This window comes from Cavia porcellus, unplaced genomic scaffold (assembly GCF_034190915.1).
Source record: "Cavia porcellus strain 051 isolate PalLab524CR breed Dunkin Hartley unplaced genomic scaffold, mCavPor4.1 scaffold_26, whole genome shotgun sequence".
NCBI lineage: Eukaryota > Metazoa > Chordata > Mammalia > Rodentia > Caviidae > Cavia > Cavia porcellus.
The window spans coordinates 3,002,830-3,074,918 of NW_026947509.1; the positions used below are offsets into that span (position 1 = coordinate 3,002,830).

Here is a 72,089-nt window from a genome sequence, read left to right on the forward strand (position 1 = left end):
CGCCTGGAGGTGCACCCTAGCAGTGAAGCCTTCGGTAGGTTGACCTGGAGGGGCAGGCCCCGCATAGGCTGCCTGGTTCTGTAACTCCCTGGTGCACTGCGGTGGGCGGGAACACCTAGCAGGCAAAATTCAAACAGACTGTGGCCCACAGGGAAGGAAGCTGGGCCTCCTATATATGCTTGCATATATAATGAACAAAGAATATAGGAAGAGGCAGCAACAAGAAAGGCTCCTCGGCCCCCAATCCTGAGAAACAGGCAATAGCAGACAAGGCACCAATAGACATAAAGCGCTGTCTCCAGAGCCTCATAGACGAGTTCAAGAATGAAGTTATTAATGACCTGAAGCAAGACATAAACAGAATAGTTAGAGAAATGCTAAGCACCACCCAAGAAAAAACAGACGGTGGAATGCAAGAACAGAAAAAAAGGGGAGAATTGTTTGATGGAGAAAATAGAGAAAACATAGTGAAGCAGGTTCAAAGAGATTACCAAGAAACTAAAAACTATCGAAAACTGGCATAACAGCTTGAAAGAAACTAAGGATAGAGAGGAGGAGCTGGGTGGATCCGGAGTGCCTGCAGAAGCCCCTTCCTTTGTCTGGAGGAGTGAATATTTCTGCAAGCAGGGAGGGATCCCAGGTTCCTGAGGCACCTCAACCTGTGCCCAGCCGCGCCTAGCCATTGGTGTGCAGAGGAGGAGCTGGGCGGATCCGGAGTGCCTGCAGAAGCCCCTTCCTTTGTCTGGAGGAGTGAATATTTCTGCAAGCAGGGAGGGATCCCAGGTTCCTGAGGCACCTCGGCCTGTGGTGAGTGGCCAGCACAGTCTGCCCAAATCTCAGACTGTTCCAGACCCCCCAGGCTTCTGGGTGCAGTGAAGTGGAGCAGTGGGTTAGAGGCCACTACAGCCGCCTCCCCATCCTGGCTACACCTGGAGGTCTGCGAAGCACACCAGGTGGGCGGGCCTACACTACCCCCCCAGCACAGCTGCGCCTAGCCATCTGCGTGCAGAGGAGGAGCTAGGCGGATCCGGAGTGCCTGCAGAAGGCCCTTCCTTTGTCTGGAGGACTGTGGATATCTCTGCAAGCAGGGAGGGATCACAGGCTCCTGAGGCACTGCAGTCTGTGGTGAGTACCCTAACCCGGCTGCGATTCAAGAGCTGTGGATCTACCAAGGGGTAGGTGGGTGCACAGTGTCCCTGAGGCCCAGCTTGTCTGCAACCGTGGAGTTCTGAACAAGCAGAGGAGGGCCATTGGTTCTGCAGGCCCAATGGCCTGGGGTAGAGTGGTGCCAGAGTCTCAGTAGCTGCAAACATAGAAGGGGATTTTCAACAGATCCTGAGGAGGCTTTCAAATAACATTTAAAACACAGAAATATAGGAAAATGACAAAACGAAAGACCAAATTACAACCTCAAACCTCCAGCCCATCTCAGGAAACCCTATGAGGAATGTATTTAGAAGAAAATATATCCCATCCTCCTCATATATCAGACACAACAGCTACTGAAGTTGACAAGCAACTCCAGGAAGCTTTAAAGAAATTCAAACTCGAAATAATATCCCAGATAAAAGAAGAAATGATAAAAGAAATGAAAGAGATTCTAAATATATCTAAAGAAAACACAGATAAAAAATTGGAGGAACTAAACAAAAAGATACAATCCCTAGATGAGCAATATAAGACACAAACAGATGCACAGAAATATACAGGAAATAAAAAACTCCACTGAAAGTTGTAAAAACCACCTTAATGAAAGTGAAGATAGAATTTCAGACCTCGAAGACAGGATTGCAGCTAGTGAACAGGAAAGGAAAGATCTTTTAAAAATAACAAGGAATCAGGAAACAACAATTCAACAACTGCAAGATGATGCAAAGAAGAATAACATAAGAATGATAGGGATTAATGAAAAAGAAGGAGACAACATAAAGGATATCAAGAGGATATTTAGAGAAGCAATAGCTGAAAACTTCCCAAGCATGAGATCAGAAACTGACATCAGGATCAGTGAAGCATATAGAACTCCAAATAGTCATAACCAAAATAAAACTACACCCAGGCATATAATAATCACCATCCCAGAAATACAACACAAGAATAGATTATTAAAAGCTGTCAGAGAGAAAAGACAGATCACTTATAAAGGAAAACCTATCAGAATCACAGCAGACTTCTCATCACAAACAATAAAGTCAAGAAGAGCATGGAGTGAAGTATTCCAGATCCTAAAGCAAAATGATTTCCAACCTAGACAGATATATCCTGCAAAACTATCATTTAAAATAGATGGTGAAATACGATACTTCCATGACAAAGAACAGCTGAAGAACTTCATGAACACCAAACCAACCCTGCAAAAAATATTGAAAGACAGTTTAGATACACAAAGGAAAAAACCACTAAGCAAAGCAAATAATTAAACAGAACAGAAAGATAAAGATGCAACAGCAGAGAGATAAGAATCCTACAATTAACCAACATTTCACAGTAATAACCATTAATGTAAATGGTCTCAATGCACCAACCAAAAGGAACAGACTAGCAGAATGGATCAAGAAACAAAATCCAACCATATGCTGTTTACAGGAAACCCATCTAACCCAGAAGGATACTCACAGACTGAAAGTCAAAGGATGGAAAACAATTCTTCATGCAGCAGGAATCCAAAAAAAGGCAGGAGTAGCCATTCTGTTTGCAGACAACGTGAACTTTAAACCAACAATGACCATAAAGGATAAAGAAGGACACTACATACTCGTAAGGGGAAAACTCTAAGAGGAAGAGATAACTATCTTAAATATATACACACCAAACTCCAGAGCGCCCAGTTATATAAAACAATTATTAACAGAAATGAAAACTCAAATTATCAGGAACACAATTGTTTTTTTTAAATTTTATTTAAGGAGGAAAAAAAAGCAGAGGAAGGGTACAAGGTATACAGATTTACAGAAAAAAAAATAAACAGTAGGAAATCACTAGTTAATGGATTACATATTGTCATCTTAGAAATAATTGTTCAAGTCACAAAATTAAAGCTTGTAGAGTGGACATTCCAACAATGATACTGCAAACAGTTCTGTTCAATGATCCAATAAAACTCTGTGATATCATTTTCTATCTTATACACTTAAATATACATGCAGTTATATAGTTTAGAGCACTTTCTTTTCCTCTCTTTTGTACAGTGACTATTACACATTTTGGGTTTCATTGCTCCCACGGTTCTTATTACTTTTTTGGAAGAGAGTAAAACCAAATGTGACATAACAGAACAGAATCGGTCAAATCAAAAGGGTGGACATAATAGATAATGTAAAAACATAATACAAGGTGATCAACAATGGTTACCATAATACCTCCCGCTATCTCTAATAGAATTGTCTATATCATTAGTTATAATAAAATTGAACAAAACCGACCAAACCAAAACATTGGAGACATTGTAGGTCTTCAAGAGTAGATAAAAGTCAATGAGAATGGGCGTTATAATGAATCTCATTATCTTCACATCTGATGCCTAAACTTTCAAACCTGATACTATGCAGCAAAACAGAATAGGGGAACATCAGTCAAAAACAAGCTGGTGAGAGAAATACAGGGCTTTAAATCGAGATAATGGAAAGTCAAAGTGGGTTACTATAATATATCCTGCTATTTTTATTTATTTTTCCTTTAATTAAAAGGATAAAAATAAAAAAGTAAATAATGGAGTGGAGATTGAGATAAAAGAGGGCATAACAGCGAAACAGCACAGATCAAAACATAACCATTTAAGCAGAATAGTGTTTCACCACCAGATAATCCTGATCTAAAAGTAGTTACCATATTATCTCTTTCCTTGAAATCCTTGAGTACAACTTCGTATATTGTAGCATTAAATATATCAAAACAATGTAAAACCATTTAAGAGAATGACAGCATTACCGAATATTTAGAATCGACTAACAGAAAATGAACAATGGTTTCTGTATAATCTCCTTGTGTTTAAAAGGTTTTTGCTTATACTATCGTACATAGTAAAATCCAATAAGATACAACCTATTTAGACCAATGGAGACAGAAGAACAAAAGCTTGATGAGACTTCAAAACAAGATGATACTAAATCAGTATTACCTATTAAGATGTCATTTTCTCCAAAATAGCTGTTCCTATCATCCAATCTTCTCTGCCTCATTTCTGTTGAGCTCTTTTTCTATCAGTAGCTGTCAGTTTCTCTTCTTCATTTTGTTCTCTGCTCCATTCGTTGTGGCCTCCCTGCCACTATTACTGGATTCTTTGTATTTTTCTTTTTTTAGAATATCCTGCAATACTCTCTGTAGAGTTGAATTGGTGGTTGCAAATTCCCCCAGTTCCTCTTTATCCTGGAAGCACCTTGTTTTTCCATCAACTTCCAGGGACAGTTGTGCAGGATATCTCAATCTTGGCTGGAGATTATTATCTTTCAAAGCTTGAATTATTTCCCCCCACGCTCTTCGTGATTTGATGGTTTGTGCAGAGAAATCTGCTGTAATTCTGATGGGTGTTCCCTTGTAAGTGGTCTGTTTCTTGTCTCTGACAGCTTTTAATATTCTGGTCTTGTATTGAATTTCTGGAAATTTTATTATTATATGCCTGGGTGTTGCTCTGTTTGGGTTGTAGGTAGCTGGGGTCCTGTATGCCTCATATATCTGAGTATCTTTACCTTTTGCTAAATTAGGAAAATTCTCCTGGATTATTTCTGTGAGTAGCTTTTGTAGTTCATTTGTTTGTGTCCCTACCTCTTCTTTTATGTTCTTAATCCTTAAGTTATGGATCCTCTTATCATCTTCTTGTCTTTGTATTATTGCTGTTTGTTTCTTTGTTATTTTTAAGAAGTTTTTCATTTCATTCTCCCATATTACAAATCTGCCCTCCAATTCAGATAGTCTGTCCTTAGTTTCTTTCAAGCTGTTATGCCAGTCTTCGATAGACTTTTTAGTTTCTTGGTAGTCCTTTTGAACCTGCTTCACGTATTCTATGCTTTCTCTGTTTTCTCCATCAAACAATTCTCCCCTCTTTTTCTGTTCTTCCATCCCACCATCTGTTTTTTCTTGGGTGGTGCTTAGCATTTCTCTAACTATTCTGCATACTTCTAGCTTCAGGTCGTTGATAACTTCATTCTTGAATTGGTCTATGAGGCTCTCTATATGGTGCTTTATGTCTATTGGTGCAGTGTCCGCTATTGCCTGTTTCTCAGAATTGGGGGCTGAGGAGCCTTTCTTGTTGCTGCCTCTTCCCATATTCTCTGTTCCTTATATATGTAAGCTTATATAGGAGACCCAGCTTCTCTCCCTGTCAGCCACAGCCTGATCGAATTGCACCGGTTAGGTGTCAGGAACACAATTGTAACAGGAGACCTTAATACGCCATTGACACCAAGGGACAGATTGACCAGACGGAAAATGAGTAAAGAAATAACAGAACTGAATCATACCTGTGAACAAATGGGTTTGATAGACATATACAGAATGTTCCACCCAACAACATCAGAATACACATTCTTCTCAGCAGTACATGGATCATTTTCTAAAATAGACCATATATTAGCTCACAGAACATATTTAAACAAGTGCAAAAGAGCTGAAATCATCCCTTGCATGTTATCGGATCACAGCGCTCTGAAATTAGAAATTAACGATAAAAGATACTGCAAAAATCCCACAAACACATGGAAACTGAATAACACATTCTTGAGTAATCAGTGGGTCACAGAAGAAATTAAAGAAGAAATCAAACAATACCTAAAAGAAAATGAAAATGCAGATACAACTTACCAGAATCTGTGGGATGCAATGAAAGCCATCCTGAGAGGAAAATTTATTGCACTGAGTTCCCACATCAGGAAAACAGAATGAATACAAATAAATAACTTGATGCTACACCTCAAACAGCTAGAAAAAGAAGAGCAAGTCAAGCCCAAAGCCAAAAGAAGAGAGGAAATTATAAGAATCAGAGCAGAAATCAATGCAATAGAGACTAAGAAAACAATCCAAAGGATCAACAAATCAAAGAGTTGGTTCTTTGAAAGAATAAATAAAATTGATAAGCCCCTACCCAACCTTATTTAAAAAAGGGAAGAAAAAGCTCAAATTCATGCAATAAGAAATGAAAAAGGAGAAGTAACTACAGACCCAATAGAAATACAGAAGATCATCAACACCTATTTCGAAAACCTCTACTCTCAAAAGTTTGATAACATAGAAGAAATAGACAGATTCTTAGAAGCATATGAAGTGCCAAAGCTAGATCAAGAGGATGTAAAATTGTTGAATAACCCAATCTCGGTTACTGAAATTGAAAATGTAATTAAGTCCTTACCCACCAAGAAGAGCCCAGGCCCAGATGGATTCACTGCAGAATTCTACAAGAAATACAAAGAAGACCTAATGCCGACACTCCTCAAACTATTCAATGAAATTGAAAGGGAAGCAATCCTTCCTAAGTCATTCCTGGATGCAAATATCACTCTAGTACCAAAATCTGAGAAAGACCCAACTAAAAAAGAGAACTATAGACCGATCTCCCTAATGAACACAGATGCAAAAATCCTCAATAAAATATTGGCAAATAGTATCCAGCAAATCATCAAGAAGATTATACACCATGACCAAGTGGGATTCATCCCAGGAATGAAAGGATGGTTCAACATACGCAAATCAATAAATGTAATCCACCATATCAATAAAGCCAAAAATAAGAATCACATGATCATTTCTATAGATGCAGAAAAAGCCTTCGATAAGGTCCAACATTTATTCATGATAAAAACTCTACAGAAAATTGGAATAGATGGTCTTTACCTCAATATAATAAAGGCCATTTATGACAAACCAACAGCCAGCATCATACTAAATGGCCAAAAATTGAAAGCCTTTACTTTAAAATCGGGCACAAGACAAGGATGTCCTTTATCACCACTCCTATTTAATATAGTACTGGAAGTACTAGCCAGAGCAATTAGGCAAGAAAGAGAAATAAAAAGGGTAAAGATAGGAAAAGAAGAAGTTAAGTTGTCATTGTTTGCAGATGACATGATACTCTACATAGAAGACCCCCTAAGCTCTATTGAAAGACTCTTAGATACAATAAATAAATTCAGTAATGTGGCTGGATACAAAATCAATACTCAGAAATCAATAGCATTCCTATACACAAACAACAAAATCACAGAGAGGGAAATAAGGGAAACTGGACTATTCACATTAGCAAGCAAAAAAATGAAATATTTAGGAATTACTCTTACGAAAGAAGTGAAAGACTTATACAGTGAAAACTATAATACACTGAAAAAGGAAATTGAAGATGATCTCAGAAAATGGAAAGACATCCCTTGCTCATGGATAGGAAGAACAAACATTGTGAAGATGGCCATTCTCCCAAAACTCTTATACAGATTCAATGCAATCCCAATAGAAATACCATCAACATACCTTATAGATCTAGAGAAATCACTCCTAAATTTCATCTGGAACCAGAAGAGACCTAGAATCGCAAAAGCAATTCTAAGCAGCAAAGACAAAGCAGGAGGCATCACAATCCCTGACTTGAAATTATACTACAAAGCAACAGTAGTAAAATCAACATGGTATTGGAATCAAAACAGAGCCGAAGATCAATGGAATAGATTGGAAGATACAACCACAACTACAAACACACTCAACCACCTTATCTTTGATAAAGGAGCCAAGCAGGTTCACTGGAAGAATGACAGTCTCTTTAATAAATGGTGCTGGAAAAACTGGCTCCCCATTTGCCGAAAACTAAAGCTAGACCCATGTCTATCACCATGTACTAAATTAAAATCTAAATGGGTCAAAGATCTGAATATTAAAACAGAAACACTAAATCTATTGGAAGACAAATTGGGTAGAAACCTTGGAGACATAGGAGTAGGTAGAGAATTCATGAACAGGACTCAACCTGCACGGGAAATACTTCCCAGAATCAATAACTGGGACCACTTCTTATTAAAAAGTTTCTGCATGTCAAAAGAAATCTCCAGCATAGTGAAAAGAAAACGCACAAACTGGGAAAAGATTTTAGTGAACTCTCTCTCAGACAAGGGACTCTTGTCTAAAACATATAAAGAATTTAAAAAACTCAGACCTCTAAAATTCAAAGATCCAATCCAAAAATGGGCATCTGAGATGAATACGCAATTCTCAGATGAAGAAATGCAAATGGCAAATAAATACATGAAAAAATGCTCATCATCATTGGTCATTAGAGAAATGCAAATTAAAACCACACTGAGATACCATCTCACTCCTGAAAGAATGGCCAGGATCAAGAAAACCAACAACAACAAATGCTGGAGAGGCTGTGGGGAAAAAGGAACTCTCCTGCACTGTTGGTGGGAGTGTAGACTGGTACAGCCTTTGTGGAGGTCTGTCTGGAGGTTTCTCAAAAAGTTGAGACTGGAAATCCCATTTATTCCAGCTATTCCACTTCTAGGCATATTCCCAGAAGAACTGAAAGCATCATACCACAGGGATATATGTGCACCTATGTTTATAGCAGCACAATTTGTAATCGCCAGATCTTGGAAACAACCCAAGTGTCCATCAACTGAGGAATGGATAAAAAAGTTGTGGTATTTCTATACAATGGAGTATTATTCAGCTATAAAGAAGGATCGCATTGAGATATTTATCAATAAATGGGCGCAGCTTGAGACCATACTCATAAGTGAAATAAATCAATCTCGCATGTATGAATACCGAATAGTTTCCCTAATGTAAGTAATGATTCAAATATATAAAAATATGTGATAATCATGATTCCCCATTATGTGGCCTTGAAGCCTTATAAAATTTTCACTTATTAATTAGAAAGGCTTTATTCTGGGCTTTTTGATATGGAAATATTTGAAGCTATAGTATATGAAGTTTTATTCAAATATTTTAAGGAAAAAGACAGACACTATGGTAACTACTATTCTTTAAAAAAAATTATTTAGCTATTTATGTTTATTTTAATTAAGGGAAAAATTAAATACATTAGGATATATAATAGTAACTCTTTTCGATCTCCTATTAACTTGTTTTGAAGTCCTATAATACTCCCACGATCTTGTTTTCACTGATTAGACACTGTTCCATTCTGTGCAATAGTAGCAAGTCTGAGGGTATAGGCAACTAATTTGAAGGCAATAAGATTCACAAAGATGTGCATTCTGGTTTGACTATTGTCTCCTTTGGAAGTCCTGTAATGTTCACAATGCCTAAGTTTTATTGGTCTTGTTCTCCACTGTTTTGTCCAACTTTATAATATCTAATGAGATAGACAATTCCTTTTAAGGAAACAAGAGACAACGTTGATAACCATTGTTAATAACCTTGTACTCTGTTCTACATCATGTGCTATGTCTATCCTTGGTTTTGACTTACAGCTTTGTTTTGCCATATTTGACTTTATTCTCTTCCCCCCAAAAAAAGTAATAAGAACTAAGGAGTAATAAAATCCAAAATGTGTAAATTTTGTTGTAAAAAAGAGAGGGAGGAAAAAAAAAAGAGCTCTAATGGATATAACAGCAAGTGTGTTTAGGGGTGTTAAATAGCTGACTATATTAATGTTTTTGGATCATTGAACACAGCTGTTTGCAGTCTCTCTGTTTGAATGTCTACTTTGTATTCTTTGATACTGTGATTTGAGCAACTATTTCCAAGATGATAATATGTAATCTATTAACAGGTGATTTCTTACTGTTATGTTTTTTTTGTAGTTCTGTATTATGTGTAACTTTACACTGCTTTGTTTTGTTTTGTGTTTTTCTCTTTTTCCTCTTAAATAAAAAAAAGAAACTAAGGATAGATTATCTGAACTGGAGGGCAGAATTGTAATGTGGGAGCATGAAATGAAAAACTTCTTTAAAATAACAGAGAAACAAACAGCAATAATACAAAGACTAGAAGATGATAAGAGGATCTATAACTTAAGAATTAAGAACATGAAAGAAGAGGTAAGGACACAAACAAATGAACTACAAAGGCTACTCGCAGAAATAATCCAGGAGAATTTTCCTAATTTAGCAAAAGGTAAAGATACTCAGATGTATGAGGCATACAGGACCCCAGCCACCTACAACCCAAGAAGAGCTACACCTAGGCATATAATAATCAAAATACCAGAATTCCAGTATAAGAACTGAATATTAAAAGCCCTCAGAACAAGAAATAGATCACTTACAAGGGAACACCCATCAGAACTACAGCAGACTTCTTGGCACAAACCATCAAATCATGAAATGCGTGGGGGGAAATAATTCAAGCTTTGAAAGATAATAACCTCCAGCCAAGATTGATACATCCTGCACAACTATCCCTGGAAATTGATGGAAAAACAAGGTGCTTCCAGGATAAAGAAGAACTAGGGGAATATGCAATCACCAATTCAACTCTACAGAGAATACTGCAGGATAATCTAAAAAAGAAAAATATGAAGATTCCAGAAATAGTGGCAGGAGGCCACAATGAATGGAGCAGAAAACGAAATGAAGAAGACAAACTGACAACTAATGACAGAAAAAGAGCTCAACAGAAGTGAGGCAGAGAAGGTTGGATGGTAGGAACAGCCATTTTGGAGAAAACAAGACATCATAATAGGTAGTGCTGATTTAATATCATCTTCCTTTGAAGTCCCATCAAGCTTTTATTCTTCTGTCTCCATTGATCTTAAAAGGTTGTTTCTTATTGGATTTTATTATATGTGATAGTATAAACAAAAACTTTTATAGACAAGGAGATTATACCGAAACCATTGTTCATTTTCTGTTAGTTGATTCTAAATACCCTGTAATACTGTCATTCTCTTGAATGGTTTTACATTGTTTTGATATATTTGATGCTACAGTATACAAAGTTATACTCAAAGATTTCAAGGAAAGAGACAATATGGTAACTACTTTTATGTTGGGATTATCTTGTGGTGAAACACTATTTTGCTTAAATGGTTATGTTTTGATCTGCGCTGTTTGGTTGTTATGCCCTCTTTTTTCTCAATCTCCATTTTATTATTTACTTTTTTATTTTTATCCTTTTAATTAAGGGAAAAATAAATTTTAAAATAGCAGGATATAGTTACCCACTTTGATTTTCTATTAACTTGATTTGAAGCCCTGTATTGCTCTCACCATCTTGTTTTGACTGATGTTCCTCTATTCTGTTTTGCTTGATAGTACCAGGTTTGAAAGTTTAGGCAATAGCTGTGAAGATATTGGGACTCATTGTGACGCCCATTCTGGTTGACTATTATCTACTTTTGAAGACCTGTAATGTTTCCCATCTTTTGGTTTTAGTGGTCTTATTCTTTACTGTTTTGTTCAATTTTATTATAACTGATGATATAGGTAATTCTATTTGAGATAGCGGGAGGCATTATGGTAACCATTACTGATCACCTTGTATTATGTTTTTATATTATCAATTATGTCCAACCTTTTGATTTGACTGACTCTGTTCTGTTATGTCACATTTGGTTTTACTCTCTTCCAAAAAAGTAATAACAATCGTGAGAGTAATTAAACCCAAAGTGTGTAACAGTCATTGTACAAAAGAGAGAAAAGAAAGTGCTCTAAACAATATAACTGCATATATATTTAAGTGTATAAGATAGACAATGATATTACTGAGTTTTGTTGGATCATTGAACAGAACTGTTTGCAGTCTCACTGTTTGAATGTCCACTTTATATGCTTTAATTTTGTAACTTGAACAAATATTCTAAGATGACAATATGTAATCCAGTAACTAGTGATTTCCTACTGTTTATTTTTTTTCTGAAATTCTGTATAACTTTTACCCTTTCTGCTTTTTTCCTCTTTTTCTCCCTAAATAAAATTTAAAAAGAGTTTTTTCTGCATCTACTGAGGTGATCATGTGATTCTTGTCCTTGTATATGTTACTTGAAGTATTACATTTATTGATTTGTGTATTTTGAACCTTCTTTGCATCTCTAGGGTGTATAATCAATTTGATGATTCTTTTCATTCTATATTCCAGTGACTTGTTGAGGGATTTTCATCTGTATTCATTAAAGACATTGTCTATAGATCTCTTTTTTGATTGGATTTCTGTCTGATTTTGGAATCAGGGTAATGGTAGTTTCCAGAAATGAACTTAGGAATCCTCTTTCATTTTCAATTTCATTAAAAAGGTTTTCAGTATCAGTATTAGAATTTCTCTGAAGTTTTTGTAGATTTCAGCAGTAAATACAAGCAAACCTGTGCTTTTTTTAGTTGATAGGTTTCTTTTTCTTTAACTACTTCAATTTCATTGCCTGTTATTTGATAACTCAGAGTTTTAGGATCTTGTTGGTTCCATTTTTGTAATTCATGTATATTGTTATAGTTTGCATCTAGATGTCCCTCCAAAATTATATTCAGTTATAGGTGGGGGTTTTTGGAGGCAGCTGGATTTAGGGTGTGTGATTCTGGGATAAAGGATATGATACTGGGGTTACAAGTGTGTGATTACTAAATTAGTCCACTGATATGTTTGGTATAGTTCTGGATGTGGATAATGGGAAAGCCCACCTTGAGTGTGGGTATTACCACCCAAAATGTGGGTATCCTGGAAAGGATAAAAGGGAGAGGTAGGTGGCTGTTTTCTTGCCATCTGTTTGCCTTACCAGGAATTGCTTCTCTTCTGCTATGCACCTCTGACTTGCTGCCCTGCCATGAAGCCATCTGACTACTACAAACTACTACAAACTACTATTAAATCTACAAACTACAAACTACAAACTGTGAACTGAAAGATACTTTTTCTCCTTTAAATTTGGATATCTGATATTAGTCTCTGCAATAACAAAAGTAACCAAAACATGCATCTAGGAGTTTATCCTTCTATTTTGAATTCCCCAACTTATTGGTGTATGTATTTGTAAACTAGTTCATAATATTTTTATTTCATCAGTGTCAGTTATGATTTTACCTTTTAAATTTCTAATTGCATTGACTTGGGTATTTTCTATCCTTTTTTGGTTAGATTGGCTAAGGATTTGTCTATTTTGTTTATTTTTTCAAAGAACCAATTCTTCAACTCATTGGTTCTTTGAAGTTTTTTAATCTCAATTTCATTGATTTCTACTCTGATCTTTATAATTTCCTTCTTTTTACTAGCTTTGTGTTTGGATTGTTCCTATTTTTCTAGGTCTTAGAAGTGCATCTTTAAGTTATTTATTTGGACTTGCTCTTTTTTTGTGATATGGGCATATACAGCTATAAACTTCCCTCTTAGGATTATTTTCAATGTGTCCTATAAATTCTGATATGTGCTGACATTATTGTTTAGTTCTAGAAACTACCATATTTCTTTCTTGAGCTCTTCTATAACCCATTTTAAAGAATATATTAGTTAGTTTTCATTAAAACATAATTTCTGTGTTTTATTTTTAGTTTCATTATGGGGTGATCAGATAAAATGCACTGTATAATTTCAGTTCTTTTATATTGACTTACACTTGCCTTATTGGCTAGTATGTGGTCTATTTTAGAGGAAGTTCCATGTGTTTTCTGCAATTTTTGGATGGAAAACTATAGATATCTATGAAGTCTGTTTCTTTGAAGGTTTTATTCAAATCTTATTTTTTGTCTAGTTAATATCTATTTGTGACAATAGGGTATTGAGGTCTCCTACTGTTTCTATGTTTATGTTTACCTAATCTTATATGTCCAATAGTACTTGTTTTATGACATTAGATGTCATAAAAAATGATGCCATTTTTGGTGCATATCTATTAAGGATTGTTATGTCTTCTTGTTGGTTTGTTCCCTTAACCTATATGCACTAACTTCTTTGCCTCTTTTAGTAAGTTTTGGCTTTTTGTCTGAATATAGAAGAGCCACATCTGGTTTACTTTGGCTTCCATTTTTTATTCTTCTATACCAGTCTACAAGTTTCTTTTTGTGTTAAACATGTTTCTTGTGTATAGTATTCTACTGGATTGTGTTTCATGATCCATTCTGTCACTTCATGTCTTTTAATTGGGGGATTAAGACCATTCACATTTAGTTATTAGTGATAGATATTGACTTATTCCTGTCATTGTCTTATTTTCCTGTTGCAAATTCTCTATCTTTGCCCTCTGTTTGACTTCTTCCTCTGGAATTTTAGGTTTGTGTGGAGAAATCTGCTGTAATTTTACCTTATAAGTGATTCATTGGTTTTCTCTTCTTTCAAATTTATGTTCTTGGAGAATGGAGCAGCCCTGCAAAGGAGGAGGAAGCTACATTACCAGAGTAGTTCCAGGAGTCCAGGACATAGGAGATAATTTCCAACATGCCCAGGGGAAGCTTTGGAACAACACTTGACACACAGAAATTTAGGAAAATGACAAAACAAAAGACCAAAATGCAATCTCAAACATCCAGCCCATCCCAAGAAAGCCTAGGAGCCATGTACATAGAGGAAAATATATGCCATTCACCTGAAATAATAGTAACTGAAATAAAGAATCAACTCCACGAAGCTTTAAAGGAATTCAAACGAGAAATAAACTCCCAGGTAAAAGAAGAAATGATAAAAGTAATGACAGAGATGCTGAACACTCTAAAGAAGACACAGTTAAAAAATCAGAGGAACAAAGCAAAAAGATGGAGTCTCCGGATGAACAATATAAGAATCAAACAGAATACATAAAGCAGATTCAAAGAGATACCCAGGAAATCAAAAATTCCATTAAAATTTGTCAAAACTGCCTCAATGAAATTGAAGATAGAATTTCAGATCTCGAAGACAACATTGCAGCTAGTGAATAGGAAAGGAAAGATCTCTAAAAATAACAAGGAATCAGGAAATAACAATCCAAAAGCTGCAAGATGACTCAAAGAAAAACAACATAAGATTGATAGAGATACATGAAAAATAAGGGCACAGCACAAATGATATCAAGAGACTATTTACAGAAGTAATAGCTAAAAATTTCCCAAACATGAGAATGGAAACTGACATTAGGATTAGTGAAGCATATAGAACTCCAAATAGCCATAACCAAAATAAAACTACACCCAGACATATAATAATCACCATCCCAGAAATCCAACATAAAAATAGAATATTAAAAGCTCTTAGAAGAGACAGATCATCTATAAAGGAAAGCCTATCAGAATCACAGAGACTTCTCAACACAAACAATGAAGTCAAGAAGAGCATGGAGTGAAGTATTTCATATCCCAAAGAAAAATCATTTCCAATGTAGACTGATGTACCCTGCAAAAATGTCCTTCAAAATGGATGGAGAAATAAGATATTTCCATGACAAAGAACAGATGAAAAACTTCATGATCACGAAGCCAATCTTGCAAAGAATACTGAAAGAGAGTTTAGATACACTTAGGGAAAAAACACTAAACAAAGGAGACAATTAAACAGAATGAAAAGATAAATATGCAACAGCAAAAAGATAACACGTCAACAATAAACCAATACATAACAGTTAAAACCACTAACATAAATGGTCTCAGTTCACCAATTGAAAGAAACAGACTGGCAGACTGGATCAAGAAGCAATATTCAGTCACATGCTGTCTACAAGAAACCAATCTAACCCAAAAGGAAACTCATAGACTGAAAGTCAAAGGATGGAAAACAATACTACATGCAACAGGAAACCCCCCCCAAAAAAGTGGGGGGTAGCTATCCTGTTTGCAGATAATGTGAAAGTCAACCCAAGAATGATCCTAAGAGATAAAGAAAGTTATTACATGCTGGTTAGGGGAAAACTGCAAGAGAAGAGACAACAATCTTAAATATATATGCACCAAATTGCAGAGCACCCAGTTATACAAACCAAGTATTAATAGAAATGAATAATCAAGTTAACAATAATGTAATTATAACAGGAGACCTTAACACACCATTGACACCAAGGGACAGATCAACCAGACAAAAAATCAGCACGAAAATAACAGAACTGAATCACACTTGTGAACAAATGGACTTGATAGACATATACAGAGTGTTCCATCAAACAACATCAGAATATACATTCTTCTCAGCAATACATGGGACATTCTCTAAAATAGACCACATACTAACCCACAGAACATATTTCAATAAATGCAAAAGAGTTGAAATCATCCCTTGCCTGTTATCAGATCATAGCACCATGAAACTAGAAATTAATGATAAAAGAAACTTCAAAAACTCCACAATCACATGGAAATTGAATAATATACTCTTGAGCAATCAGTGAGTCACAGAGGAAATTAAAGAAGAAATTAAACAATACCTATAAGCAAGTGAAAATACAAATACAACTTACTGAAATCTGTGACGTGCAATGAAAGCAGTCCTCAGAGGAAAATTTATTCTACTGAGCTCCCACATCAGGAAAACAAAATGAATGCAAATAAAAATACCTGATTCTACACCTCAGACATCTAGAAAAAGAAGAGCAAGTCAAGCCCAAAGCCAAAAGGGAGGAAATTATAAAAATCAGAGCAGAAAATAATGCAATAGAGACTAAGAAAACAATCCAAAGAATGAATGAATCAAAGAGTTGGTTATTTGAAAGGATAAATAAAATTGATAAGACCCTAGCCAACCTAACTTTAAAAAGGAAAGAAAAAGCTCAAATTCATGCAATAAGGAATGAAAAAGGTGAAATCACTACAGAGCCTGTGGAAATACAGAAGACCATCAACATCTATTTCAAAAACCTCTACTCTCATAGGTTTGATAACACAGAAGAAATAGACAGAATCCTAAAAACATATGAAGCACTAAAGCTGGGTCAAGATGTAAAATTGCTGAATAAGCCTATTTCTATCAATTAAATTGAAAATATAATTAAGTCCTTACCTACAAAGAAGAGCCCAGACCCAAACAGATTAACTGTGTGATTTTATTTTTATTTTTATTTTTTTAATTCACTGCATAATTTTACAAGACATACAAAGAAAATTTAATGTTGACACTCCTCAAACTCTTCAATGAAATCAAAAGGGAAGCAATTCTTCCTAAGTCATTCCTGAAAGCAAATATAACTCTAATACCAAAATCTGAGAAAGGCCCAACTAAAACAGAACTACAAGCCAATCTCCCTAATGAACACAGATGCAAAAATCCTCAATAAAATATTGGCAAATAGGATGCAACAAATCATCAGGAAGATTAATCAGCACAACCAAGTGGGATTCATCCCAGGCATGCAGGGATGCTTCAACATACATAAATATATAAATGTAATCCACCATATCAATAAAGCCAAAAGTAAAAATCTCATAATCATTTCTATAGATGCAGAAAAAGCTTTTGATAAGATCCAACACTCATTCATGATAACAACCTTACAGAAAATTGGAATAGATGGTCTTTATGTCAATGTGATAAAGGCCATCTATGACAAACAACAGCCAGCATCATATTAAATGGCCAAAACTTGAAGGTCTTTACCTTAAAATCAGGCACAAGACAATGATGTCCCTTATCACTACTCCTATTCAATATAGTACTGGAAATACCAGCCAGAGCAATTAGATAAGAGAGAGAAATAAAAGGGGTATAAAGATAGGAAAATAGGAAGTTAAATTATCATTATTTGCAGATGACATGATACTCTTCATAGAAGACCCCCAAAACTCGATTGAAAGACTCCTAGATATAACAAATAAATTCAGCAATGTAGCTGGATACAAAGTCAATGCTCAAAAATTAATAGTATTTTTATACACTAGCAACAAAATTATGGAAATAGAAATAAGAGAAGCTACACCCTTCACACTAGCATCTAAAAAAGTGAAATACTTAGGAATTAATCTCACAAAGGAAGTAAAAGATCTATACAGGGAAAACTATAATACCCTGAAAAAAGAGATCAAAGATAATCTCAGAAAATGGAAAGACATGCCTTGTTCCTGGATAGGGAGAATAAATATTGTGAGAATGACCATCCTCCCAAAATTGCTATATAGTTTCAAAGCAATCCCAATGAAAATGCCATCAACATACCTCATAGACATATAGAAATCAATCCCAAAATTCATCGGGAACCAGAAGAGACCTAGAATAGCAAAGGCAAGTCTAAGTAGCAAAGGCAAGGCAGGAGGTGTCACAATCCCTGACTTGAAATTATACTACAAAGCTACTATAATAAAATGAACATGGTATTGGTATAAAAACAGATCTGAAGATCAATGGAATAGACTAAAAGATACAACCACAACTACCAACACACTCAACCACCTTATCTTTGATAAAGGGGCCAAACATGTTCACTGGAAAAATGACAATCTCTTTAATAAATGGTGCTGGAAAAATTGGCTGTCCATATGCCAAAAACTAAAACTAAGCCCATGCCTATCACCATATACTAAACTAAAATCTAAATGGATCAAAGATCTGAATATTAAAACAGAAACACTAAATCTGTTGGAAGACAAATTAGGTTAATATCTTGAAGACATAGGGGTAGGTAGAGAATTCATGAATAGGGCTCAAACCGCACAGGAAATACTTCCCAGAATCAATAACTGGGATCACATCTTATTAAAAAGTTTCTGTGAGTCAGAAGAAATCTCCAGCATAGTGAAAAGAAAAATCACAAACTGGGAAAAAAATCTTAGTGTACTGTCCCTCAGACAAAGGACTTCTGTCTAAAACATATAAAGAATTTTTTAAAAAGTCAGATCCCCGAAACTCAAGGACCCAATCCAAAAATGGGCATCTAAGATGAATACACAGTTCTCAGATGAAGAAATACAAATGTCAAATAAATACATGAAAAAATGTTCATCATCATTAGTCATTACAGAAATGCAAATTAAAATGACACTGAGATTCCATTTCACTCCAAAAAGAATGGCCAGGAACAAGAAAACTACCAACAACAAATGCTGGAGAGGCTGTGGGGGAAAAGGAACTCTCCTGCACTGTTGATGGGAGTGTAGACTGGTGCAACCACTGTGGAGGTCAGTCTGGAGATTCCCCAAAAAGCTGGGATTGGAGGTCCCATTCGACCCAAGTATTCCACTTCTGGGCATATTCCCAGAAGAATTGAAAATATCATACCACTGTGATATATGTGCATCCATGTTTATAGCACCACAATTTGTAATAGCCAGATCTTGGAAACAACCTAAGTGTCCATCAACTGAGAAATGGATAAAAGGGTTGTGATATTTTTATACAATAGAGTACTCCTCAGCTATAAAGAATGACCACATTGAGATATTTATAAATAAATGTATGCCACTTGAGACCATACTCATAAGCAAAATAAATCAAACCCACACGTATAAATACCGTATAGTCTCCCTAGTGTAAGAAACAGTAAGAATATATAAGAATTTATGGTAATCATGATTCCCCATTACATTGTTTTGAATGTATGATTGCAGTTGTAATGGTTGGTCCTGGTGTTTCGATTTTATTATCTGTGATGGTATGAACAGCTAATTTGAGGGAAACAAGTCGTTATAATAGCCAGTGCTGATTTAATATTATCTTACTCTGAAGTCCTACCATGCTCTTGCTCTTCTGTTTCCATTGGCTCCATCATGCTGTGCCTTATTGGATTTCATTACATGTGAAAGTATAAACAAATTTTCTATGGAAAATGAGATAATATAGTAGCCATTGTTTGTTTTCAGTTATTTGGTTCTGAATGCCCTGTAATACTCTCATTCTCTTGAATGCTTTTATACTATATTTGTTATGTTTGATACTATTGTATATGAAGTTATACTCAACTATTTCATAGAAAGAGACATCACGGTAGTTACTGTTACTTAACAGGTTGTCTTGTGGTGAAATACTCTGTTGCTTACATTGTTCTGTTCTGGTCTGCTCTGTTATGTCCTGTTTTGTCTTAATCTCTTTAAAATAAAAAAAATTTCTGTTCTTGTGTTGGCCTTCTGGCATTTTGGCTATGATGTTCCATGAAGAGGATCTTTTCTGATTGTAGGCATTTGGGGTTCCATATGTCTCACTTATCTATATATTAAATTCTTTTCTTTGGAAATATTTTTTAAAATATTAATTCAGTAAATAGGTTTGTTATGTCACTTGTGCTACCTTCTGATTTTTCACTAATTCTTTTTAAAACATTATTTTAAAGAGAACAAAAGCAAAGTGAAATAGAATAAAGCCAATCAAAACAAAAAAAGGAGAGCAATACAGGACTTCAAAACAAGATAATAGAAAATCAATAATGGTTACCATAATGCCTCATGTTATCTTTAAAATAGCTGTCCATACCATGTCATGATAAAATCAAACAAAGCAGAATAAAATAAAACCTGTCAAAACAAAACAATGAAAGTGATACAAGATTTCAAAACAAGATAATAGGAAATCAACAATGGTTACCATAATATATCTTGTTATCTTCAAAAGAATTGCCTATACATTCAGACATAATAGACTCTTACAATGCAAAACAGAATAGAACCAAACCAAACCAAACAATGGAAATGATACAGGACTTCAGAACAAGGTAACAGGAAATTAACAATGGCTGCCATGTTCCCTTTTGAGACATTTCCTCCCCTTTCACCTTCACAATATGTATTGTACATTTTGGATCCTACTACCTTCCTCAGTTTTTTTCTCCATAATTTTAAAGGAAGTAAGACAGCAATAAAGTGAATCAAAACAGTGATAAGACAGTAGAAAATCTACAATAGCTACTATATTGCAATTCTAAATAGTTGTTTGACTTTAGTCTTGCAAAGTTATTATATAACAAAATGTAAAACAAACCAGATAATTATATGTAATATGTAAGTCCATAATGTGCCAATTTTACCCTCAGGAGTTAAAATTTATAATGGATTAAGTAGAAAATGGAGACGTGGGAAAAGAGAAAGAGATTACAAATAAGGTTGGAGGACAAAGATGGATCTTGCCAACTTTAGAAGACTGGTGTAGAAGATTGAAGGAAAAGAGAGATGGAAGAGATAAAAAGGTAGAACAAAACAGAACCACCCCACAAAGAGATTAGGAACCACTGTCATTCTCATAAAAAAAAAAACAGTGAAACAGAAAGAGAAATAAAAAACAAACTGAATAAAACAAACAAACAAGGAAAAAAATAGCCCACTTCCAGGATTTCCTATGGGTTCACTAGTAGATAGCTTGCAGAGATAGAGTCCTGAATTGTTCCACAGTATCCCAGCAAGCCAGCCATTGCTTTATGGCAGTGTAGTAGATAATCTTAGCAGGCCTGATCTGAGACCAGAGTCATTGGGCTCACCACAGTCCAAGCAGTTCCCATGGGTCTGCACCCAGCTAGCAGCTACTAGAGGAAACTGGCGGCAGTTCTGGTTCTGGGCTTATCTGGCCTGACTCCAAAATGGCTCCCGGCCAATTGCTCTCTTCCATGAGAGGACTGAGTCCTCTGCACTCATGGACAACCAATGCCATCCTCCACATTCACTGATCCCCTCCACTGTCATGTCTCTTTGTAGAGGCCTCTGGGGTCACCACCTGCCACCATCACTGTAACCATGTATCCCTAGGTTCCAACAGCTCCTCTCATGCAGTGAGTCTTGCTCTGGGTGAAGGCATAGCCAGCTACCGCTCTCTTCATTGTTGAAGTTTTTCTTTTTACTTTCTCTGTGGGATTCAATTTATACTTCAGATTCTTCCTGTGTCCAAGGAACCCACTTCCTACTTATCTTCCTCGTGATCTATATTCCAGCATCTGGACGGTGACTCTCAGAGAGCCTGTTTTCTTTGTTGCTTACTGCTCAGCCATGTTCCCAGAAGTTTCTAAACTTGCAAAGTCAATTAAACAATACAGTTCTTCTGAATCAGCTGGTTGCTCATGGTGGGGAAAGGGGAGCTGTTTTTCTTCTATCCAGGCTGCATGATGGCCACCTCACAGGCAGGAGCTTAATTTCCTTCCTTATACTCCCTGATCCACATGCCAAATGGCTCACAGGCAGTTTCCATCTTGGCTCTTCCTGATCTGTGCTCTGAATGGCTCATGGGCAGGGGCTTACCTTCCTTCCTTGTTCTCCCCAATTCATGCTCCAAATGAGTCACAGGCAGGGACTTAGCTTCTATCTTGTCTCTCCCTGACCTACATTCCCAAGGCTCACAGATGGGGGCTTAAATTCCATCTTGGCTCTCATTAATTCTAATTAATTGTAGACTAGTGTGTTTTACATAATCTAGGAGATGTTGGTTCTAGTTTTCAGTTCCTCTCTGTCTCTTTCTCTCTCTGTTTTTGATCCTTTTGAGACAGTTTCACTATCAGTTCAGGCTGGTGTCAAACTCACAATGATATTCCTGCCTCAGCCTCTCTAGTGCTAAAATTACAGGTGTGTGTGCCAGTATGCCCAGCCTTCTTTTAGAGCATCTCTCATTATTTGGTCACTAACAAGATCCTTGTCTTCTAATTTTGACATTCTATCCTTACATTGGTCATTTTTTGTTGTAATTTTTAATCTCTTCAATTTCCATTCAGAGCTTTTAATGGACTCTGTTTTTTTATGTTGGCCATTCATGTTTTGCATAGTTTTATTTAACTTTATTAGCTCTTTTGAGAGAAAAGTTAGTGTCTGTCAAGAATCAGCCATGGTGGGACTTGGGGGACCAACCAAGAAAGCAATGAGCCAGCTTCCTGGTAAGCAGTGCAAGCTGCAGGCACGCCACCATGAGCCTACTGGTGTGCGGGCTGAGAATCAAATGTCGCCCCCTCCATTAGCAACTGGATGGTTTTGAGGTTAGCCTGAGTTGATAGCAACTAAGGTACATAAAGCAATTAAATGTTTGTATTTAGTTGTATTATGCAGATCCGGGGCTAGCAATCTGAGCATCTCTTGGGAGGATGACAGTATGCAACATAGTAAATATGGGTGATTTCCTTCTATCTTGTCTTTGAAGTCCAATATTATTTTCACTGTTTTGCTTTGTTCTGATTACTTGTTTTTCTCAATTCAACATTCTGTTTTGATTGGTTTTGTAGTGTTCTGTTTTTTATTTGATTTTGCGATACCTGATTGAATGGACAACTATTATGAAGATAACAAGATATACTATGTTAGGTATTATTATTATCCCAGTATCCTGCTTTGAAGTTCTGTACCATTTTCACTGCATTGTCTTGATTGGCTTTTTTATGTCTTGTTTTGTTGTACTTCACTATCTTTAAAGTTAAAAAATTAGCTTTTTATTAGTCTCTTCTGTAGACTCATTGATTGTTTTATTTGGCCCAATATCCATTTATGTTTATCTTCTGTGAGCTTGTAGAATGCTTCATTGACCTGTTTTATCTTCCATAATATCACTTGGAATAATTCATGTGCATGGATTTTGGTTTCCACTACTATACCTTCTTATGGAATAACTTTGAGGCAGCGGGAAATTTTAGGAAGAGCTTTGTTGGCTTGTCTTCTTGTGTTTTTATTTGTCTGTCTGTTTTTGAGTTCTTGCTTGTGAGTGTACTATAACAGAAAGTTTTGTTTGTAGTATGTAAACCTCTTTACCTAATGTCTACTTCCTAATCATGTGCTCTGGGCATGAATATTTGCTTTTGCCTCTGTCCAAGAATTTAACCACCTCCATTTACTTGGGGTGGGAGGTTGCAAATGCATTTGGCCAGGTACACAGCTTTTCAAGAATGGGTCATATTCCTAGTTATGTTAATGCCATCAAAGCAATCCTGCTGTTGGCATCCCATGAAAATCAGTTAATAACAATAGCTATATCACTGTGGCTATTATAATAAAACCAGCATCAACTGTAGCATCAAATACAAACTAATTAGTGATGAACTAAGAAACAATAATATGCCAGAGAAAAGTAAGATGGGGGTCATATTGAGGAGTAAAAGGAAAGAAAGATAAAATACTTAAAAATGCAAATATTTAAAAAATCCACAAAAAGGACTTCTGGGAGAACATGGCGGACAAATACCAGCAGCCATGGAGGCTTTCTGAGATTACCAGTTTAGAATCCAGGAGCAGTGCCGTGTGAGGAGTCCTATGTGAGGGGAGATGTACCCTGCCAACCCAAAAATGAACTAAGCTGAGAGAAACGAACTGGAAATGCAATCCTGATGCTATAACAGGAACAGATAAAATCTCATTGCGGAAGCTGGATCCTGCGCCATTGGAAGCCGCAATTTGAATTCCCTGCTGCCGACACTGTGTCCCAATCCGCACAGCAGGGAGAGAGATGCGCGAAAGCTCTGAGAGCTGGAATCGGCTAACCAAACAGCGTTGAGAGTGGGACTGGCAGGGAGCCCTGCATTGACCTGCAGTGAGTGAGAGAAATGGGGACCCTTTCATAGACTAGGAGGCTCCAACAGAGGACATTCTGGGAACAGCAGAATAGCCAGAACAGGGTCCTGCAGTGACTTTAGTCGCATATTCCCCTCTCAAGCGGGATTGGTGGGGAGCGCTTGGCCTGGTGACACCGTGGACTAAGATCCAGTGTAGGCTAGCCCAAATGAGGTCCCTGCACCTGGTGGTGCACCCTAGCAGTGAAGCATTCAGTAGGTTGACCTGGAGGGGTGGGCCCAGCAGAGGCTGCCCAGGTCTGTGTCTCCCTAGTACACTGCAGTGGGCGGGAACACCTAGCCCACAGATTCAAACAAACTGTAACAGACAAAGAGAAAAAAAAACTGGGCCTCCTACATACACTTGTATGGAAGGAACAAAAAGTATGGGAAAAGGGAGCAACAAGAAAGGGTCCTCAGTCCCCAATCCTGAGAACACTGATGCAGGAAAGGTAAATGCAAAAGAGAATGAAGACAGAAAACATGCAATATCAAACACGGCACTTAGAGACATAAAGCGGTATCTCCGGAGCCTCATAGACAAGTTCCAAAATAAAGTATTTAATGAAATAAAGCAAGAAATAATTAGAATAGTTAGAGAAATGCTAAGCACCACCCAAGATAAAACAGATGGTGGAATGCAAGAACAGAAAAAAAGGGGAGAATCATTTGATGGAGAAAATAGAGAAAGCATAGAATATGTGAAGCAGGTTCAAAGAGATTATCAGGAAACTAAAAACTCAATTGAAAGCTGGCATAACAGCTTGAAAGAAACTAAGGATAGATTATCAGAACTGGAGAACAGATTTGTAAGGTGGGAGCATAAATGAAAAACTTCTTAAAAATAACAAAGAAACAAACAGCAATAATACAAAGACTAGAAGATGATAAGAGGATCTATAACTTAAGAATTAAGAACATAAAAGAAGTAGGGACTCAAACAAATGAACTACAAAAGCTATTCACAGAAATAATCCAGGAGAATTTCCCTAATTTAGCAAAAGGTAAAGATACTCAGATGTATGAGGCATACAGGACCCCAGCCACCTACAACCCAAACAGAGCTACACCCAGGCATATAATAATCAAAATTCCAGAAATCCAATATAAGAACAGAATATTAAAAGCCATCAAAGACAAGAAACAGATCACTTATAAGGGAACACCCATCAGAATTACAGCAGACTTCTTGGCACAAACCATCAAATCATGAAGAGCGTGGGGGGAAATAATTCAAGCTTTGAAAGATAATAACCTCCAGCCAAGATTGATATATCCTGCACAACTGTCCCTGGAAATTGATGGAAAAACAAGGTGCTTCCAGGATAAAGAGGAACTAGGGGAATATGCAACCACCAATTCAACTCTACAGAGAATACTGCAGGACATTCTAAAAAAAGAAAAATACCAAGATTCCAGAAACAGTGGCAAAGAGGCCACAATGAATAGAGCAGAAAGTGAAATGAAGAAGACAAACTGACAACTAATGACAGAAAAAGAGCTCAACAGAAATGAGGCAGAGAAGACTGGATGGTAGGAACAGCCATTTTGGAGAAAACAAGACATCATAATAGGTAGTGCTGATTTAATATCCTCTTGTTTTGAAGTCCCATCAAGCTTTTGTTCTTCTGTCTCCATCACTTTTAACGTGTTGTATCTTATTGGATTTTATTATATATGATAATATAAACAAAAACTTTTATAGACAAGGAGATTATACAGAAACCATTGTTCATTTTCTGTTAGTTGATTCTAAATACCCTGTAATACTGTCATTCTCTTGAATGGTTTTACATTGTCTTGATAAGTTTGATGCTACAGTATAGGAAGTTATACCCAAAGATTTTAAAGGAAGAGACACTATGGTAACTAAAATTATGTTGAGATTGTCTTGTAGTGAAACACTATTTTGCTTAAATGGCTATGTTTTGACCTGTGCTGTTTTGTTGTTATGCCCTCTTTTTTATCTCCATCTCCTTTTTTTAATCTACTTTTTCATTTTTATCCTTTTAAGGGGAAAATAAAAAACAGCAGGATATATTATAGTAACCCACTTTGATTTCCTATTAACTTGATTTGAAACTCTATATTGCTCTCACCATCTTTTTTTGACTGATTTTCCTCTATTCTGTTATGCTTGATAGTACCAAGTTTGAAAGTATAGGCAACAACTATGAAGACAATAAGATTCATTATGATGCCCATTCTGGTTGACTATTATCTTCTTTTGAAGTCCTCTAATGTCTCCAATGTTTTGGTTTTATTGGTCTTATTCTTTACTGTTTTGTTCAATTTTATTATAACTGATGATATAGGCAATTCTTTTTAAGATAACAAGAGGCATTATGGTAACCATTGTTGATCACCTTGTATTTTGTTTTTACATTATGTATTATGTCCATCCTTTTGATTTGACTGACTCTGTCCTGGTATGTCACATTTGGTTTTACTTTCTTCAAAAAAAAAAAGTAATAAGAACTGTGGGAGTAATAAAACCCAAAATGTGTGATTGTCATTGTACAAAAGAAAGGAAAAGAAAGTTCTCTAAAAGATATAACTGCATATATATTTAAGTGTATAAGATAGATAACCATATTACTGAAGTTTTATTGGATCATTGAACAAAACTGTTTGCAGTCTCACTGTCTGAAAGTCCCCTCTATATGCTTTAATTTTGTAACTTCAACAACCATTTCTAAGATTACAATATGTAATTAACTATTGATTTCCTACTGTTTATTTTTTCTGAAATTCTGTAAAATTTGTATGCTTTTTCTGGTTTTTTTTTTCTTTTTCTCCTTAAATAAAATTTTTTAAAAATCCACAAAAAGATTGAGTCAAAGGAAAAACTTCTGTGTTTTTTAACGAGTGGTATTGGGATCCCTCAAGCCATGATTTTCCCCACCTAGCTTTAGGGTCTATGAGTTTTTGAAGTGCCCTTATCACATCTCTCTGTCTGCTCCCTTCAGACTGTGAGTACCATTCATATTAAAGTGTGTCCTTTTTTCTGTTGGTAGATGGGAAATTCAGTCAATCCTCTGACCTCTAATGGATATAGGCCACAGAGCAGGTGTTCAAGTGAACTGTTGGACTTAATGTCAAAATTCATGGGATCTGGTTGCTCCCTTCTCTATCTAGATGTTGTTTTTTCCCAGGATCAGGTCGATGGGTTAGTCCTCACCTCTGCTACCTTGTAGCAAGGAAATGCAAGAGCAGGCTTAGAGTAGGTGCATAGTTGCATCTTTGCAGTGGATTTATAAGAGTAAAGCCCATGCAAATGGAAAAATGAGTTTACCCACAATTCAGCAAAATTGGGAGGATAGCTAGTCACCCTTCTGTGCCTTGAATGTCCAGGGTATAGAAGGGTAACACAGAAGCTATGAACTCTGGGTAAAAGTGCAACTCAGCTAGGCTTTGTGCTATCCCTTAGAAGGCACAGAAAAGCTGGAAGTCTGAAATCTGGTTCCTTGAAACTTGCTTAGTACCAGGGCTGGATGTGTATATATCTCTGTGTGTGTCCCTGTATGTAAGTTTCTGTATTCGGTATGATGAAGCTAGAAAAAATTAGTTTTAAAAGGTCCATTTTGACTTCTTGACAACGTGAGACACAGTTAAGAGTATGGAAGGCAAAAGGTGGCCAGCAGATGTGGGTCAAGGGCTGGATCAGGTGGAGGAACTCAAAGCCCAGGGCAAAGAGTCAGCATGGCCTCTAGGTCAGTAAAAACTGGACTGCAGCCAAGACAGTTATGGAAGGCTTACATATGTTCAAAGAGGGTAGCAAGGAAGATATGGGACAATGGCTAGCCTTTGCCTACTTGGACACACCCAGGTATGGACTCTCTAAGGCACTGGATACTGGAATAGAATGCATGGGTGGGTTTGTGTTGAGGCTGCCATGGACTGTGTTCTCAGGCATTGGGGTGGCAGGAAGCCACAAGTGAGCACACTAGCAGGTGAGAAGAGTAGTCAGAGTCCTGAGCTCTGGGGCTATAATTACTGCTAAATGCCATATAATGGGGTTACAGTTATGGCTCACCAGCCCCTCTCTGAACTCCTGGTTCCTTGAAGGCAGAGGTTGGCCTTGTCATCCTCCCTTCTCAGGATGTAGTACAGGCCTAGCCCCCAAAGGAGGTTAGGCCTAGCCTGTGAGGTTTCTTCTAGCAACAGGCCTACTGCCTTTGTCAAGCCAGTCTACTTCTCTGGTTTGTCTATCCTTTCATGGCTCTGGAGAGATCACCTCCTCCAAGAAGCCTTCCCCAGCTTCCAGGCAAAACATGTCCCTGTGCCATGTCTATCTTCTGTCTGCTAGTGTCTCACAACTCAGTCTCCCTTCTAGGCCCTAGGTTTATTCCTTCAGGCAGGAGCCCAGCCTGATGTTTCTTCAGAGCCTCAGCTCCAGAGAACAGTTGACTTAGTAACTGAGCAACAGGGGTGAACCTGGAGTTCCCACCATCTGACTCACTAGGCTGTCACCGATGGGCCTGAATTCTGTATCAGAGTTCCTTCCATACTTTACCTGTTCTGCAAGTATCATTCTCCTGTTCATTATCAGAGGAAATACAGAGGCAGGTACAGTGTAAACAGTCAAGAGTCCCAGGGCTCTGTAGTAACATGATTGGGTCCTTGACTTGTGGCCCCCTGGTTCACTGCCTTCTCCAGCTTGGGCACATAGACTGAGGGAGATCCAGAGGCTGTGTCTCCTTCTCTTCCAGAAGCTCCAAGTTGGGTAGCCTCTAATGAGCCAAAAAGTCCCTCAGCATCCCACAGAAACCTGGAACTCAGAATTGGGCTTCCGTGGTAATTGGTGCTGGCAGAGACCCCTATGGGAGCTCAAGTGGAGAGGACAAGTGGGGCTGGGGAGTGGTGACCTGACCAAAGTACTTGGGTGGAGCATCGTGGAGATGACAGTAGTGTGCCCTCCTAGACCACTGAGGGGACTCCTTGACTTAAAATGCATGAGGAGCACTCTGCATCAGGGTGCCTGTCTCTGCCAAGATATGACACTCACAATGGCAGGGCTGGGACAAAGCAGCAGTCTGTCTACTGTACTCTGTTTCTGCCTCAGTCTGGCCTCTTGCTCACTTTCTAGGAATTCTTCCTGGATGACCTACTCATCAACATTATGGTCCACTGGATGACAGGGGCCATAATCTATCTCCTCCATGGGCTACTACAAAGAGAACCTAAACCAAGGTCTGATAAACTAGAGCATTAGTGGGAAGTCTGGCCAGGAGCAAAGGGGCAGCTGGACCTGTAACTCAGGCAGAGGAGGGAGGGAATCTGAGGTTTTCCAGGTCTCCGGGGAGACCCTGGGAGTAAGGCAGCCAATGTGGGCACTATAGGCTAGCCCAGGTTCTTGCCAGAAAAGGAACTTTCAATTAAGACATGAATGGGAGGCTATGGAAGCCCTTGCCTGCCCCTTTCTGAATGGCTGCATGTGATCCTTAGATCTCTCCACTGATCCTGGTCCTGGATGAAGGTTTCTGTACCCATTGGCTTCATTTCCCCTGTGAGTTACTTCCCCTTCCTTAGAGGTGAATGAGTTCTTCTCCTACTCCTACATAGCCTGCAGGGGCCATCTCCCTGCCCAGGAGAAGGCTGAGCTGCTGTCCCAGGCCATCCACAAGCTTTTGACGCTGGCGGAGAGATCGCAACTGGTGAGATGGACCATGGCCTCCCCAGCCACCACTCCCTTTCGCCTGCTCTTAGAGCCACTGCCTCTAAGCCCCAACTCTAAGCTCCAGGAGCCAAGGCTGGACCCACATTCACCCCAGGCCCTTGCAAAGCCACATGCTTGGATGGAAAGTGAGTCACTTCTCAGAGCCACTAGAACAAAATGACAAAGAACACCCTGAACCACCCACATGGGGTTTCCCTTCCAGGGGACAGTTGTTTTTGCTGGGGTCCTGCCAGGCTAGGGGAGCCCAAGGGGAAGTGGTACAAATGTCACCATCCTTGCCTACCTTGGAGCAGCTGCAGCTGGAACACTGGAGGGAGCTAGGGTCATGCTTGTGGGGCACAAGGCACTGCCATGCAGGGACATGCAGTCTGGGTGGACCACAGGGCCATGAAAAGGCACTATCCCCTTCTTCCCCAGAACAAGCCCTGAAGGCTGCAGAGAGGAGCCTTATGGACTGAAGTTCAGAGCTTTGTGGGAGACAGAGTTCAAGGATGGAAGAGACTGTCTTCCTTCCTAGCAGGCCTGACCCTAACCCTAACGCTAACCCTAACCCACCAGTTATGGGAACCTCACATGCTTGCCCCCTGGACTTTCCCAAAGGTACTTTATTAACAGTCTTCACAGACCCTGCCTATGGCAGAGTAACATGGGTGGCACCACAGAAACCATAGGAAAATAGGAATAGGTTGGTGCTCACCCTTGCTTTGAGCAGACACTCAGACTTTTCCTTGTCATATTACTCCCCATGGTGAACATCGTCTTCAGGGTCAATCTGGGAGACAACTCCCACCACATGATCTTGGCTTCAGATTCTGGAGACTGTTGAAGTGGTAGATCTGGAAGTGGGAGTCCAGGAAGGGGGTTCACTTCCTGCATGGGTCCACTGGCAGGCTGGTCCCACTCTGGGACTCAATCAGCTCTGCTCTGAAGACAGTGACTTCACATATGGCTTGCCACGGTGGTAGAAGGAATCACACTTTCCTCTGGGATATGGGACACGTCTTGGATGGGAAGGTTCCCACTGATATCACTGATGGTGCCATAGGTCTGCTGCTGCTGCAGGTTTATCAAGGCTGTCCTCTCTGAAGCCAGACTACTCAGGATCCGGGGCACATAGGGCTGCCAGCAAATGGGAGTTAGTGCTACCCAACATATGCCACCCACAGAACTTCCCAAAAGCCCGAGAGACACAGAAAACCACATCACCACAACCTGGTCCTAGTCCTTGTGATCACACAGAAGGCAACGCAACAGAGAAGCTTCCTCCAATTGCCAGCACAGGATTTTAGAATCTTTCACTTTACAGAGGGAACCAATCTGTCTACACTGGGCTTCCTCCCAATCCCTGTGGCAGCTGCCTGGCTGGGCCCTGAGCCTGCCATGCTCCTCCTAGAGGGGTTTAAAGCCTCCCTCTGTCCTGCTTTTCCCTGACCTGAGGATCCAGGACCTTGTCCTCTGAGGCTTGCCCAGGGATGGACACTGATGAGCGTGCTCGACTCTTGGGAAGAACACTGCAGAGAAGGCCAGTCCCATCCTAGCTTCACATCCCGTGACTCTAGTACCCACTTCCCAGGACCAGGACCCCAGAGGCCAGAGGCAGGGAAAAGCAAGGAGTTTGTTTGGAGCATTCTGGCACCATTGAGGGCCCCACAGGGCAACTGAGTGGATGCTGATAAAGCCTCAACTCACAAGCATCAGGAGTGCAGAAAAAGAAGCTAGTAGAGGCTGGCCTCAGAGTGGGCACACAGTGGAGAGACTAGTCACCTCGTCAAAGAATGACAAGGTTAAGATATCCAGGTTGGGGCTGAGGGGTGCAGCACTAAGCCAGCATGTTCAAGGCCTGAATTTGATGCCCAGTGCTGAAGGAAAAAAAAAAGATTCAGAGGAGGGGATTCCTTCTCCATTGATACTAATTCAGAAACATGCCTGCCTGCTCTGTGATCAGAGGTCCTCTCTTTTAGCAAAGGATGGGCAGACACGTGAGACTTTTACCCCCAGAGCAGCAAGGGCAGCAAGCAGTGGGCAAGCAGCACGGCTTACTGTAAATGGTGGAGACTCCTGGGCCTCTGCATCACTTCTTTCCTGGATTGCAGATTCTTCTGTCTGTAGATAACAGCGAAGAGGTGCACCATGAAAGTAAGTGATCTCCCTGAACTCACACTCTCCAAGCAGAGGGACAATTTGACATCAGAACAATAGCACCAGCTGGTTCTGAGTTCCCAGCTGGGCTGGAGTGAGTGAGCAAGACAGAGGTGGGAGGGAAGTGCCACATCACATCCAAGTACCCTTGCCTTTCCCAGGGAGGGGCAGATCTGGAGAGGGCTGCTGCTGTTTGTTTTGACTCAGGAAGGGGTGGGGACACCATGGTCTCCTTGGATCCTGTACCTTGTAGTACAGAGGGATGAGGTGCTGGAAGCAGCCAAAGCAGGTGTAGGCCATGCAGGCCAGGATGGTGAGCAGCACGACCAGGAGGGTGAACAGGGTAGCAGGGGCCTGCAGACCTGAGGAGAGAGATGCTGGTCTTGGGGCTGGGGTGGGGCTATCTGCTGTGGGAGTGAGCCCTCCCCGACAAGCCCTAGCCCTGCCCAGCCTCATCTAGCAGTCAGAATAGGGTCCCTACAGCTGGCAGTGGAGGGGACTCACAGGTCTTCTGCTTTTTTGTGTTTTCTTGAGTGTCCTTGGCCCTCTGCCTCTTCCATCCCCTTCACACTGTAGACAGTGAAGTCAAGGACTACCCAGCACCCTTAAAAGCAATCTAGACCAGCTTCCCTTCTTTGGCTCGGTCCCGAGAGCTGTCTTCAGCCTGGTACATGTCTGGGGAGGACCTGCTGGCGTGCTGGTCGTGGACACCACACACCCAGCCCTTGCCTGGGCGCCATAGTACTTGATGACTGGCTGCCACGGTGGATGTGGGACTATGAGACAGAGGGCTGAACCTGTTCATAAGGGCACGCACCCAGGCGCAGGAAGGAGAAGAAGAAGAGCCAGAAGAGGCAGAGGATGGGTGCAGCCAAGGCCTGGTTCACGGCAGCGAAGTGTAGCCTCTTCTCCAGCTTGGCCGGCAGATACACGAAGTAGAGGTTGTGCCGGTCCACCATGTACTTGAGTAGGATGTAGATGAGGCCTGTGAAGGTGGGCTGTGAGTGGGTGGACTGAACTCACCCTCTTAACAGAGAGCCCACCTGACACTAGAACAACAGCACCAGCTGAGTCTGAGCTCCCAGTGGGTGGGGTGTGTGTGCAAGAGGCAGAGGTAGGAGGGAAGTGCCACACCACACCCAAGGACCCCTGCCTTCCCCGGGGAGGACCTGTGAAGGTGGGTTGTGAGTAGGTGGCTGCCTGCTCTTGGAGGGTAGCTAGTCTGCATGGAGTTAGGGGTTGGGAGTGCTGAGCAAAGTCTGAGGCTAAATTAGACAAAAGTGTATCGTGACTGCTGGCTGTTCTCCCTCTCTCCTCACCTCCTTCTTCACTTCTCCCTGACTCTGAGGGAATGGGAGCTCCTGTGTTTCTGCCCTGGACCATACAGTACCTGGCCCAGACCTGCTTGCCTCCCATACTGAGCCAGCCCTCAGCACTCACTTCCCACACTTCGGTCTCCTCATATTGTAAGGAGCCCAAGGCTCTGACCAAGCAGGGCATAAAGGTAGGTGATGGCTTTCTGGTTTTTCCAGGCCTGGGGGGATTGAGCCCAGGGCCTGGCATGTGCTCAGCAATGCACCACTGCGCTGCCTCAGCCCTGCTGGCTGAGGTAGAACCAGCAGCAGCAGCAAGACAGTGCTGGTGTAGGGTGCAAGCTTGCAGGCAGGGGCTGGTGGAGCTCCACAGCAGGGGGCTTAATGAGCATGTGTGGAGTGCTCAGGTGGAACCCTAGCATGCACACAAAGCCAGCAATGACCCAGTAACAGTGCTAGCCCACAGAAGCACTAAGGGAGATCACACTTTAAGGCCACAGACAGAGTTCGCTCAGGCAGAAGGTAAGGTTTAGTGCCATATGTTTCCCTAGCAGCAGTGGTTGCAGTGGCCACAAGGGTCTGCTGAACCATGAAGCTATCCCTGAGAGCGGGTGGAGGCAGCTGTCTGTGTGCATACGCACGAGGGCCACTCACCGAACGGCACGATAATGGGGCAGGTGATGCTGTAGGCCATGACGACAGTGAAGATGCACAGCATCCAAGCGTACCTGGCTCCAAACTCGAACTGGTAGGCCTGGTTCTGGGAGCAGGGGGTTGTGAGGCAAGAGACCCTCAGCCACCCTCTGGGGAGGCATTGGGGCCCCTGGCCAGCCCATGGCAGATTCTCAAGTCTGTGCCCAGAGCACAGGCAGGTAGCAGATACTCAGGCCTCTCCCAAGGTGGCAGAATGTTCAGAGAGGCGTCTAGGAGGGGACACTGTACACAGTCATATGTCTAGGACAGGGCACAGTGTGCCCACTCAGGTCTCCAGGGCACAGGGATTGGAGTCAGCTGCCTTGAGGCAGAGCTAGACTAGGGACAGCTGTAGAGAGATTCCTGGACTTGGCATCACACGAAACACCAGCTCATCCTCTTCTGGCCATGTGTCCTCAACCGGTTTATTTTGTGCCTCTGTGAAACAGGAACACTAGTGCTGCTGGTCTCCTAAGGGGGCCCTGAAGAGTAAATGGATTAAACGTGCCTCTCTCACGGCACCTACCAAGGCAGAGGGAGTAAGAGGCCCCCATGCCCTCTAATTTAGGGAGTGCTGGAACAAATGTTACCAATTCAAAATGCCTTTGATACCTGGCTCTGCTAAGAACACATGCAAATGGATGTGTTCCATGGAAAGGCTTGTCCTTTCTTCATGCTGGGGATGGAACCCAGGGCCTGGTGCTTCCTAAGCAATGTTCTATCAGTGAGCACCAGTGTGGCCCAGAAACTGGGGACCCTAGGTGTCTGCATGTATGGATGTAGCCAAACTGGTCACAATGCAAAAGCCCCAAGCTCTCTCCTCCATCCCTCGTGAAGGAGCCATGTTGTTGAGAAGCTTCCAGCAGAGATGGCCCTGGTCTAGGTGCAAGAAGCAGGGATGGGCAAAACTTGAGCTGTGTAGAGCTGAGCGGCTTGGGGATCGGAAGGAGTCAGAGGCGTCACCTGCTTGATGTTCCTGCGATCAGCAGCCGTGCTGGCCATAACCATGCGGAAGGTGTAGACGATGAGACCTGGCAGCCGCAGCAGCTCCATACCATTGCCGATGAAGGCTGAGGCGATCACATAGTTCACGAAGAAGGCCCCCTGGTCTGGCAGGAAGACACACCTGGTGACAGGGCCAGTGTGTGAGCCTCTTCCTCCACTGAGGAGAGGCACACACCTGAAAGACTGTGCTTCTACACATACTCTGAGGGACACAGACACACACACACTGTGCATGGCCACAGCTCAGAGCAACCCAGAAGGCAGGTGGCACTCAAGTGTCCATATGGGGTCAGGGGAGCCTCCCTTATGAGGTGACAGCAGGGACACAAAGAAAGCTCTCAAGGCCCCAGAGAACATGGGTGTAGACAATGGCACATCTGAGGAGTGGCATGGCTGGCCCTTTCATGGAACACACTGAGGCAGATGGGGAAGGTGGCACTGAGTGTGAAAGGTTGGGGTTCCTCTTGGAGCAAGGGAATACACTGAAGTGAGAGTTGAGGGCAGGAGATCATTCAGTTGGCTTCATGCTGGCCTGAGTTCCCCAGGCAGAGGTGTGGTGGAGGTGGAGAGGTGTGGGCAGGGTTTGGATAGCCTCAGAGACAGAGCTGTGGGTTTTGCTGATGGACAGGGTGTGGTGTGGAGGGAAAGGAAGGGGACCCTGTCAACTGCAAGGCTCTCCACAGAGCAACTAGATATTGTGAAGGAGGCATGGTTGGAGGATCATGCCTGGACAGAAAGCTGGCATTTGGGGAAGGACATCTGCAGTGTCTTGCAGGGCTCCATCTGAGTCAGAGGCAGGACAGTCATCAGGGGCAGGTAGGGTGACACAATGGATGTGGTCTGCATGTGTTGGCTGCTGGCATCAAATTCAGGTTTGGCACACACTAAGCATGGACTCTGCCACTGCATCTATGGTTCCTTGTTGACACATTGTAATGCAGTAGCTCAGTGGCACTGGTGTCACAGTACAGCTGCAGTCACTGACAGCGATAAACCCAGAGACCCAGGGCTGAGCCCTCAGGGAGTAATATCTAGACCTGTGAGACTCAAAGTATCCCTAGAAGGCTAGGAATGAGGAGCCCAGGCTGACTGTCCACTGGGCAGATTCTCAGGAGGCTCACAGATTACAGAAAACAAGGAGGGCTGGCCTTTGGATCTGTTAATCAGGATGTCACTGTCCACCTGCAAAAGAGCTGGTTGAGAACATGTGTATTGGGCTGTGATTCCAGCTCCTCAGCCTTCAGTCTCCCCAGTTAAGAACTCATTTACAAAAATCCACACATTGGCACAGTAGGCATTGAGACTGCCCTGTAACTGTGTCCTTGGAAAACCAGTCCTGACCTCTAGCCTCTGTGAAGGCTGGATTTTAAGCTGTACTTATGTATTTCTGCTTCTTAACTATAGTGGCACACTAGTTCACAATGTAAATCTTTCAAAGATTCTGGTTGTAAACTGATTTGGACAAGAACCCAATCATATTCAATGGTTAGTTAGGTTCAACATTGACCCAATGGAAAGTTTGATTTGATTCTTGTCCAACTTAGTTTGGGTCCAGAACTGTGGAAAAAATTAAGTTCTTGAAACAAGCTCGCTCTGTAACTGGGTAATCCTTGATGAGTCACTCATCATCTCCGAGCCTCAGTCACTCTGTCTCTAAATGGAGATGATATCACTGGCTACTTGATAGCCTACTATAATGTTTAAAGGGAAAAAATTGTTTGAACTACTTAGCACAGTGGCTTCTTAAGCAAATGCTATTGCACGATGTGGGCAAGGTATAATCTTACAACACTAATGAGTGCACACAGGAGCCATCCTCCTCACAAAAATAATCACCAGACCAGATAGCTAGCTGTTCTGCAGCCATGTTCAATGACTCTTCTGCTTCAAGACTACCTGGCATCCTTGAGCCCAGGCACTTCTCACCTCTGTGGCTGTGCTTGTTAAGTTTCAAAGACTGACAGTGTTGATAATTGAGGTTTGTCCTAAAAATGGCCCATGTGCATTCAGCTCCTCTGGAATGGGGGAGCCTTGGTGCCTGACGTTCGATCAGAAAGCTTGGTCTGAAGCACAACCACCATGGCATGTACCCAAGACTGGTGTTCCAGGACCCGAATTGGCTTATACTTACTCCAACCTTATAGAGCCCTCCGAGGAAGTGTTGTCAAAGAGCCACCGAAAGAAAAAATCCAGGCTGAAAAGCAAGCGAATCTTCTAAGAGTTTATTTCTTTCTTTTCTATCTTCCTGGACTTTCCCTCTGCCCTCTCTTACTTCTGTAGTGCTAAGGATGGAACACAGGGGTTGGTGCATGGTAGAGAAATGCTCTGATGCTGGGCTAAATCAAGTCTCAGAGTCTATTTCTAATACGCCATGTGATCACAACATATTCGCTTTTGTTCCACTATGAAAAGAGGGTGAATTTTGAAATCTACCATTGTTTTCTCTGATGTCAATTACATAGTGTGATTCACAGGGCAGGTTTCAGGGAACTGTCCTCCTTAAGTTAAACACAACTATGATTACTACGAAACTCTGTGTGTGTGCGTGTGTGTGTGTGTGTGTGTGTGTGTGTGTGTGTAGGAGAGGTCTTCAATAAACTTGTGTAAGCTAGCTCCCTACCTCAAGAAAGATCATATTTCTAGGACAATCCATAGGTCAGCACAACTGCACTCCCGCTGGTTACTACAGGCCCCAGACCTGTTTGCAAAACCATTTGCACTCCCCTGGTAGCAGTGCTCTACAGATGTGGCCCTGATTCTGAACCTAGAGCAGGAGATGGTGGGATATACCTGGTGAGGCCAAGGGAGGGCAGGATCAGCACCATGAAGATCAAGAATATGTAGACCTTGGTCATCATGTTCCAGTTTTCCCCCGACCTGCAGGAAGCCAGAGTGAGCACTCACAGTCCCAAATGCTCCAGGTGCCTAGTGAGGCCTGTCTTGCGCTCAAGGCCCCAGCTGTAGTCCAGAGTCCTCCAGGCTCAGCACTCACTTTGTCCAGTGATACTCCAACAGCGTTGAGTAGTATACAATGGTGGGCAGCAGGGCTGCGAAGGACCAGAGGAGGAGGGTTGGGAAGAACTGGCTGATGATTGGGTTCTGGAAGACAAGGCCCAGCAGAGAGAGAGTGGGGGGTCTGTGGAGCATGGCACTGAGGCCGTGGTCTGTTAGGCCAGGGCTCAGCATCACGCGGGCACAGACATCAAATGTCAGCTGAAAAAACAATAGCACTTTATGGTACTATATAGCTCTTTAAATCAAAGAAAGCTCTTTCGGGTACAGTGCGCTGCACTTAACGTGACAGACCAGATTGGGCAGGAGTCTTTACTTCTTATAGGAAACCAATGGCTAATATCTAGGGTCAACTGCATGCTTTGGCCAGGCTCCTCTCCATGCCAGTAGGCCAGCTGTACTTTTCTGCACTCTGTGGCCCCCAATCATGTTTATGCTGGTTCTAGCTGATATTGTCATTTTGTGATTTGATTAACTTAGTTCACGGATTAAATGAACATAACAATATATTCTCTTTGAAAGCTAAACTGGAGCGGGAGCTAACTCTGAGGTAGACTTGCCTAGCATGCTTATGACCCTAGGTTTGATGTCAAGCACCACAAAACAAAACTTAAAACACAAAAAACGAAAACCACATACTTTACCACTGAGCTCCGCCACCAGTCTAAATTCCTGCTTTGTTTTACAGAAAGACAAACTGGAATCACAAATGTGAAATAAGAATGTAGCTCATATAAAACAGACAAAGGGGAGCGAAGAAGCAGACCTTTTCCCTACTGGTGTGGTGGTGCAAGACTGGAATCTCAGTGCTCTGTGAGGATTCGGAAGGAGAACTGCAAGTCTGAGTCCAACATGGGGCACTTACTGACTTTGGGTCATCCCATCTCAAGATGAAAAATAAGCAGCACTAGAGACGTAGCTCAGTGCAAAGGCCCTTGGCTCAACCCTTAACACTAGGGGAAAACAAAGAATTGGCACAGAAATGATGGCATTCTTGCTGCAAACTGAAATCTCACAGCTAATGCATAATTTAGCAATATTTACTATATAGTGAGTCAGATAAGGGTATCAACTACACGCTGGCTCAGAGGTGTCACATGACAGGTATTCTAAATCTAGTTCTGGGATAAAAACTCAGGCTAAGAATTTGTGAGTCAGGACCCGGGCCCCAGGGCTGCCACCCACGGTGCCTTGCTGGAGGATCATTACCAAAGTACCAAGTGTAACGGGAAAGAATAACTGATTCACAGAGGCATTTCAACAAGGTTGTGAAGAGAAACCAATGTCTCTTTCTACATATGCTCATTTGCGTTTGGTGTAGTTGTTGTCTCCTTGATTCACCTTAGCCTGTTTAGTTCTGTTTCTGAGATGGAGTCTTGCTATGTTGTGTAGAACTCCTAAGCCTCCTGAGTAGCAGGGTTATAAGGGCACAGCACCATACCTAGCCTTCTAAGGTGCTTTGAAAACCATTCAATATTTATGCACAATAAATGAGTTCCTAAGAAGATTCTCAGAAACTGAAATACAAAAGAAATCATCCATACCTCCCCAATCAAGAAACATCTTCTCAGTCTTTCCCATCCCTTCTCCCTAGTGGCTAGCATACAGGTGTCACTGGCAATGTCACTAGACCCATTGCTCAGAGACTATTTTATAACCTGATGTAATTATAAGCCCCTTGTGTCTGTATACTGTCCTCAATGTTTAATATATGTTCAATATTTTATTGGACTAAAATACCTTGTTCATCTCAAAAGATCCTTACTTTTTAGTTTGATTGCATCAATTGAGCAGGTATATGTTGCATTATTCTAAGGCACGGTAATAAACATGGTCATGCCTTCTTCTGCCTCAGAAGTTCAGATGAGCTGAGTGCTTGGGCCTTCTGGTTCAGGGTCCTGTAGGCCTCTGTCCCGTCCTCCCCAAACTCTAAGCCTTTTTCCTGCCAGTGTCACTCACGTTCAGCGCGTGGATGGGCTTGGTAACATTGAACTTATCCATAGTGGACAGGATGATGGAGGGTGTGGTCAGGAAAAAGAGCACCACGAAGAGGGTGAAGTTGATGCTGAACCACCGTAACCACCAATGGGGGCCCTGGTCGGAGAGGTTCTGCCTGCAGAGAGGAAATGGCGCACAAGCTTCTGTCCCTGGAACAGGCCACCAGCACCAGCTGTACTGGAGCTGAGGTAGTCAGGTCTGATCCACACAGGCCAGAAGACTTTCCCAGGCATCTGGCTGGGGTTCATTCAGGACTTAGGGGGAAAGGTACATCCTCTGCACTGACCTTGTGCTACCACAAGGCCAATGTGTAGGTGGCAGCTACAGCCCAGCACACAGCCTCCCCAAAGTGATGCCACAAGACCCAAACTGAACAGACAGCTTCTGCATACCATTTCCTGGCTATCTGCAGGGCCATGTGCCTCCCATCACTTTCCTCCCAATAGGCCATGGGCTAGGGTCAAGGGGGAGACAGGCAGGGACAGTGGGGCATGAGCAGAGCTAGAGCCAGCCTTGGCCCCACATTTCCACCAGGAACTGACGGATACATCAGTCCCATGCTTGGGACACCCTGTGAAGCAATGAGCAAACCAGTCAGTGCTGAGCTCAAATTCAGTGGAGAGGAACCAAGGCAGCATGGGCAGGCAGCTGTGCCCAATCTCACTCATGCCCTTGACACAGCTCAGAGCACTGGCAGGTCCCCAGCCTGCCTTAAGGGCATGCTGTCAAATATGGCAGGTACAGGTGGCCATTCAGCACATGAGACATGGCTGGTGTACCTAAAAATGGTGAAAGATTTTGAACACTAAGTATTAAAAGAAGAATGTGGCTATGGCTGTGGCTGTAGCTTGGTGTTGAGCATCTGCCTGGCTTGTGTTCCATCCTCATACTACCAAGAAAAAAGAGTATTCCAATTCCATGCTAAAATATTAAAACTGGGGGATATGTGGGGAGACATTTATTATTAAAATTTCTTCCTCTGATTTCCTTTTCTTTGCAAATGTGATACAAGGAAATCTAAGTGATTGATATACATACCCTGTACCCCCTGGGTTTCTGCTGGACAGTGCTGCCTGGTGGAGTAACATTCAGAGAAGCTCTGAATACCCCGGGTTGACCCAGAGGATCCTGTGGGCCCTGTAGAGATTTCCACTGAATGTCAAGTCACACCTGGTCTCCAGGTGACCGTTGGCCCCTGAAGGAGTCAGGCCACCCTCCATCCTGCCCACACTGACTCTCACCAGCAAATGTCCTGGGGGTAGGCAGCCACGCTGACCCTCCACTTGGAGACGTGGAGCTCTCTGCTGTAGGCAGATGAGTGGGATTCGCCTTTACACTGACAGCTCTGACATTTGCAGGTTCTGAAGTCCTTCAGGATGCTGCCAGGATGCAGAGACGAGAAGTCAGAGCCTGGGCCTGCTGCAGCCCTGTGCATAGGAATGGCACAGGCAGGGAACGTGCAGCCTTGGCTTCATTGCTGCTCTTTTTACAAAGCCGATTATATGCAGGAGAGGTCACGCTTAGCTCACAGGCCAGACTGCTTTGTCCCCACCATTCCCACAGACACGTCATATCTCTGCAGGTTCAGCAACCAGGTTGTGCATCAGTCTGTCTGCCTCTAGTTCCCAACCATGTCCATTTACACACTGCACCCTATTAGGATGATGTGACAATCTTTCTTCTTCTAGCCATGACCTTAGCTTCATTTTGCATATCTTGAGGCCCTGGGGCACTGTGGGCCCTCACAGTAAGACCCTGGAACCCCAATGAGTGCTAACATGGGGTCCTAGAGCACCTATGGGTGTCCACACTGAAACCTTGGAGCACTCATGAGTCCCACAGTGAGGCCCTGGAACACCCATGGGTGCTCTAAGTGAAGTTCTCAATTACCTATGGGACCCTACTTTGAGCCCGTGGCACCTTTATTGGTAGCCAGAATGAAGCCCAGGAATATCCATGAGTTCCCAGAGAGAAGCTTGAAGCACCCATATGTTTCCATGTTGTTCCTGTGGCATACCATGGGCTCCACACAGTGAGGCTCAGGAGTACCCATGTGTCCCCTACTAGACCCAGGAGCACCTATTGTCCAGCCACAGTGAGGCTTTTAGAGCACTCACAGATCCCCACAGTGAACCCTGTACTTTAGAGTCACCCACATCCTGAGCTCCCTGTGGAAGAAGGACAGTAGTATCTGCATACATGACATAGTCAGTGATCCACATGGTGACAGAGTCAGGTGAGGGAGGCTAGACAGGTTGTACTCACTAGCTGGCCATAGACTTTTCTCGGAAGGTGACGAAAGCCATTCCCAGGGGCTTGTCCTGGACCTGGCACTCCTCCTCCATGATCTCCTCCAGCAGTTTATTGTACAGGTGTGTATAGTAGGTGATGGCATCCTCCTGCCAGGAGACACAGCCTGTGGGTGACATGGTCCTGTGGGTCAGGAAACCTGCACAGGGTGTTACTGCTCACCCGCTCACTGCCACACACTTTACAGCAGCAAAACTGGCCACAAGGCTTAGGGTTGACGAGGGTCAGCTCGCCTGTCCTCTTCTGATGGTTCATGTAGTAGGCCAGGCTCTTCTCAGTCTTCTTTCTGCGGAGTTTGGAGCAGGTGCAAATGGGCAGACTGAAGTCCACAATCTGTGGATGTCCCGCATCACTTTTGCTATCAGCCTCCAGCACAGCATGGCACTCTGCTCTGAGCAGGAAGGACAGGCTGATTCCCAATTCTTTCCTTCCCATGGAGGAGTCCATCCCAGCCAGGAGGGTGGGAACCTTAGTGCAGGGCCCTCTCTCTTACCTCTCCCCACACAGGTAGATCATCTTGGCCACATTGTAGCACAGCTGAACATCAGTCACCTCACAAGTTGGGTAAACGTGCCTGAGGGACAAGTTGCAGCCATGGGATGGATGAACCAGCCCAGGAGGAAGACCTCACTCACCTCCATGGCAGGATGTTTGGTTTGTGCTGGCAGTGGTCTCTTTTTTCTCTTCTATTTACTCCACAGGTGGGAGAATTTTGAAGTTTAATACAGGGAATTTTCATTTTTCTTTTGTTTTAGGGCTATAGAAATGGATCCCAGGGTCTTGCTTGTGCTAAGCAAGCCCTCTACCTCTGAGTAAATTTCCAACCCCCCAAAGGCATCTTTGAATGGCATGAAGGGAACTGCATATATAGTGACAAGCATATATATGCCCAGTCAGCTTTCCATCCTAGATGTACTGCTCATGGCTGAGGTATAGCTCAGCAGTATTTAATGGGTCTTAGCCCTGGGTGTTATCCTCAATTCCACACCTATTATCCTATCTAGCCACCCAAAAGAAGAGATTTCTTATTTGTTCAGTTTCAGTATCTAACTGTTTGAAGGTCAGAGATTTTTAGAGTCTAATGACAGCAAGAGACCCTCAGCCCAGAAAATGTCTGTGTCCATAGAGGCAATCAACAAAATGTCTATGAACTGATTATTGACTAGGTACTGTTACATATATTTATTTATATATAAACCTCATCATAAATTGTAAGGTTTGGAACTACCAAGGCTCAAGGTCACCCAAGTGGTGAGTGTTAGAGCCAGGAGCCAAAAAATCTGGGCAGCCTAGGTCTGAGGTTCATGCTAGCAGGCACCATCATGCCCATACCACACACTGAACTGGACACAGATTCCTGGGAACTCCAGGACTATGACAGTCCCCACATGCTACTTTCTAGATGCTTGTGAACATTTTCTCAAGAAACAGACAGAAACATATGTAGTACCTAGTGTGTATATAGAGGAGAATATTTCTTAAATTTATTGGCATTACTGAAGAACTCAATGAATAAATATTAAATATTTATTTCATAATTCTGGTATTACTAATAGTTTGCTTTGCAAGAGCTTTACTTTTAAATAATGTAAAGTTAATCTGTAGCCAAGACCTATAGCATGCTTCAAATTAGTTACTGCAGAACTGACAGGAATGCAGGGAGAATCAGATCTTGGTGCTGGCCAAAAACCTCTGACTGACCTCTCTTTCTCTGACCCAATTCTCCCAGAGACCCCAGGGCCTGCCTTGATTCTCAGCTGCAGCTCCTATCTCCACCTGCGAAGACTGTGGATACAATTGGAAACGAAATGTGACAGCAGAGCTGGACTTCAGCAGATCGTTGCTAGGTAGGCTGGGAACCAACCAATAAATGACCAATGTCTTCCCTGCTCAAGACTTTAGTGCTGCTTGGCAGAAAAGCTCAGTTCACAGCTCTCTAACTGTGCATAGCAGATATTCAGAACCAGAGTGAATCATTTTCTTTCCCATGTGCTTTCAAGGTGATTATTTGCTGCTGTCCAGGCTCACTCTCTGGACACTGGTCCTGTAGAACAGTTATGGTTGCTTGCAGAGAATGGGATACCTCTCAGGTTTCATGTCCAACACCTACAGGGCTGCATCTGGACTCATGACAACTCTCCCCACCTCACCCCTATGATCCTTCAGTCCTGCTTACTCGAAGTAGCTCTCTAAGGCCTCTTTCTTGGCACCTTTGGGGATTCCAGAGATAAACAGGGTCCGTCTCACCTGCCAGAGAAACAAATCAGGTCAAAAAGTCACTGAGGCAAGCCATTGCAGGTGGCCCAGGTTTCCCTCTGACTGCAATTTTCAGAAAGAAAACAGAATCAAGCCAGGCACATGGGACACTTCTGTAATCTCAGCACTCAGGAGGCTGATGGTGGCAGATAATTGCAAGTTCAAGACGAGCCTGGGCTACAAAATGAGACCAAGGCCAGCCTGAACTAAATAGTGAGAACCTGTCTCAAAAAAACACCAAGAGAAAGAAAGATAGACAGAGAGAGAGAGAGAGAGAGAGAGAGAGAGAGAGAGAGAGAGAGAACAGAGAATCAAAAGGCCATGATTTCTTGTTTCTTGTCCCATGGCCTTACAGGGCATATATATTAATGTATTTACAGCCTTTGTCAGCTACAAACACTCCATTTCCAAAGCTCTGTGAGAATCCTTTGGGGGGACAGGAGGTGAGGGAACAACTAGAGAGTGACAGTGACTCAAATGGGCTGCCAGGAAGAGCAGAGGAGACTGGGGTTGGAGACATGACACAAAAAGAGGGGCTGGCCTCAGCCTCTGTGTCCCTTCTCTTCTGCTGTGCTGGGGCAGATTCAAGGCTGGACACACTGAATCAAGCACTGCACCTCTGAGGTGACACAGGCCCTTAACCTAAACTTCCTTAGTCCAGTATAACCCCACAGATCAAAGAGTGAGTTACAGAATGTGGGGCAAATGTTCAAATCTTAAAACAATCCATTAGATGACTAAAAAACAAAAGATGATGCCAAGTGAAGCTCAATATGCAAACCAGGCTACAGGGTCTGCTGAGCATGTGTAGGGCCCTGAAGTCCTACCCCAACTCACCAGGGTCTCCTCTGTGTACTTGATGGACTGGGTGTGGTGCCGCATGAAGGCCACTGTGAGGGAGAGGTAGATGACAGCAAGGACAGTATGCAGCCAGAGGAGGTCATTCCTGAGGGGACAGAAGAGGTAGGACCAATGGCTCTACTATAGCAGATGGCTACAAAGGCTCAGTGAATACCACAGAAAGGCCGGGACCCACTGGCCTTCCTGTACCCTAAGACCTCTGTAATGCCCACAGACTGGGTGCCCAGTGGCTGGCAAGGTGTCCAGACATCAGTATGGCCATCCTGGCCTGTGCATCTGCCATCTCTGTCTTCTTGTAAATTCTCCCATCCACAACCCTCTACCAGGACCCACACTCACTCATTCTCCAGATTTGCTATGGTTGTCCTTCCAAAACTGTAGGGGTCTTTGTCTGTGGAAAAGCACAGAAATGGAGTCTCATGTAGGGCCATGATGGGGAAAAAGCACAACTTTGTTGGCTGAGAGAGCTCTGGGGAGGTGGAAGACAGTGCCCAGACCGGTGTGGACACCCATGATCCTTTTGGAGATGCATGTAGGGCCACTACTGCATTCCAAGGTGCTCCTTAAGAACTTCTCAACTTGCCACACTGAGAAAGTGTTCACATTCTTTTCCTTTGGAGATTTTTTTTGTTTTGATAAAACTCAAAATATCCTAAGCTGTTCCTAAAAGAAAGATATGTAGTCACTAGGCATACAAGTGCTTTTGCAGTGGCACTGGGAAGTGGGGAGATACAATTCTACACACTGATATTAACTGAGCATCACAGACATCTTCCTTGCCCAGAAACTGTGGCCTCCTGAGTTGGGTGAGAATAGGAAAACATAAACCACCACCTGAAACTCCTTCATCCTATCAACCTCTGGGTTTTAGAAATCCTGTTTAGATATAACCAGAAAGTGGTCTTGGGGGCCCAGTTGTAATCCTGGGTTTGGAGCTATTCTCCTCTAGATTTTTACTCAGTGACAGGGACCTTGTCAATCATCCCAAGACTGTCTCTCAAGTGGAATAGGCCTTAACTCAGGGGTTCTACTTTACTACAATGAACCTCTACCTCAGGGTCACCCCTCTGCTCCCTGCCAAACAGTGTGGCAGAAGATGCCCTCTCCCTCACAGCTAGTATACTTGTTTGTTACTTTCCCAGATAATAAGTTTTGGTTACAGCTCTTATTACTTTGTTTCTTACAAGTGCCTGGTCACTCTGATGTATAACTGGTTACTATGATGCAATCGCAATCTGCAATTGACAAGCCATTCTGCCTATGCACTTTATATTTGCTTATCCCATATAGGCTCCAGGCCCCCAGAGATCAGGGCCTGATATTTTGGGAATGATCTTGATCAGCACCAATCAATATAAATAAATCTGCTTCCAAATCCTGGGTGTCATTTTGGGGTATCTGTTTTCTACTGCATGTTGTGCATTGGGCACTGGTCATGGCCCTCATGGACAGAGCAAGGACCTCTCTGGTCTTTACAGGAAGGTGCACCTTGAGATTTCTCAAGTCTTCTCAGAGGTGTAGAGGAGGATTTCTGGCTCCCTGCTTGAGCAGCTCACATTGGACACCAAAGGAAGGAGGATGCAGTCTATCTGCCCATTTGTTTGCCTGCCTAATTGTGGTGAGACCCCTGGAAGAACCCATTATTCTGTCTGTGAGTACTGCTTGGTTTGAGCAGGAGAGGCTAATGCCTCTTATTAGTCAGGACCATCCTTGAGAGAAGGGGATTGAAATGTTTAACCACTGAGTGCCTGTTGAATGAATGTGTGAGCAAATGGACTAGACAGCATGAACAACAGGCTTCTCTGTCTGTGCACCAAGACCAGGAAGCAGTGGTCGAGGTGGTTTATTGGGCCTACCTGGGGTTCCATGGTAATTTACATATGGCATAATGGAGGTCTTGCCTTCCATCCTCCTTAGCTAAGTCACCCTAAGTCTCCTGTAAGGGGTATATTGAGGAAGGCATTCGAGTAGTTTCTGTCTCTCAGGGGCACTCACTATTCGTTGCATCACTGTTCAAGGGTTCACAACAAGGGTTCAAGGGTAGGAAGTTAAAACCCACAGCCTCTGACTGTAAAAAAAAAAAAAGCTTTTATAGAGTTAAAAATGAAACCAAACTGCTTCTTGTGTCTCAAAAAAAAAAAGGAAAAACAAGGCCCATTCTTCCTAAGATTTCTCTCTTGGCTTCCCTCTCCTGACTTGTCTACTTCTAGCCCACGGAACCAGTTCCAGTTTGATCAGTCTTTGCTTGCATTTGGCCACAGAACCCCTCCCCCCAGAGACATGCTTATCCTCATCAGATGGTATCATCCAATATCCACCTGAGATGACTGCTAACAATTCCCTCTGTGTTCTACGTTTTGACTGAGGAAAAATTGGACTGTTAGCCTTGACAAATAAATTACCATCTTTCCCAAAGGCTGTCCTGGCTAGAAGCATAAGAGCAGTCAAGCATTTCTCAAAGACATCAAAGAGGAGGGAAAAGGTCAATCAATCACGTTACCCAGAAACTAAATAAAACAAAGCATCTTATGTCCATAAGAAAATTCTGTCTGATAGATTACCATATTCTGTGGCTATAAAGGCTATGGACACAAAAATAAATGCCCCCACCACCTGCAAGTCACAAAGAAATCTGACTATCCAAACCCATTTCCACCAGAACCTCTGTTCAGCCTGTCAGGCCTGGATCAATAGGACAGAGAACCCATGGTTGTTGCAAAGTTGTGGGCAAACCTGTGATTTTTCTGGTAAACAATGGAAAAGAACTCTCTGCATTCAAAAGTCTTCTCTGTCAAAAAGTTACAATCCCTTGGGCAACTGGGACCCTTGCCTCATACCCCCTTTCCCAGGCACAAACTTGCAGCCTGGGAAGACATCTTACCAAATATAAATTTCTGTCACTAAATCAGTCAGCATCCCTCTTGTCTAATCTTACACTGAAAAGATGATCACAATCCTGAAATTCTGGAAAATTCTCCTCCCAGAGGTATGATCCAAGACTTGCCTCCAGGTATGGCCATCAATTACACTACCTCACTGCCACCCCCTCTGCTGTCAGACGTCATGGGAAGCATGAACATTCAGTCACACATCAGCCTGAAAGACTATTAATCACCTTGGGCAACATCTCTGTGCCATCAATAACACAGCTGGTAATAAGCTCCACAAAAGTTTAGCTAAAAGATCAACTATTAATTCTAGGGACTCCTGCACACACATGTAACCCAGATGCATATTAACTACCTCTACAAGATTCAGAAATCCAGTTTTAGACCCACCATTCCAGAGTTCTGGGGAATTTACCTGGGAAGATCCTCCAGGGCTCACTTTGAAGAGACAATGCACTCAAAGCCCTGCTCTGCTCACTCCAGATGCTGACCAATCCACACATGGCTGAATCTTGAGACACCATTCATGGGATTGCTCCATACCCATGATCCTTGCCCAGTCCTTGCTTTCCTGCCCCTCGGCTAGATATTAGTTTTGCTTTAAACTTTATGGACAGTTGCCACAAGAGAATAATCACTTAACCAAGATTTGATGAGCATCTAAGGCATGTTGAGCACTCTCCTAGACTAGATTAACATCCTTACTACCTTATCAGTGAAGTGTTATAAAATGGAGAGGCCTAAATTATACCCCTTCATAAAAGCAACTTAGGGGAAAACTTTGTAATAAGACAATCTTGGGGATCTTATATAGGACCCATCCTAGGATCACTGACAATCCTAATGTTACTGCTGCTAGTTTGGTCTTGTCTAGAAGATCACAAGCAATATGCCAAGAAAAGATTTTCCAGGGAAATTAAAAGGAGGAAATATAGCAAAAAATGCCTCCTTTCCGCCAGTATACTACAGTTTGTTAGTTTCCAAGGTAATAGTTGTGGTTACAGTTTCTGTGACTTCTATTTCTTAGAAATTGCTGGTCATTGTGATTCATAGGTCACCATAATGCATACTGTAAAAACCAATCTTCAATTGAAAAGCCATTTTGCCTCTGTACTTCATGCTTTCTTATGCCATATGGGCCCCAGAACACCAGAGATCAGGGATCAATATTTTGGGAATGATCCTGATCAGTGCCCACTGATATAAATAAATCTGCCCCTAAATCCTGGGTGTCTTTTCAGTATTTTTGTTTGCCATTGCAACAGACAGATGTAAAGATGAACCATTACCCAGTAGGTCTCCCAAGAGGTTCACTGGCAGAATGATGCACAAGGACAAAACATTGACCACCACCAGCAGGAAGATGAGGTGCTTCTGGAAGGACAGGTAGTGGATGGCATCCTCCCCACATCTCTTCAGGATCTGATCATCACTGACCAAGAAACAGAAAAGCAATTGTTTTAACAGGTGAGACTATCTGACCTAAACATCACAGCAATCCTAGGAGATGGGGGGGGGGGTGTATCATCCCACCCCTTTTTGAATTTTTGCAAAGCAAGATCCAGAAAGATTGTCCACACTCACGGTCCCTAGACCATCCTGGAGGCTCAGGATGGACCACTTGCTACCTTCTGGCACTTGGTACATCTGTGTGACCGTAAAGATCTGGGTGCTTGGAGATGGACAGCCCACAACCCTTCTTAATTCTAGAGGAACAGAGCAGGGAGAACTGCCTTTGGAATACAGCTCAGGTATGAGGCCTGTGGCCACCTTCTTTCCATCTCCCCTGCTCTAGTCATTCAAATGTCAGTGTTCCTGATTATTCCTGCTTCCTTCCAGGTCCTCGCCATGGCCCCAGAGATGGAGGTGGCCTGCTCCAAGCTCCCTATCTATGAAGTGTTGTGTGAGGAAGTGCTGTGTCCATCAGGGTGTGGATACTCATGTCTCACACAGCCCCTGCTAGAGGGGAAGGGGCTATGCTCCTTCATCCTTTCTACATGTGGCTTCCCCGCTGTGAAAGGGTTGAGACAAGAGAGTAGCCCCTTCTCCTGCCTCTGTTCAAACCAAGGTCACGCCTACCTCCCTCACTGTCTAGCAGGCTAAAGAAGTGAGCAGACACTCAATGCTGTGCCTGGCCAAGAAGATGCTCACAAATGTGCCTGGGAATGGAAGTCCTGCCTGCTACTTCTCTTCAGGTCAGAGCTATACAGCATGTTCTCACTTAAATTAGCCACCCTCCGTATGTATCTTTTTTTAGTAATTTTTTTTATTTAAGGAGAAAAAGAAAAAAAACAGAAAAAGGGTACAAGTTATACAGAATTTCAGAAAAGATAAACAATAGGAAATCACTAGTAGATTACATATTGTTATCTTAGAAATAGTTGTTCAAGTTAAAAAATTAAAGCATATAAAGTGGACTTTCAAACAGTGGGACTGGAAACAGTTTTGTTCAATGATCCAACAAAACTCAGTAATATGGTTATCTATCGTATACACTTAAATATACATGCAGTTCTATTCTTTAGAGCACTTTCTTTTTCTTTCTTTTGTACAATGACTATTACACATTTTGGTTTTTATTACTCGCACAGTTCTTATTACTTTTTTGTGAAGAAAGTAAAACCAAATGTGACATAACAGTATAGAGTCAGTCAAATCAAAAGGATGGACATAATAGATAATGTAAAAACAAAATACAAGGTGATCAACAATGGTTACCATACTGCCTCTTGCTATCTTAAAAATAATTGCCTATATCATCAGTTATAATAAAATAGAACAAAACAGTAAAGAATAAAACCAAAACATTGGTGACATTACAGGACTTTAAAAGAAGATAATAGTCAACCGGAATGGGCATCATAATGGATCTTATTGTCTTTACAGTTGTTGCCTATTACTTTCAAACTTGGTACTATCAAGCAAACCAGAACAGAGGAAAATCAGTCAAAGCAAGATGGTGAGGGCTATACAGGGTTTCAAATCAAGTTAATAGGAAATCAAAGTGGACTGTTAAAGATACCTCCCATATAACTTTAACAGTCACTTTTATTCTGTCTCCACATAATGTCTGAGGAGCACGCATCTTGGCTCTGTCTGCCTGGATAGACAAGTGCATGGACAAGGCAGCCAACTGAAGCCACCCACCCACAGTCACTGCCCAGGTACTCACTGTAGACGGAAGATGGCCATCAGCCATGAGCAGCATCCCTGCAGACAAAGGGAGATTACAATCCAGTAGCTGGAACCTGAGAGGCAGCTGACTTTGAAATGAACTAATCACTAGCCTCCTGCTAGATAAACATAGCATTTCCATCCTTTATTGGCAAGCTGTCATTTGTTCAGATACCAGAGCCTGTTGACCCTGGGTCTTGGCAAAGTGTGCCCTGTGCTTGTACCTTTCTCTGAACCTCTATGTTATGATAATCTGAGGCTTCCAATCATGAAACTAGGATCCAGAGTTGCTGAAGCTAAGTGTGCTCTGGAGATGGGGGCTGCTGTCCCATTGTTTCTAAAGGACCAGACTAAAGCGGGGATAAGGAGAGGAAACAAGCTTAATCAACTGGATGATGCCTTGCAATTAAGATGATGCCCTTAGTGAAACAGAAGGGTGAGTGTAGGTCTTACTGACCTTCACATCTTATAAAGTTTCTACTCTCTAAAGCTAGCCTGTTTATCCTGTTGGGAAAGAAAATACCTGTTCATCATTCAAGTATCTCAATTTGGATCCAACAATGACTAAGCACCTACTGGGTGGGTACCTGGTGCTGGGGAGAGGGCTAAGCCAGGCTATAGCAGACAGGACAAGGCAAAGCCACAAGGATAAGACACATACATGGGGGAGGCTGGATCCCCCAGCCCTCTCTGCCTATGAGTCATGACGTCTCTGAATGCCAGGTACACTGGCTGGGTCTCTCCTGGGTCCTTGTCACATACAGGGGCCTTTGTTGATGTGAAGGGGAACACTGTCCAGTTCTGGTCACTCCAATGTCACAGGGTACACCACCAACCACCACCCATCCCCGGCCCAGCCACGCCCCACTGCACCCTGGTTACCAACCAGCTCATTTTCAAAGTCTTGCTGCTCTGAGGAGGAAGATGACGACAATCTCTGCAATTTGTACTTACTAGAGACACAAAACAAAAAAAGTGACCAACAATTGTGAAAAAATGAAGTTGGAAAAATTAGTCCAGTATTTTTCTGCCTAATCTGAGAACTCAGGATCAATTTTATCAAATCTCAGCGACTGGGACAAAAAAACAAATGACTGCATGAGAAACAAAGTATAAGTAATTTAAAGAGCAATATACTAGACACATGATAGGAAAGCGGGAGCTATCTGAGAGCTGGGAAGGGGCTTTGGGGGCGAGGGGAGACAGAAGGCAGGGAAGAGGAAGTAAACGGGTGAAGATGCAATACTGAGATGCACCAGTTCCCCGTGATAGATATTTTTATGTATCACAGACATATATGCTGAAAAAAGAAAGAGAAAACTAAAGAGTAAATATGAAAATAAACTTCTAATTATGTGACAAGTTGTATTATTTGGTTTACTATTGAATTGCAAGTTTAGTTTTTTTGTTTTTGTTGTTGTTGCTGCTGTTTTTAGACATGGTCTTGCTACATAGTTCAGGCTGGCCTTGAACTTGCTATGTAGTCCAGGCTGTGCACAAACTCACCAAAATCCTCCTGCTCTGCCTTCTGAATTTTGGGATTACACGCCTGCACCAGCACATCCAGCTGCGAGGTTTATTTATTTTTTTGTATGTTGTGAAATTTTTCTTTCAGTTTGTGTCATATATATATATATATATATATATATATATATTTTTTTTTTTTTTTTTTTTTCTCTCTTGGGTTGGTTTTGGTTTTCTTGAGACAGGGTCTTGCTGTATAGCTTGGGCTGGCACTGAGCTTACGTAACCCAGGATGGCCTTGGACTTGATGTGATCCTTGTACTTCAGCCTCTAAAATCCTGGTAATACAGGTGACTGCCACCACGCCTGGGCTTTTTCCTTTCCTTTCTTTCTTTTTTTTTTAAATAGTGTCTTTCAAGGAACAGAAGTTTTAAGTCCAAATTAATGATTTCTTTCAAATTTAAATATTAAAAAGATTAATTGCTTTAGGAAAAGAGATCCAAGTGGAGTAAAACTGCCACACAGGGCAGCAACAGGTCCAAAGACATCAGAAGATACTTCAAGACTGATACGATTGGCCTCTGAGCTGGGCCTGGGCCTGGTCTGGCCTCTGGGACTTCAAGACAAAGTCTGTTCACAGCATATTTCCTAACACGATAAGTCAAAAATGAGACAAGGACTATTTTATCCTATTGTGGTAACCATGGACGCTAAACAGTTGGATTTCAAAGAAGAAGCCTGAGAAATGGCTGCTATATCTAAGGAAAGCAGTTCACTTGATTACCCTCTCCTGACCCAGACGACAGAGAGGAAAATTAATAATACAAGACATCCTTCAGGATCTGTGAATGGAGTAAGTGCACTTGAAAATACTCTGTATATTATCAAGCCTAAGATATCAACGCTTGTCAGGCATATGATTTCATGAACCACTGAGAAGAAAACAATCCTGTAATTAAAATATGACCACTACTGATAATAAGATGAGCCCCACTTCAGAGACAGATATGGCAGAACCCTCATTTGTGAGCTGATGCACTGTGACACTTTAAACAGTGGTACTTTAATCAGATCCTTTCCTCTGAACACCCTATAAAAGCACCTTGTGAAGTAGAGCTGCCTATGCTAGGCAGTTTGTGCTTTTCTCCTGCCTCTGGCTCCACCATCCTGCTTGCAACAGCATAAAACAGGAGGAATCGTAATTTTTGAAGCATTTACACATGGGTGAACGGCCACACAAAACGTGATGAGCCTGGAGTCTGACGAAGCTCAGGGCCTCCTAGTCTCACAAGCCCTTTCCCATGACAGCCTGTGCCTTGCTTGGCTGGTGGCATCAGAAAGCATCAAATGTCCCAACAGGGGTGCCATGGTCCTAGGTCATAGCCCCAGGGTTCTACAAATCTCAGAGCAGAGACCTCCGCCCAGTCAGTGACTCCAGGTCAACTCCATGAGAGTGGTGGCCCTCATGCACCTCAGCAGCTCACCAAGGCCCTGGGAGCTGTTTCCTCCACTGAATGGGGCACAGGAAAGTGTGCAAGGCACTCTGTCTTTAGAGGAGGCAACCACGGCAGATGGGCAGGGAGGGAGGTTCACCTGGAGATGCACCCTCCCACACAGGTCCTGCCTGGGCATTCTGACACATTCCCACACATGCACACAGTCAGTCTAGGATGTCTTTTTACCTGTCTGCTTCTGACACCTGGGCAATGCGGCCATAATCCCAGAATCTTCTTCTTATGATGGAAAACGCCAAGATTAACAACTAAAAGCAGTAAAGAAATCAAGTAGAAGTGCACTGCATAGGTTGAAAGGCAAAGTCCACCTACCCAAACCAAAGGAAATCACCTGGGCCCAGAGAGGTAATGGGGGTCTCCTCAGACCACACAGCTCAGTGGGCCAATCCTCCCCTTGCCTTTTTCACTGTCTCCCAAGTTGTGGCACTTAGCATGGGAGTATCCCAGGGCACACGTGTGAACTTGCCCTTTGCTTTAAGTCAGGACAGGTGCCATGAGGCCTGGTGGCAAGCCTGACCTATACAGTACCTCAAGTGGGAAAGCAAGATCTGGCCTTAAGCAGTCGCTCTTCTCCTCACACAGAGCTTTTTTTTTAATTAATGGGTCATTTTATTGCCCAGGGTGGCCTCAACTCTTGATCTCAAGAGATCCTCTTGCCTCAGGTGGAACTATAAGTGCACACCAACAATCCCAGTTTTAGAGCTTCATCTTATTATGATTATTCATTATTGTTATTATTTGAGTTTTTCTGAGACAGGGTCTCACTATGCAGTTCAGACTACACAAGTCTTGTAGCCCAGGCTGGCCTCAAACTCTTGATGATCTTCCTGCCTCAGCCTTCCAAGTGTTGGGATCTCTGGTATGTGCGACCATGCTCAGTTCAGAGCTTCATTTTCAATACAGAACCAGGTACTCAACCTCCTAGCAGAGCAGAGATGACTGGCTTTCAGGCTGAGTTTAGTTTTCTTTAAAGTACTGTGCAAATGACAGCACAGAAGATGTGTGAAATAAAACACTGCAAGTTCCTGGTGCTCTGGCCTGTGTCCACTCAGCAGCTGGGAAAGAGCAGCAGGCCTATGTCCCCAGAAGCAGGAGGGGCCTGAAGTCTCTGCCTCTGTTGGCTCTAGACTATTGTTCACCACTCCCCAGTCTCCCTGCTCCTTCCCTCAAGGTTCAACAAGTACAGCTGGACATGTTCCTTATCAACCCTGCCAGCTCTAAACTGAAACTGGAGACTACCTGATTTGTTTACTAAGTTTGCAGGACTGGGTGTGGAAACCAGGATCTCCCATGTGGTAGGCAGGGTGCTACCACAGAGCTGAGCTTCTGGCCCAGAAATGGATTTTAAAGGAAGGTCTTATCAAGACATGCTGGTTTCAAACACACAGACAAGAGGGGATGTCTTCACAAGGGTCTCACCAGGAAGCAGCAGACATCGATGAGCAGGACAGTGGGGATGCCTCCGAAGGTGACCCCCTGGAGCACGGTGCTATTTTTGGCAGAGTTGTAGCAGTAGGAGTCATTGGGTTTGTCCCCCAGGCCCAGGCCCTCCCGGAGGGACACAGTCTTGGGCCACCACAGCTCCAGGAATGGGGATTCAATCATTGCACCTCCCCCTCTGCAAAACAAGATGAGACAGGTAGTCAGCACGCAAAATTTCTCCCAGTTTCCCCAGTCAAGGGTTGGTGACTTCTGGGCTGTGGGGTGCAGGATCCAGAAGCACAGAACTGGGGAAGAGCTGAGCACTGGACTTCATGGGCTGGCAGAATGAGGGGACAGTATCCTCATTATGAAAAGAGCTGAGATGCTCAGATGGATCAAGCAATGGCCCACCCAGGACAGCACAGGGACACCCCAGTGCGGGTGAGAAAGGGAAGTACAGAGTTGGTGGGGCTCCTGACTGAGAGAAGCTGAGGTTGCTGTAGCCTCAGGACTGCTGCCACAGGGAAACAACTTCCTGTGGGAGCCTCAGGGGCCCAGGGAACAGACTCAGATCACTGGAGGCCCACCCAAACCTCAGGCAAGATGTTGCTGTTCTGAGAACGCCACAGCTGGGTCTGGGAGAGGGGCCCACAGGCACGCTGGGACCAGGGACCTGTCCACCATATGCAGCTGCTTGAAGCAAGGCTTGTCTCCAACAGCTCTTTGCCTAGGACACCTCTTCCTCCTGCCATGGATAGCACAGCAAATTCACTGAGAGCCCGGCAGGGAAGGGGGCACCCAGAGGGTAGAAAACAGAAGCAGTTGGGGGGCACAAAGGGCAGGCAGAACCCACTTCAGCCCCTCATTCTGGTGCCTTTCTTCTCAGAGGGTCAGCATATCTGGAACAAACTTTGTCTCAGGCTGGGTGCTGGACTGTCCTTCTGGCCCTGTAGTGTCTATCCCCTGGCTGGGACTCAGAGCCCAGGTTCTCCCCTGCCTCCATGCTGTGGCTGAGGAACCAGGGGAATGTGCAGCCCCTCTCCTTTAACTCCACCTCCCAAGCCTGATTAACCCAGATTTCCTGTTAAGTTTGTTCTTTCCCTCAGGGGTGAGGAAGAAAAGTGTGGGGAGCCAAAGCAGAGGCCCGGGATTCCCAGAGACGCGATCTCATATTCCTGGTGTGGCCTAACTCCTACTGACTCTGCACTTGCCCAGCTGAAGATCCCATACCCCCACACACAGGATGTGCAGAGATGAGGGTTGCAGCCAGAGCACAGCAGGGCTGCCCAGGAAGCCAAGTCACTGTCACGTGGTGGGGCATGACCATGGAACCAGACTTGGGCAGCTCCCAGCAGTCACCTCTAGGACAGAAATTCTTGGTCTCCCCCTTTCTTTAGACCACGCCCAGGGCACCACCTCAGGGGACAACCCACCCCAGCAATGTCAGGACACTCCTGCCCCCCTTTCCTGATCCCACACCGACCAGTCATGGGAGGACCAAGGACAGGTTGTTGGAGAAGTTGCCGGAGTGAGTTGTCTCCAGCGACAGCAATGGCAGCCTGTACCTTCAGCCACAGCACCAGGCTCTGCTGCCACCCACATCCTTTCAGCTTCCCTAACTCGATGGCCTCAGCCTGTCACTGGAGCCACCTTCCTCAGGCTAAAAGGCGTTCTAGGTTAAGACATCCTCCGTCCTCACCCTGACCAAACATCTCTGACCAAATGTTCTGGTTTTGCCCTAGAGGTTCCGTTCCTTTCTGCCTTGGCTCTCCCCTAAACTCCCAGAGCAGGTCCCCATCCGCTGTGCTCCTAGCCCAGCACCCAGAGGCCCAACCTTTTCCCTTCTCCAAGGGCCCCACACCCTGCACTGTGGCTGTGCCCAAGTGGAATGCCAAGCAAGGCCTCACACAGTTCCCGGGCTGCTTCTACACGCTAAATTCCTTTGAGCCCTAGAAGCAGAGACAGAACACAGCAGAACAAACAAAGATGGCTTGCATAGTGGAGTGGAAAACAACCACCCTCATAGGATGCTCATGGAGCAACCTGGTCTCTGGAAAGGGGAGCTTGCTCGGTGGGAGGGAGAGGTGTGGTAGGCAGTGCTGTGTTGTTTTGTATTTGGGTTTTGGACAGACAGTCAGGGGGGAGGATGTGTCCCTTCATCTGCTGCCTAGTCGTACCTCCAAGGCATTGTCTTCTTGCTACACCTAGTGTGTGTAGTAATCAAAATTTGCTAAGAATTAACAGTCAGTCAGCAAGCATCCAGCCTAGCCTGCAGTTCCAGGTGGGCCTTTGGGTCCCCTCACCCAGGTGGCCTAACTTGTGCCCCACTTTAGGTGAGGAAAAAGGTGAGGGTACAGCTTGCAGCCCAAAGTTCCTCAGGGTCTTCCAGCTCAGGCCTTGCCTGCAGCAGGCAAGAAGTCAGATCCTGGTGAAAGAAACATCCCTGTCCCTGCTCTGAAGGGAGGCCCTCGGTCTGCCCCTGTGAGAGGGCAGGTGGGGCACATCTGCAGGGCCAGCCCTGCTAGAAGAGAGGTGTAGGGGCTAGGCCAGCAATCAGGGCCTGGGGGTGTTGCCTGCTTAGTACATGAGAGGCCAGGGTTCCATACCTAGTGCTACATAGAAAATCTTTGAAAAGCCCCCCAAAACAGGCTAACATCAACTTCAATCTTTCTAGGTCTACTAAGCCACAGACAGGATAAATAAAGCTGCATAGCAAGCACAAACTTCCTAGAGCTCCGCCAAAAATTTCTGGGGGCCTAGAAATCTGTCATCTCTGCAAAAGTCAGCCCTGGGGCTGAAACCAGGGCTGTGGATCTGAGTCATGTGAGCAGGCCCTGGAGCAAGGCAACACACCACACATACTAGACACTCTCCCACTGTGTGCCTTGGTGTCTTTCTCCAGAAAACAGGGATGGTGGTGCTGTCATGGCATCCCCTGAGCCATGCCAATAAGCACAGGGTCCTGGGCTTGGTTTGATGACCATGGGAAATGAGCTAGTCACATTTTAATGCCCTTCCTCCTTAGGTAACAGCAACAAACACTTCTAATGTCCTTTCCTTGAGCGACTGAATAGCTAGGGTGGTTCTGTCCCAACCCTGAGCAGAGAGGCTGTGAAAGCAGCAGGAGACCTTGTATATATCTCCATCCTGAGGTGGAGCTGGCTGAGGACAAGGGGGTCCACTCCGGCACGAAGGTTCCCCCTGGTCAAGAGTGCCTGTCTGGTCCACCGCAAGCAGGGACAGGTGGCCTCTAAGTAACCTTGTGACCCCAGGGCCCCGTCCTGCTGGTCCCTTTCCTTGGCTAAACCCTAAAACCTCAGCCAGTGCGGGCGGGAGACGCCGGGGTCCTCTGGTCCATGGCGCTGCAGTCTCGTGTGGGGACACCAGCGATAAAGGCCCGAGTTTCGGAGGCTTGTTCCATCAAGGCGAGGCTGTCTCAGTTTCTCTGCCGCCAGGTCGGCGAGCCTGCTGCCCCTGTCCACCTGGTACTTCCGGGGCGACTCCGCGTGACGGCGCCCCCCGCTCCCTGTGCGGGCGTCCTCCACTGGGAAGTTAGGGTGGAGTGGCCACGCATGCGCAGATCACTAATGGGCGGGCTGGTCAGGTTGGCGGCTCTTAAGCCCACGGTCCCCTTTGCGTCCCGTACTGCACTGGCTAGATCGGAGCTTTTGGGTACCAGCACTGAATCCCCATGCCTGACCCTTCCCTAGAGCACAGTCCTTCATGGTCTTCAATTTCTCCTCGCCTGCCTGTTCCTGATACCAGCAGCAGCATTGCTGTTGGGGTGAGAGTATTGCTTCCCTGCTCTTTCGGTTTCTTTCTATGCCATCTGGCTTCTGCCTTCTTCCCCCAAGTCCCAAGATTCTACTTTTTAGAGGTGTCCTTTGCCCCCAGATCTGCCCTTTTCCTTCTTGGGGCTGCTTGGCCAAGTTGCCTTCTTTCTCTGATAGCAGCTGTTGTCAAGGGCCCACCTGACCCCTCAGGTTCCTGGATATGGCCCTCTTTGTTTCCTGGCTGCTTAGAATGATCCTGTGCCATCTTTTATTCAGTGGACAGTGTCTCAACCAGCTGAACTGGGCCTGGATCCAGAGAAAGGCAGGGTTTTAGCCTCAGCAATATTGTATTAGAATGGAGGAGCCGCAGAGTAAAAACAAAACAAAAAAGTCTGGATCTCTGATTTCTGATGGGAAAATCTATCTAAATTTATTGTTTATTATGTTATTTCAAAATCAGGAGCGGGCTGTTATGGGTCAGTGTGTGGGTTACTCATGCACTGTATGCAGTGCTTATACCATCACCCCATCCCTAAATCAAAAGTTAGGGCTTTTCCATTTGATGGAGAAGGTGGCGAAGGTTTAAAAAGATATCAAACTTGAAGCCAGGAAGAGCTGTGCGGACTGTGAGACCCTGTATCAAGAATACAGCTTAAACTCTTCTATAATCTTGGCATGCTAAAATGCTCACCCAATATTGTGACCATTTGCTGTTTACCCCAAGTCTGAAAGGAACCCCATTCTTGCAGTGTTGATGATTTTGATAACACATATTTAAAAATTTTGACAACCAAAATTGAAATAAAGCCCCATCACCTGTTTCCAAATGTCAAATGTCAACAAGAGCAGCAAAAAGTTTTCTGTCTCATTTCTGAGAAACATACAGCACAGACAATGGAATCTGTATGTTCTCACACCTAGTTTCCTGTATTACTCAAGACTGGCTGAATCTTGGCCACAACAAGCCTTTTCCTAGCTTTCCAGTTTAGTTGATCTAATCTCTCTAGAGTGTTCTGTTTCCTCCTCAGTTTTCACAGCTTTGGTTAAAATTGAGAAATATAAAATGACATAACAAAGTATGTATTGTGTCTTGCAAAACTCTTATTCTCTAGGTAAGGATGCACAATCTACACCTGAAACCAGGTCTCAGGCTCAAAGCACAGTCTGGAGGTCAGCACAGGTCCATTGATAGGACAGGGAACCCAGCTTCCACCCTTATGTTACAGCATCTATACAGGTGCTCAGGACACGGTCCATGAAGCACCTAGGAGCAGCGAGTCTCATTCCTAGGAAGCAAAATTTAGAAAGTGAGCTGATTTAGAAGAAGCAGGTCTAGAGCTCAGTGGGTAGCATAGCACGGAGGACAATCTGAGCTCGGCATCCCGCCCCTATCTGATGCCTTTGAACACTCCAAACACACAGAAGCTAAGTTCTGGGTCCCCTGACTTACACACAGCTACACTTCCATACTCGCATTTGGCAACTTGGTCCCTGGGCTGGTTCCTGCCTCCATATTGTCTGTGGTGCCAGTCACCACAGACAGTAAGGCTGTTAGCAATGTAATGTGCTGCCAAGGTACCACTTACGGCCCATTGAAATCCAGGGATTGGAGACAGAAGTCCCCACGTACAAAGGTCAGTAAGATGGGGGTTTCCAGGACCCAAGTCTTCATCCTCTGATGGTCTAGATTCACCTCCTGGTGGCTGCAGCTGGTGTACTGGTCATAATTACCCTGAACTTTGTGGAGGCAGCAAGAGGCAGGTCTTCTGAGAGGGAGAATTAAAACCTTCTCTCTTGCTGTGTTCAGAAAGCTGGGTGATGGGGTTGGGGTGCAGCATGGACAAGGACAGGGCCTTGGGTTCCATAAAAACAAACAAACAACAAGAAAAAATCTGGATGTTTGTGTCAGAGAATGGGAAACTAACAACAACAAAAAGCTAAATAACTCATCTTTGCTGAGGACCTCCTGAGTCACAGGAAGAATTTTACACATGTTCTTAGTCATCCTCCTACACTCTGAAAAGCCACCCACTTTGGAATCAGCTCAACTTCCTTATTGTTCCTCCACTCTATCTCTTTGGTTTGGTTTGGTTTGGTTTGGTTTGGTTTGGTTTGGTTTGGTTTGGTTTGGTTTGATCCAGTCTCTGCCTGGCCAGGGGCTTGATCTGCACTGACACTGCAGCTGCAGCAGATGGTCATGGGCTCAGTCACATCCACACTGCAGGCATGCCAACTACCTCCATGACTCATATATTTACTTTTGTGAAGATTAGGGTTTGATGTTTAAAGTGAGGTTTAAAGTGAGTTTTGGGGGTTAGGGTGCAAATAAATTTGAAAATTTGGTTATCTTTATGTTTTGGGATGAAGTTCATGTTTGGTTTGTTTGAGTGTAGTATTATACTTAGGGAAACATTACATTGAAAGTGTTTTTATATTTTAACTGTTAAATACTATCCAAGTATGTTAAGATTTACATTGTAAAACATTAGAGAAAATAATAAAACATTGTCCAACTAAGTATTGTGTATTATTTTGATACGTCTGAAAAAATATTAAAGGCTTGACTTAAACATTTTCTTGAAGGTCTGAGGGATGAAATCCAAGCAAAAGCTGCCTGTAGAATTTCTCCTGAGCCTTCCCTTTTTGACTTAAAGCTGACTCACATGGCCCTTCATATGTTCACCACTGGAACCTCTTTTATAAGGACTCATGTCAAACTGGATTAGAACATACATACATTCTTGTTTCCCTTTTAATATAATAACAAAAAGTTGGCTCATGCTGGCATGGTAGTTTCATGCCTGTAATCTTGGTAACTGGGAGGCTGAGGCAAGGGAATCACTGTATTAGGCCAGCCTGGGCTACATAGGGAGTTTAAGACGAGTCTGAACTACGTACCAAGAGCAGCTGAGCTGGAGATTATTTGCATGTGTGGAGCTAAATGCATAGACTAGCCAAGGAATGCCCTGGGGGCACAGGGTGCCCCAGGGGAGCAGATGTGCCAGTCCTGAAAACACAGGGTGGGTGTGAGAGGCAAATTCGTTAAGCAAAGGTGTGTCATGTAATATCAACCTGCCAAATGTATAAATAAAAAATGCATTGCGGTGGTCAAGCAGTTCCTTTCCTCCCATCAGGAGATTAGGCTCTACCCAATCTCAACTTTCTGTATATTGTTTCTTACCTTTATTTCTCCATTCTCTTGCCATCCCCCACCCCCAAACTTTGAGAGCTGTGCTGGATGCGGCAAAGAATGTATCTCAAAAAAAAATTGGCTCGCATTGTAAAGGAAATTGTAAATGTAAAGGAAGTTGTAAAACTTTTAAGATTTATAAGTCTGTCATTATATTCAAAGATGAGAAAAGCAGGTGGAACTTGTTTCCATAATTAGAGAAGCAAACACAGCTAGCCTTGGTATTCCAGTGCCAGCTACAGCATGTTAGATAAGTGTAACTCAACAAAAGAGCATCGTGTTATCCTCACCCATATCAAGGTTTAAGGGTGGTATCACCTAGAGTCAACCTGACTGTGATTGACTCCTCCCACTTACCCTAGCCTTGACCTTCCTACTGTACAATAAAAACTCCCAGTTAACTTGCCTGAACCAAATCTGTCTAGCAACATAAGACAAGACAATATGTAACTAACTTTGGAAAGTCCTGTTATCAGTCTTCTTAGTACTTTCTGTTAGTTTTTTGTATTTCTTATTAACAACATATGTAAGAGTTTTTGTTAAGCCCAGATTTAGAGCTGAGATTCTCAGTCCACTAGCATAATAAAGCTGTTTGCCTTCCAAATTCCTCAGTGCTAGGAATCTTCCATCTGGTTTGATTCCACTTTTCAGTAACAACATAAAAGATGACAAGAAAGGTTAAGGCTTATCTTCCATTCCTTAGGAGATATGAGGATCGAGTTGGAGAGGTCTCAGATACTTTTTACACTCCATGGGCATTCCAGACTAGTCTAGCCAATGGTCACAATATAGGAATTTTTAGAAAAATTCTCAGAGGGCATATTCATTCATCAGGCTACTTGAGCAGCAACAATATTTCCCCTGGTCATCCAGAGTTGATGGTCAGTGTCAGTCTCTCAGAGCTCAGCCTGAATCTACTGTCATCAGAGGGCTTCTAGTGCTGGGACTCATTTTATACCATGTTCTGTTGGTCAGGGACCTTGACATATTGTGGGATGTGCATCTGGTGGCAGGCCTAACCATGAAATGTGTTCATAAAGGAGAGCTTTTCTTTCAAACTTCATATCTTTGCCTGACTTCATGATCTTATTTCTCTGTAGGAAAAAAGAGAACAAAGCCCATTTGCAACCTCAGACACTTTGACATTTAGATAGGTACTTTGAATAAAATAGAACATGTTATCAGGATAGAGATGGGGTACAAATTACATTCTGTGAGGAAGGAGGACTTCCTAGAGGAGCTGATGTGAGTATTGACTATTGAGTTTGCCAAGAGCTGGAGGACCATGCATGGCCTCCATGCTGTCCAATACCTTAGTGGATCACACTGCTAACCAGCTCTAGTCAAATGTCAAATGTTTTCATCCCTGTCAAACTATAACAATGACAAAATGTTTGCTCTATCTTGTTATTTTGGTTGCACCTTTTATCCACGTTCAGTATGAAAATGGAATGAAAATCCTAACTTGATATAGTTACAAATTTTTCTTATTGTGATTTCAGTAGCAACCATGTAGTATAGAAAAAGGAATAAAACAGTCATTGAACATTTATTTAAATCTGGAGTGTCTCTGTATGTGATGTTCTAGTCAAGGTACAGAGTTTAAAAAACAAAACACCAGTTATGAATTTCATAGTGATTATGTATAATTCCAAGTATCTGGAAACATTCAGATCATATTCTTGATGACGGTCCCAAAGGATTTGACATCGAGTGACTGTATGTCCACAATTTATGTAGAACTGGTGTTTAAAATCCTTGTAAGAAAGGCCACTGATATAGCTCAGTGGCATAAGTGCCTGCCTGGTAAGTGCAAGATCCTGAGTTAAATTCGTGGTTTAAAAAAAAACTTGTAGGAATACTTTCTTCTGAGATTGCCTTTCTGAAAGCCACACAGACCATGAGGGGCCCAGGAAAAGAAAAGCCAGTCCACTGCTCCCATGAGTCAGCAGAAGCCATGATGTATCTGGGAAGAGCACATCAAAAAGCTTGCTTGGGGCTGGGAATTTAGCTCAGTGGCATAAGCTCCTGCCTTGCAAGCAGGCAGTCATGAGGTCAATCCCTGGTACCGATAAAAACAAAAAAAAGACCAAAAAAAGTTGTTTGATCTTCCCGTAAGCCATGCAAACCAGGCATGGCCCAGAAAGAGAGAATCCAGCTTGCCTTTTCTGTGAGCCGACTGCTACGTGGGCTGGGAATCAAGACTCCACTTCTGCTTAAACACCCAGTTGATTCAAAGGATGGGCTGAGTGGATAGCAACAAGGTACAAAAATAACTAAATGCTTATATTGTTTGGTTGACTTTGCAGGACTAAGGCCAGTAGTCTAAACATCTATTAGGAGGATGGCAGTGTGCAATACCGCAAACACGAGGGATTTCTTCTGTCTTGTTTTTGAAATCCAATATTATTCTCACTGATTTGTTTTGTTCCAATTTACTATTTTGTTTTATTCAATGCTCTGTTCTGATTGGTTTTATTCTGTTTTGTTTTATTTGATCTTACTGTGTCTGAGGAAATGGACAGCTATTGTAAAGATAAGATACATTATGGAACCCTTGTTGGTGACCTATTGCCCTGTTTTGAAGTTCTGTATGACTTTCACTGGGTTTTTTTTGGACTGGCTTTATTCTGTTTTGTATCATTCAGTTTTATTCTCCTTAAAATAAAAACAAGAATACTTTCTTCTTCACTCGTAACATATACAAACTTATAGTCCAATTAAATGACATTAAATCTTATATATGAAAAAATAAAACTTTTTAAAATGTCATGCCATACCATAAAAGTATAATTTAAATGTGATTCCAACAAAAGTCAATAGATTTAATTATTTTCTGGAGGTAAAGTAGTCTATTTATATGCTCCATGTGTTAATCTATTTTCTGTCATTATATCTGTATGCCTTAGATTGGAAAATTTATTGTGAATATAGGTTGAGCTAGCCTGGGGTTCTGGAGATTGAAGGTCAAGGGACTCCATCTGGTGAGCAGAACACCATCCTCCTGGTGTGGGTACTGTGCAGAGTCCCGAAGCAGAGTTGAGAGGGTAGAGGTGCATACAAACACTGAGCCAAAGTGACTTTCCCGTTCCGGGAGAACATGGCGGACAGATAACAGCAACTACCGGAGGCTCTCTGAAAGACTCGGCTCAGAAGCCAGGAATGGTGCGGACTAAGGAGACATAAGCAGGTGGAGATATGCTCCGCTGACTCAGGAACAAACGGGGCTGAGAGAAACCAACTTGGAATGCATTCCTGGTGCTAAAACAGGAACAGAAAAGCCTCGGTGTGGAGGCTGGACCCCGAGCCATTGTAAGCCGCGATTTGGGTTTCCCGCCGCGCGGCGGCTGGCTGCCTCTACAGTGGCTCGGCAAGGAGAGAGACACGCAGAAGCTCTGCGAACGGCAGGGAGGCGTGCACTGACTTATGGTGAGGTGAGTGAGAGAAACTGACACTCTACCACAGTTTGACTCCAGCGGAGGACTTTCTGGGTCCGAGCAGTCCTGCGGGAGCAGGGCGCGGTGGTGACTCCAGCCACACATCCCCCTCTCGGGCGAGATTGGTGAAAAGTGCCTGGCCTGCGTGACACTGCCAGCGGACCTGGTAGGCTGTCCCAACCCAGATCCCAGAGCCTGACGGTGGCCGGGAGGGGAGACGCGTAGGCTGCCTGGTCCGTAACGCCCTGGTGCACAGCGGTGAGCGGGAACACCTAACTGGCGCAATTCGATCAGGCTGTGGCTGACTGGGAGAGAAGCTGGGCCTCTTATATAAGCTTGCATATATAAGGAACAGAGAAGAAGAGGCAGCATGGGAAGAGGCAGCAACAAGAAAGGCTCCTCGGCCCCCAATTCTGAGAAACAGGCAATAGCAGACACCGCACCAATATACATAAGGCACCATATAGAGAGCCTCATAGACCAATTCAGGAATGAAGTTATCAACGACCTGAAGCTAGAAGTATGCAGAATAGTTAGAGAAATGCTAAGTACCACCCAAGAAAAAACAGGCGGTGGAATGGAAGAACAGAAAAAAAGGGGAGAATTGTTTGACGGAGAAAACAGAGAAAGCATAGAATACGTGAAGCAGGTTCAAAGGGACTACCAAGATACTAAGAAGTCTATAGAAGACTGGCATAACAGCTTGAAAGAAACTAAGGACAGACTATCTGAGCTGGAGGGCAGACTTGTAATATGGGAGAATGAAATGAAAAACTTCTTAAAAATAACAAAGAAACAAACAGCAATAATACAAAGACAAGAAGATGATAAGAGGATCCATAACTTAAGGATTAAGAACATAAAAGAAGAAGTAGGGACACAAACAAGTGAACTACAAAAGCTACTCACAGAAATAATCCAGGAGAATTTTCCTAATTTAGCAAAAGGTAAAGATATTCAGATGTACGAGGACCCCAGCTACCTACAACCCAAACAGAGCAACACCCAGGCATATAATAATAAAAATTCCAGAAATTCAATACAAGAACAGAATATTAAAAGCTGTAAGAGACAAGAAACAGACCACTTACAAGGGAACACCCATCAGAATTACAGCAGATTTCTCTGCACAAACCATCAAATCACGAAGAGCGTGGGGGGAAATAATTCAAGCTTTGAAAGATAATAATCTCCAGCCAAGATTGAGATATCCTGCACAACTGTCCCTGGAAATTGATGGAAAAACAAGGTGCTTCCAGGATAAAGAGGAACTGGGGGAATTTGAAACCACCAATTCAACTCTACAGAGAGTATTGCAGGATATTCTAAAAAAAGAAAAATACAAAGAATCCAGAAATAATGGCAGAGAGGCCACAACAAATGGAGCAGAGGACAAAATGAAGAAGACAAACTGACAGCTACTGACAGAAAAAGAGCTCAACAGAAATGAGGCAGAGAAGATTGGATGATAGGAACAGCTATTTTGGAGAAAATGACATCTTAATAGGTAATACTGATTTACTATCATCTTGTTTTGAAGTCTCATCTAGCTTTTGTCCTTCTGTCTCCAATGGTCTAAATAGGTTGTATCTTATTGGATTTTATTATGTATGATAGTATAAGCAAAAACCTTTTAAAGACAGGGAGATTATACAGAAACCATTATTCATTTTCTGTTAGTCGATTCTAAATACTCTGTAATGCTGTCATTCTCTTGAATGGTTTTACATTGTTTTGATATACTTAATGCTACAGTATACGAAGTTGTACTCAAGGATTTCAAAGAAAGAGACAATATGGTAACTACTTTTAGGTTAGGATTATCTGGTGGTGAAACACTATTCTGCTTAAATGGTTATGTTTTGATCTGCGCTGTTTCGTTGTTATGCCCTCTTTTATCTCAATCTCCACTCCATTATTTACTTTTTTATCTTTATCCTTTTAATTAAAGGAAAAAATAGCAGGATATATTATAGTAACCCACTTTGACTTTTCATTACCTTGATTTAAAGCCCTGTATTACTCTCACCATCTGGTTTTTAACTGATGTTCCCCTATTCTGTTTTGCTGGATAGTATCAGGTTCGAAAGTTTAGGCATCAGCTGTGAAGATAATGAGATTCATTATGACGCCCATTTTTGTTGACTTTTATCTACTTTTGAAGACCTACAATGTCTCCAATGTTTTGGTTTTGTCGGTTTTATTCTTTACTGTTTTGTTCAATTGTATTATAACTAACGATATAGGCAATTCTATTAGAGATAGCGGGAGGCATTATAGTAACCATTGTTGATCACCTTGTATTATGTTTTTACATTATCTATTATGTCCACCCTTTTGACTTGACCAATTCTGTTCTGTTATGTCACATTTGGTTTTACTCTCTTCCAAAAAAGTAATAAGAACTGTGGGAGCAATGAAACCCAAAATGTGTAATAGTCATTGTACAAAAGAGAGGAAAAGAAAGTGCTCCAAACTATATAACTGCATGTATATTTAAGTGTATAAGATAGAAAATGATATCACAGAGTTTTATTGGATCAATGAACAGAACTGTTTGCAGTATCATTGATGGAATGTCCACTTTACAAGCTTTAATTTTGTGACTTGAACAATTATTTCTAAGATGACAATATGCAATCCATTAACTAGTGATTTCCTACTGTTCTTTTTTTTTCTGTAAATCTGTATAACTTGTACCCTTTCCCTGCTTTTTTTTTCTTTTCTCCTTAAATAAAATTTTTAAAAAAAAGTGACTTTCCCAAGGGTTCCACTTGACAGATGATTCAGTCATGAATCTATGACTGAATTACTCCATTGATGAACAAACCACCTCTTAAAGACACCTGGACTACTAAATATTTAATATTTCCAAAGGAAATTAAATTTCAATGAGTTTTGATGTAGATGTAGAAACTATAGCAGATTGTATAGAAAATTGAAATAGCAAATGTAGTAAGACTGAAATATTAAGTCAATATAATCCAGCTAGCCTTAAATATATTATAAACTCTTCATAGTAAAAGGATTATCATGATGTTGGTACACCATTAGATAAACGAAAGTTTTAAAAAGCTTAGGTCCAGGCATGTTGGCACATTCCTGTAATCCCTGCACCCAGGAGGCTGAGGCAGGAAGATCACTGTGAGTTGGAGGGTGTCCTGTAATCACATAGTAAGTCTAAAATCAACCTGAACTGCATATCAAAACCTTGTCTTAAAAAATAAAAACCAGGGCTGGAGATTTAGCTCAGCGGCATAAGCACCTGCCTTGCAAGCAGGCAGTTGTGAGTTCGATCCCCAGTGCCAATAAAAAGAAAAAAGACCAAAAAAATAAAAAAATAAAAACCAAAAACCCTCAAAATTGACCTATTTACAAATATAAGTGAATGCATAAATATAAATAGTCTACTACATACTTTACTGCATTGTATTTAAATCAGTGGCTAAAATCACGAATGAGAGGGTAAAGACTATGTTTTAAACTCCAGAAATGGATACAAAGTAAGAAAAAATTAAAACTTGATTTGTATTGGCATTATATATAACCAGATAAAAATCAAAGTACTGGGAGATCTAGATATGAAAAATTAAGTCACAAAATCATCAGAAAAAAGCATTGAGAGAAATGTTTATGACTTAAAGTACAGAATTATAAAATACATGAAGCTATGAAATTATTCCTTTTTATTTTAAAGAGGATAAAACAGAATAAAACCAATCAAAACAAACCAGTGTAAGAGATACAGGGCTTCGAAACATTACAAAATCAACAGTAGTTACCATAATATTTTTTGATGTCTTCAAAATAGCTTCAGATAACCTCAGACATAGTAAAAATCAAAAAGAACAGAATAGAATTGAAACAATAAAAACGAAACAATGAATGCAATAAAGAACTTCAAAACAAGCCTATAGTAAATCCAAAATTGCAACCATAATATACCTTGCTGTCTTTGAAATAGCTGCTCCTACCATCGGATTTAACATAATGAAACAAAATAGAAGAGAATAAAACTCAGCCCAGCAAAACAATGAAAGGATATAGGACCTCAAAACAAGACCATAGGGAATCAACAATGGCTACAACCCTCAGAAAGAGATCTCCCTAGATGCCACACTGTGTACTGACATCCTCTGAACCTATTTTCAGACTACTGGCCCTAGACCTGCAATGTTAGTGAAACACCAAAGCATCACAGGCATCCAATTGCATTTCACTTCCATAGCTATCATCACAGTTTATGCTTCTCAGGACAAGCTGGTTGTTTCTGGGGAGGAGGGGAGTGGAAGGTTGGGGAGGGATGGTCTTCTTGTATTGTCAGCCTATGTGCTGGAAGGGGCTGAGATCTGTTTTGGGTTTTTTTTTGTTTGGTTTGGTTTGGTTTGGTTTGGTTTGGTTTGGTTTGGTTTGGTTTGCCGTCAGGCAGTGGCAGGTGTATGGTGCTGGTTCCCAGACTGGGCTTGCTCGCTGGTGTGCCTTTGTTCTGTCTGCCCCTAGTCTTCGAATGGTGCTGACTCATGGGGAAAGGCTTGGATTTAGCTATTCCCTGTCTGGTGGTGGCCCACGTATTGTTTTTTTTTTTTAAACAGGATCTTGCCACGTAGATCAGGCCAAGCTCGAACGCATGTAGCCCAGGCAGGATTTGGAATCATGATGAACCTCCTGCCTCAGCCTCCCAAGTGCTGGGAATACTAGTGTGCATCACCATGCAGATTGAAAATTAAGTTTTGCATAGCATAAACAGTAATACCAATGTCCAAAGGCATTGGAGAACATTTTTATCTGCTAAACATAAATGGCAAATGTTCTCAAGGTATCCACAATTATCCCAAAAATATAGAAACCAGGGTCTAGAAAAAGGCCTCCTAGACCAAGGCATGTTAGACTTCTTACATATCTCATTGAGTACTAGGTGCATTATAAATGGAGTGGATGGCCATCTTTAGACCCTGGCAATAAATCTTCAGGGACTGACTGAAGATGTGTTTAGTGTAGTCATATGCCACATTGAGGATTCTGGGTAATGTAGTCTGGAGGGAAGGCATCATCAAGGTTTTGGGAACTGTAATTCCATGGGGGTAAATTGAGACTTCGGGATGTTGTGTTCCATTTGGGGGGAGTAAAACACACCAAGGATTTTCGGTACCATAGTCTTGGAGCATGTCTCAGTTAGGAATCTGAGTATATTAGTTAGTGAGAGAGCCTGTCCAGGATTTAAAAGTACCTTCCTCTTTGAGGGTGTAAGTTGAGGATTTTGTGCACTTTTATCCTGTGGCTTGTGTAAGATTCTGGGTACCATATTTCTTGGGACAATCAAACTGAGACTTCTGGATTATAGATTACACTGAAGATTTTGGGTGGCAGAGTCCTTGGAAATCATTCTGGATACCAGTACTTGCAGAGGACTCTGGGTCCTGTAGTTGGGGAGGGGCTTTTGTGTACTACAGTGCTTCGTGTGGAATCTTCTGGTTATCCTGTGAGGTGAGGAACACGGATAATTAAGGCTCTCAGGTGTATGCATGCAGAGGTTTTTGGGTACCTTGATCCTTATAATAGGGAGCCCAGGAAGGTTTCTGGTACCATAGTCATTGGGGAAGCTCCTGGGCTATGCCCATCTTCTTCCTGAACCCTGCTGTAACCATGTCCCACCCCTCCCATGACAGCCCCAGTTGTCTACCACTGAGTTGTAATGGCCACATCTCTCCTC

The 72,089-nt window shown here is 42.6% G+C and overlaps 1 protein-coding gene across 2 annotated transcripts; it reads right to left on the reverse strand.

The window, feature by feature from the left end:
* Nucleotides 1-30,513: 30,513 nt before the first annotated feature.
* On the reverse strand, nucleotides 30,514-57,030 carry LOC100720824 (CSC1-like protein 1). Of its 2 annotated transcripts, none has more exons than XM_063236653.1 (23): nucleotides 56,573-57,030; nucleotides 55,977-56,175; nucleotides 54,726-54,805; nucleotides 52,466-52,532; nucleotides 51,578-51,615; nucleotides 49,695-49,837; nucleotides 45,857-45,908; nucleotides 45,494-45,602; nucleotides 44,577-44,647; nucleotides 42,894-42,974; nucleotides 42,563-42,791; nucleotides 42,356-42,489; nucleotides 41,332-41,469; nucleotides 40,052-40,205; nucleotides 38,073-38,179; nucleotides 37,871-37,957; nucleotides 37,212-37,274; nucleotides 35,039-35,201; nucleotides 34,037-34,142; nucleotides 32,887-33,054; nucleotides 32,316-32,431; nucleotides 31,971-32,033; nucleotides 30,514-31,049 (listed from the first exon to the last, which is right to left on the reverse strand). In XM_063236653.1, the coding sequence occupies exons 2-23, from the start codon at nucleotides 56,160-56,162 to the stop codon at nucleotides 30,870-30,872; spliced, it is 2,535 nt and encodes an 844-aa protein (XP_063092723.1). In that variant the 5' UTR covers nucleotides 56,163-56,175; nucleotides 56,573-57,030; the 3' UTR covers nucleotides 30,514-30,869. The 2 variants fall into 2 exon arrangements, with proteins under 2 accessions (XP_063092723.1, XP_023420464.1); XM_023564696.2 differs by having other exon boundaries at nucleotides 42,563-42,686; nucleotides 56,573-57,028.
* Nucleotides 57,031-72,089: the final 15,059 nt, after the last annotated feature.

Coding starts and splice junctions, on each gene's coding strand:
- LOC100720824 (XM_063236653.1), bottom strand. CDS start 56,162: ATGATTGAATCCCCATTCCTGGAGCTGTGGTGGCCCAAGACTGTGTCC. Junction 49,838..51,577: donor ATGGCCATCTTCCGTCTACA/GTGAGTACCTGG, acceptor TTTCTTGGTCAG/TGATGATCAGATCCTGAAGA. Junction 32,034..32,315: donor TCATCCCTCTGTACTACAAG/GTACAGGATCCA, acceptor TGTTATCTACAG/ACAGAAGAATCTGCAATCCA.